This window comes from Juglans regia, chromosome 6 (assembly GCF_001411555.2).
Source record: "Juglans regia cultivar Chandler chromosome 6, Walnut 2.0, whole genome shotgun sequence".
Taxonomy (NCBI): domain Eukaryota; kingdom Viridiplantae; phylum Streptophyta; class Magnoliopsida; order Fagales; family Juglandaceae; genus Juglans; species Juglans regia.
In genome coordinates, this window is record NC_049906.1 from 11,715,792 (window position 1) to 11,787,880 (window position 72,089).

The following is a 72,089-nucleotide window of genomic DNA, read 5'->3' on the forward strand; positions in this document are numbered from 1 at the left end:
ATACTAAAACATAATATTTTAAACACTAAAACAAAACACAAAATTCTCATCTCACCCCCCCAAACCTGCCCTTAGAGATCTAAAGCAAGTGTTTCTTGTATATGCCTCGTGTTGAGAGCTCTTCCTCGAATATCAACACAGGGAGCCGTGAGGAGAGGACTTCATAGCTCAATCTACGGCGGTGTCACTGTGAGGCAACAAAGCAAATAAGCATAAAGATAGAAATGAGACACAAGGTTTTTTTTTCCAAATGGTAAGTTGAAGGGTTGTTAAAGAGTGGTCCAAAAAGTTATGACCATCTAAAGCTAAAGTGTCAAGTCCCAAAGGAAAGCTTGAGAACGATAGTAAATTAGTTATAGTATTAGTAGAGCTAACGACAGATTCTTTAGCACGAGTAGCAGCTTTAGTAGCTTATCCAGGGTATCGCTTCTCTTAAGTAAGTTCAAAGAATGGCTTGAGTGGACAAGATAGATTGAAAGCACAGTTTGAAACCCTGTCCTTCCTAACCTTCCTGCTTGCAGAAAGGGAAAGAGTTTGCTAAGAAAGAGGAGAGAGAGCGACTGAGGGGGAAAGTGTTATTTGGCATGTGCCTCTACCATAAGTTTATGAGACTACTGACGTGCCTCTTACTTAGTGGAGTGTGTAAATCCCAATTTTACACGACATCCGGTTTTAAGATTTTCTCTTCCACTGGGCCCAATTGCACTAGCAGAGCCAAAGTAAACAGATTGGTGTTATCATATCCAGATGAGCTCCAAGCTGTATATTTTGCTTCTCCAACATCTTACTGAGTTTCCCCCACATTTTTTTGCAAGAAGCCGCTCCACAACAGTAAAGTCTCATCGTGTGTTGGCCGAAGAGACAATAGTCACATTGAGCCCTCGAATACATTCAATAAGAGACCTGACATAAGGTCTCATAAGAACCTAGCAATAGAAAACAACTATAGATAGTATGAACTTAGTAGTAAATAACCCATAACCATAGTTAGAACTCACCTTGAACTAGCAGCATAGCAAGAGATTGCTACAAAGTTAACTACCAATATTCCAAAGCCCAATTCTAAAAGTAAATGGCTTAATGGATTGTGTTTTTAACCTTTTCCTTTAAATTCCAATCAACAAAAGCAACAAACTGAAAGCTATTTGCTTCACAAATTGATCAAAAAAGTGGAGGGTACCAACCGATCGCATGATGATGAATCACCCACAAACTTAAAAAAAAAAGCATTTCAATATGAGAGCAACTAAATCAAGCTCAATTACATCTCAGGACAACTATAAATTCAACTATTCACTTAGTTGCCAGGTACGAACACCCATGCCTATTCACTTAGTTGCTAGGTACGAACACCCATGAGATGAGAGCACCCTTTATAACTTTATATCCCTCGAAAATGTGTTGGTTTCTTAGAAATGCAGTCGTGCCCGTTATCCTTCCTCCGTTGAGACAGGAAGTTTTCTTCGCTATGTGAAATATGTCTCATGCGTTGCCTCTCTGAAACGAGACCTAACTCGAGAGCCGGATATGTCCCAATCTCATATTGGAATTGGCTAAATACAATGCCCTCACTCAAGTAGGGCCTATTAATTTAAATTCAATAGGAAATGTTCAAGATCACCATGATTGCAATACGTAAAGGAAATGATAGCAATACATATCTCTGTTCAAATAGAAACTAATTCCTTCTCGAAATGCTAACTTTGCTAGCACCCACCGTGGAAATGGCAGTACTCCACCAAAAATATCTATGACCTAAATCGAACACGCATCAAGTTTCAGAAGAACTTATATGTGCTTAAGGTCACTAAGCCATTTAAGCTAAAACAGTGTGTACATATTTGTACTCCTATATATGAAAACCAATAGATTTGCACAAGTGAACCCACCACTCAAAAATTCTGTGGCAATGCCAAAAAAATCTACGAAAAAAAATCACGTACAGAATAGAGGCCGTCCTGAGAGGAAAAGATCATGTTATACACGGTAACCTGCCAGCAACCAAACACAAGAAATTATAGTAATACATATATGTGTACCCATAGAAGAATACCAAATCCTTCTTGGACAACTTTTTTGCTGGAACCCAACGTGAAAACAAGCTAGACCACACCGCCAAAATCTATGAAATAAAACATAAGGTTGTGTTAGAGAGAAAATTATTTGTGCTCAACTAAGCCGGCCAACCATAAAAAAGGGTGTACATATTTGTACTCCTATAGAAGAACACCAAACAGATCTACACAAGCCAATGGAACATGCTAAAATGCTAACCCCTCCATCCGAGTGGGATTGCGTAGTCTTCCTGTACAACCCAACCATTGCAATTTTGTAAACATTTTAGCACCAAGTAAACAATTCTTCTATGGCCAGGAAGGAGGTAAGAAAATATTTGACACGCAGATTATTAAACAAATCCAGCAATACAAGTTATTGCAAGAAAGTCTTGGGAAAACATACACGTCTCAGCTACAGAAGCATTAATCAAAAACATGTTTTTTCTCTGCCCAAAGATGATTTTCCTTTGGTGACCATAATTAGGCCAGAAACTCTGATATATTAGTTACGAGGTCACCAACATGGAACGACCAAAGACCCCAAAAAAGACGGCTTAATTTATACTCAAGCCTAAAAAGGACCCTCTTAAGACCAATTGCACAAGAAGAAAAATAATTGTTCAACCAAGTAGAAAGACTTCCCAAAGAAAACAAGACCTAAAAAAAAAAAGCTTCCAACAAATTAATCACACTCCCACTGCTGTTAAACAAAAAGGCTTAATCAAAATTTTCAACTAGACATAAGAGATGTGGATTCTTCATTAACACAGGAACTTGGCTACAGCAAAGTCAAAACTCTTCAATATAAAATGGATGAGGAAAGAATCTCAAGCATATACTAACCTATCATTAAATGTGAAACAGCTACCGAAGCCTCCAACAATTGGACAATAACCAAACCAAAATATATCAAAATTTTGCATAAAGCTCCAACATGCATAAAAGATCAAAATACTGAATGGCAAAACCAATCATTTTAAGGCTTAACGAGTTGTGCACATGCAAGTAGATGCTAGTAGAAACCTGAGCCAGGACAAATGAGTTGATAAGCTTTGCAAAAAGTAGATCACACACAACCGCCAATTTTCGAATGCTTTTCCAAAGATTCATGCTTTCCATGCTATCCAACATTAAAAGAAAGGACGATGATAAAAATCAGTGCACCAATAAGAGAAAACCAAATTGGTCTAGAGAAGCTAACTTCGACGGAATCCACCATGATAAAGAACTACAAACATGAACCAGGACCAACACGCTGCGGCCACCCCTTTCAAATACTACTAACTAATTTATTTTAACAAGTATCTACAAATGTGTTGGCTCCATAGAAATGCAGCCGATCCAGTTATCCTTCCATCGTTGATACAGGAGGTTTTCTTTCCTCCGTGAAACCAGTCTCACGTGTTGACCGCCTCTCTAAAGCGAGACCCAACTCAAGAGTCGAATCTGATCCAGTCTCAGCTTGGAATTGGCGGGTCGGTAGAAGTATTTAGTGAACCCAAAACTCTATGCCTTCGCTCAAGTCGAACCAATAATTTAAATTCAATAAGCTATATTCAAGCTCACCATGATGGTAATACGTAAAGGAAATGAAAATAATACATATCTCTGTTAGGATAGAAAAAAAATCTTTCTCGAAATGCCAACTTCTCTAGAACCCACTGTGGAAAATGGCAGTACTCCACCAACAAAATCTACGACCAAAATCAAACATAGCATCGTGTTTCAAATAAACTTGTATGTACTTAAGGTCTCTAAGCCTTTTAACCTAAAACAAAGTGTAAGTATTTGTACTCCTATAGATGAAAACCAATAGATCCGCACAAGCGAACCCACCACGCTAAAATTCTATAGCAATGCGAGAAACATCTACGGAAAAAATCATATACGGAACAGAGGCTGTCCTGAGAGAAAAACATATATGTACCCATGGTCGCGAAGCCAACCTGGCATAGAGGAAAAGATCATGTTACATACTGGTAACCTGCCAGCCCATAAAGGAAATGATACTAATACATATCTGTACAAGAATACCAAATCCTTCTTGGACAGCCAACTTTGACGAAACCCAACGTGAAAACAAGTTGTACTAGACCGCCAAAATCTATCAAATAAATCATAGGATTGTGCCAGAGAGAGAAAATTATATGTGCTCAACTCAACGGGCCAAGAAAAAAAAAAGGCTGTACATATTTGTATTCCAATAGAAAAACACCAAATAGATCTACACAAGCCAACAGAACATGCTAAAATGTTGTAGACCCTCCCCCATAAAATGGAATTACGGTGCCTTCCTGTACAACCCTACCATTGCAATTTTGTAAAAATTTTAGCACATAGTAAACAATTATTCTATGGCCTAGAAGTTAAGTTAATACCTGACACACAAACTATGTTACAAATCCAGCAATACAAGTTATTAAATGAAAATATTGGGAAAACATACACGTCCCAGCTACAGAAGCATTAAAAAAAACATGCATTTTCCCTCATGCCCAAAGATGATTATCCTTTGGTGACCATACTTAGGCCAGAAACTCTGATAAATTAGCTGTCCAACAAGGTTACAACGCCACCAACACTGAACGACTGCAGTTAAACAAATTAATCAACCAAGTAGAAAGACTTCCCAAAAAAAATGAGAAAAAAAAAAAAAAAAAAAAAGCTTCCAACAAATTAATCACACTCCCACTGCAGTTAAACAAAAAGGCTTAATCAAAATTTTCAACTAGACGTGAGAGATGTGGATTCTTCCTAGATCATTAACACAGGAACTTGGCTACAGCAAAGTCAAAACTCTTCAATATAGAATGGGTGAGGAAAGAATCCCAAGCATATACTAACCTATCATTAAATGTGAAACCGATACCAAAGCCTCCAACACTTGGACAACAACCAAACCAAAATAAATCAAAAGTTTGCATAAAGCTCCAACCTGCATAAAAGATCAAAATACTAAATGGCAAAACCAATCATTTTAAGGCCTAACAAGTTGTGCACATGCAAGTAGATGCTGGTAGAAACCTTAGCCAGGACAAATTAGTTGATAAGCTTTGCAAAAAGTAGTCCGCACACAGCCGCCAATTTTTTAATGCGTTTCCAAAGATTCATGCTTTTCATGCTACACAAACATAAAAGAAGCGACAATGATAAAAATCTGTGCTCCTATAAAAGAAAACCTAATTGGTCTAGAGAAACAACTTTGCTAGAATCTACCGTGCCAAAAACCAAGAAACATGAACCAAGACGACCATGCTGATTGCTGCTACAAAAATACACCGCATTGATGCAGCCACTAGCTTTCAAAAACTATCAATTTAAATTTTTTTTCACAAGTATCAACAAAGTGTGTTGGGTTTTTAGAAATGTAGACATTTCTGTTATCCTTCCACCGTTGAGACAGGAGGTCTTCTTTGCTCCGTGAAACCCTTCTCAAGCATTGACCTCCACTCTGAAGCGAGACCAGACTCGAGGGCCAGATCTGACCCTGTCTCAGCTTGGAATTGGCGGGTCAGCAGAAGTATTTAGTGAACCCAACACACTCAATGCCCTTTCTCAAGTCGAGCCTATTAATTTAAATTCAATAGGCTATATTCAAGGTCACCAAGATTGCAATATGTAAAGAAAATGATAGAAATATATATCTCTGTTTAGATAGAAGAATTCCAAATCCTTCTCAAAATGCCAACTTCACTAGAACATAACATGGAAAATGGCAGTACTCCACCAACAAAATGTATGACCTAAATCAAACATAGCATCTTGTTTTAGATACACTTATATGTGCTTAAGGTCACTAACCCAATTAAGCTAAAACAGCGTGTAAGTATTTGTACTCCTATAGTTGAAAACCAACAGATCTGCACAAGCGAACCCACCAGCTAAAATTCTGTCGCAATACCAAAAAAATCTAAGTAAAAAAATCACATACGGAACACAGGCCTTCCCGAGAGAAAAACATATAAGCACCCATGCTCACGAAGCAAGCCTACCATACAGGAAAAGATCATGTTACACATTGGTAACCTGCCAGCAACCAACGACCAAGGAAATGATAGTAATACATATCTATGTTCCCATAGAAGAATACCAAATCCTTCTTGGACATCCAACTTAGCCAGAACCCAACGTGAAAACATGCAGTATCACACTGCCAAAATCTTCGAAATAAATCAAAGGCATGTGCTAGAGAGAAAAAACTATTTGGGCTCAACTAAGTCTCACAAAACAGCCACACAAGAAGGTTTCGAGGTCACAAACACAGAACGGCCAAAGACCTCAAAAAATCATGTCGTAGTTTATAATCTTCAAAAAATCATATGCCTAAAAATGACCCTTGAGACCAATTGCACAAGTAGAGAAATAATTGCTCAAAAAAGTAGAAAGACCCTTGGGAAATCGAGATAAAAATAACACTTCCAACAAATCACACTCTCTCGCTGCTGCAAAACTAAGGCTTAATCAAAATTTTCAACTAGACATGAGAGAAGTTCATTCTTCATAGATCATTAACACAGGAACTTAGCTATAGAAAAGTCCAAACTCTTCTATATAGAAGGTTACAAGGTCACCAACACAAAACAACCAAAGACCTCAAAAAATCATGTCGTGATGGCAGACTTTGCTCTACGAATTAATGTAAAACTTGCTACAACAATGGAGTCTCACCACGCCAAAACTCCCATCTCAAGATCAACAAATAATTTTTCGAATAAGCAAAAGTGTCCATTCCTTTACAACCCGATGCCTTAAATAAAATTGCTAACAAGTTGATCCTAGAATAATAAACGGAGTTGGAATAGAATTCCTTAACAAAATAAATTTCTAAATACTCAAATTAATGAATTAACATCCTTACTGATAATCACTAATGGATTAAAATCTTTATTTCCTTGTAGATAACTATGACTTACAGACTCCCTTTGATGATGGACTCCATCGCGTCGTAGTTTATAATCCTAAAAAAATCATATGCCTAAACATGACCCTCAAGATGAATTGCACAAGTAGAGAAATAATTGTTCAAACAAGTAGAAATACTTACTAAGGAAAACCAGACCAAGAAAAAAAAACTTCCAGCAAATCACAATCTCTCGCTGCAGTTAAACAAAGGCTTAATCAAAATTTTCTACTAGACATGAGAGAAGTTCATTCTTCATAAATCATTAACACGGGAACTTGGCTACAGCAAAGTCCAAACTCTTCCATATAGAATGCATGAAGAAAATATCTCAGGTATATACCAACCTATCATTCAATGTGAAACTGCATCCAAAGCCACCAACACTAGGACAGCAACCAAACCACAATAAATCAAAATCTTGCATAAACCTCCAACCTGCATAAAAGGTCAAAATACTAAATGGAAAAACCAATCATCTTAGGACCTACCGAGTTGTGCACGTGCAAGTAGATGCAGGTAGAAACATAAGCCAGGACAAATGAGATGATAAGCATTACAAAAACTAGTCCACACGCAACCACCAATTTTTGAATACTTTTCCAAAGATGCATGCTTTCCATGCTAGCCAAGCATAAAAAAAAGGACAGTGATAAAAATCCGTGCTCCATTAAGAGAAAACCATATTGGTCTGGAGCAGCCAACTTCGCTAGAATCCACCGTGATAGAAACCAAGAAATATGAACCAGAACTACCACGCTGATTGCCGCTGTAAAAATATATCGCGTTGATGTGACCACTCTTTTCAAATACAATTACTTTAGATTTTTTTTCATAAGTATCTACAAAATCTGTTGGGTTCTTAGAAATGCAGCCGTGCCTGTTATCTTTCCATTGTTGAGACAGGAGGTTTTCTTTGCTCCGTGAAAACTGTCTCACTTGTTGACCTACTCTCTAAAGCAAGACTTGACTCGAGGACTGGATGACTAGGGAGACACATCTGAACCAATCTCAACTTGGAATTGACAGGTCAGCATAAGTATTTAGTGAACCGAACACTTTATCCCTTCACTCAAGTCGGGTCTATTAATTTAAACTCAATAGGCAATATTCAAGGTCACCATGATTGCAATACGTAAAGGAAATGAAAGCAATACATATCTCTGTTCAGATAGAAGAATTCCAAACCTAAATCGAACACAGCATCGTGTTTCAGAAGAACTTATATGTGCTTAAGGTCACGAAGCCATTTAAGCTAAAATAGCGTGCACGTATTTGTACTCCTATAGATGAAAACCAAAAGATCTACACAAGCGTACCCACCATGCAAAGATTCTACGGCAATGCCAGAAAAATCTACTAAAAAAATCATGTACGGAACAGAGGCCATCCTAAGAGAAAACATATATGCACCCATAGTCACGAAGCAAACCTACCATACAGTAAAAGATCATGTTACACAAAGGTAACCTGCTAGCAACCAACACAAAAGAAATGATAATAATACATATATGTGTTCCCATAGAAGAATACCAAATCCTTCTTGCACATCCAACTTGGCTAGAACCAAACGTGAAAACATGTTGTTCCACACCGCCAAAATCTTTGAAATAAATCATAGGCTTGTGCTACAGAGAAATTTATTTGTGCTCAACTAAGCCGGCCAAGCATAAAAAAGGATCTACATATTTGTCCTCCAGCAGAAGTACACAAAACATATCTGCACAAACCAACCGCATATGCCCAAAGATGATTTTCCTTTGGTGACCATAATCTGATCAGAAACTCTGATAAATTAGTTGTCCAAGAAGGTCACGAGGTCAACAACACAGAACGACCAAAGACCTCAAAAAATCACGCCGTAGTTTATACTCTTCAAAAAATCATATGCCTAAAAATGACCCTCGAGACCAGTTGCCCAAGTAGAGAAATAATTGTTCAAAAAACTAAAAAGACATCCTTGGGAAAACAAGACAAAAAAAAAACACTTCAAGCAAATCACACTCTCACACTGCTGCTAAACTAAGGCTTAATCAAAATTTTCAACTAAGAAGAGAGAAGTTCATTCTTCATAGATCATTAACAAAGGAACTTAGCTACAGATTGATGCTAGTGAGTTGACTAGCAGGAATTTGCTAACTAGGTATTGATGTTGTTGTCGAGTCAAAGCTTTGGTGAAGATATCAGGTACTTGGTGTCCACTCATGAGGAAGAATTATAGCTTTAGACTCATAGGCATCTCGGATATAGTGACAATCAACCTCGATGTGCTTCGTACGTTCATGAAAAACTAGGTTGGCTACAATTTGAATGGCACTTGTATTATCACCATAAAGAGGCATGGGATGTGCCTGTGCAAAGCCGAGTTCTAAAACTTACGATATAGGAAATATCAGGGCCCGTGATGGTGAGATAAATCAAGCTGCCAACCAACTTACGGTATAAGGTAGGATCAGAGAGAAGTTCGCCTTCGTCTTTCCTATACTTAAAATTCACCTCCTGAGGAGCATCAACTGGAGTAGTATCTTCCAATCTCCCTAACTTAATTAGGTCTTGAATATACTTATGTTGATTGAGAAATAAACCATGTGGCTGAGACCTAACTTCCAACCCTAGAAAGTAGGTAAGATCCCCAAGATCCTTCATGTGAAACACATTATGAAGATGTTGCTAAAGTTTTTGAATCAAAAGTCCATCCAAACCAGAGATGATAATATCATCTACATATACCAATAAAAATACTACTCCAACATCGCCCTTGTGCAAAAATAAGGAAGCATCGTACTTACTTTGCTTAAAAGAAAACCATAGCAAAGTATCGCTAAATTTCTCAAACCAAGCTCAAGGAGCTTGTTTAAGACCATACAAGACCTCTTCAATTTACAAATAGCCATAGGGGAGGAAATAGGCATACCAAATGGAAGTTTCATGTAGATATCTTCCTTTAGATCGCAATGCAAGAAAGCATTATTGACATCCATCTTATGTAATTGCCAAAATTTAGAAGTAACAAGAGCAAGAAACAAGCAAACAATAGTCATCTTGGAAACCGGAGCAAAAGTCTCATCATAATCTATGACATACTCTTGGTGATTCCCCAAAGCAACCAATCTAGCTTTGTATCGTTCCTAAGAGCCATCATAATTAAGCTTTACAGAGTATACCCATTTACTACCAATTGGTTTGATAGGAGGACATTGTACCACATCCCAAGTCTGATTAGCCGTAAGTGCATCAAGTTTTGTCTGCATTGCTTGCTGCCAGCACTCATGTTCCATAGCCTATTTGTAACAAGAAGGGATAGCAATGGAAGATAATGTAGCAGTCATAGAAGTAGGGGAAGAAAAACCATACCGATATGGTGGGTGAGAGACACGGGTACATTTCTGAGGAACAGAAGCAGCAGGAACTATGGTGGATGTTGGATTAGATGTCAGAGTAGGAGAATCTTGAGAAGCCATAGGAGACTCGGCTAAAGGGGTGCTATGACGTCGAGTGTAGACAAGACCAGGTTTAAACCGAGCCACTGGAGCATAAGAGGTATCAAGAATGGGCATAGGGAAGGGCTCGGGCTCATCATGAAGAATTGAAAAACTAGGTGAGATAGGATCGACATGAGAGAAAAAATTGCTGATTTTCAAAAAATAAAACATTCCTAAAAATTCGAATTCTTCGTGCATTAGGATTATAACAAATAAATCCTTTTTTGAGTGGAACTATATCTAAGAAAAACACACTTAACAAATTGAGTAGTCAATTTATGTCTTTCATATGGTGGAAGATGAACGAAACACACAACCAAAGATATGCAAATCAAAATAATTAGAACTGTGACCAAACAGTATGGAATAGGGAGAAACATTATGTAAAACTGGTGTGGGCAATCTATTAATTAAATGGACAGCAGTAGCTAATACTTGAAACCAAAAACGAGATGGAATGGATGAGCCAATAAGAAGAGCCCGAACCATATCAAGTAGATGACGATTCTTACGCTCAGCTACCCCATTTTGTTGTAGTATAGATACGCAAGAACGTTGAGAAAGAATACCTTTTTCTTGAAGAAAATTCTCAAATTCATAAGACATATATTCACCCCCAGAATCAGATCGTAAGACCTTGATTGAGGAAGCAAATTATGTTTGAATAAGTGCAAGAAAGGCCTTGAAGGCATAAAATACTTCACTTTTAGTACGAAGAAAATAGATCCAAGTGAATCTACTGCAATCGTCAATAAAAGTAACAAAATACTTGTAGTGAGCATGTGATATAACAAGAGATATACCCCAAACATTGCTCTCAATTATATCAAACACCCGAGAAGCATGAGAACCAGATTGTGGGAATGGTAGCACTTTGCTTTTGGCAAGTTTGCAAGAGGTACAATCAAAAGAAATTGTTTCCATTGAAACAACATTTTTATTGTCAATAACACCAGATTTAAACAAAGTTTGAAGTATATTAGGATTGGGTTGTCCTAAACGTCGATTTCAATCCTTAATACTTATTTTGATAGTATTACAAAAAATAAAGGAACTAGACGCAATAGAAGCTGAACTAGGATTTATTGGAAATAGCCGACCCTCCTTAGGACCCCTCGCGATCATCCTCTGGGACACTCGATCCTGTACAACACAACCAAAAGATGAAAAAGAGATATTACAATTATTTTCAACAAACTGTCTAACAGAAAGTAAACTTGTGGAGAGTAGGAGAAACCAAAAGATTTCGAACGATAGGGGATATATCACCCATGGCAGAAATTGGTAGTGAACTACCATTTGCTGTGTGGATTTTGAGAGGACCATCATAGGACTGAAGATTGTGCAACAAGGTGAAATTATTAGTCATATGATTTGAGGCACTACAATCTATTAGTCAAGAATTAGGGGAGGACTTTGGTTTACCTGAGATGCCTAAAGCAGAAAAGACAGAAATTATCATTTGTTATACCATATCGGGAGTAAGAGTAGTATAACTAGAACCGAGAGGTGCTGAAGCATGAGTGGCAACAACAGGAGCTAAAGAAGATGCACCCAAGACTTCAACAGAGGTGGAATAGGCACTCTCTTGCTTTCGAGGAGGTCAGATTGGGCAGTCCTTAATAATATGTCTAGATTTTTTGCAATAGTTACAAAATTTATTTGGACAGTGAGTGGCAATGTGACCAAGTCCCTTGCAACTATAGCATTGTGTAGTGCTATAGTCTCGACCCTTGGATTTTCATTGTGCTATAAATGCCACTTGAGCAGGAGATGCCAGTTGTTGTTCCATTGTACTCCGAGTAAGTAACCTTTGCTCCTCTCGAAGCAAATCTCCCAAACAATCATCAAGAGAGGGAACTAGATCTCTATTCATTAACTAAGAATGAACATATTCAAAATTTGAACGTAGTTTTATAAGAAATCAATCCCTCCTAGTTTCATGCACACTTTGCACATGAGGGAGAACATCGGCAGGGATAGAAGAATACACAATGTCAGTGTATTCAGCGCACGGATTTGAAAAATCAAAATAGAAGTCCTCCACTGATAAGCCACCTTGAGAAAAATTAGTCATCTCAAATTCCAACTGAAATCTTTGAGTTAAATCATTTTGAGTGTAGATTCTCTTCAAATACTCCCACATAGCTTTGGAGGTTTTGTAGGGTCGTAGATTGAAGATGATGTGAGGCTCAATAGAACCTAGGATTCAAGACATGATCTTGACATCCTTCCTCTCCCATGTAGACAATTCCTTTGCACTATCAGGGGCTGGAATAGTCCCATCAACATGACCCTAGAGTTCTTTACCCTTGACAAGAAGCTGAAAGTGAAATACCCAAGCAAAATCATTTTTTCCATTAAACCAAATGCATAAGGAATCAGATTTTTCAGATGCCATGAAAACAGACCAAGAGCAAGAAAAGAAAGCTGATGCCGTGAAATAGACGATCCCAAGAAAATCAAGAAACTAGAAGCATATCAGATTTTGGTCGAATACCTCTTTGAGGTGCTTCCTTCTCATTATATAAAAAATAATTACAAAGATAAGATTGAGAATTCAATTTAAATCTCAACAAACTACATCTTTATCTTATATAAACTAACCTGACTTTATCCTATCTAATTATGTACAAGTTTAATTTAAATACAATATAAGATTAGTAAATAAATCCTAATCTATTTGAAATTTAGTTCTGTTGTATCCCAATAAAATAGGAGATTAGCTGCCTAGCTGTCATATCTTAAAGAAAACACTAGTTTTTCTTTGATATGCCTCACCCCAACATCCATTTTTAACAGCCTCGAAATAACCTAATGGAATGGGAATGGAAGATAAAGTAGCATGGAGAGAGGTATGCGAAAAACCATACCGATTAGGGGGACGAGATACTCTGGTTGAACGTCGAGCAACGGAGTGGGAGTCCGGATCACCTGTAGAAGATACAATCTAGCAGGTTCAGATGGCGGATTGGGCTTAGGAAGGGGCAAAGTTGGCTGTCATCTTTCATACACAAGTCCAGGTTGGAATCGATCAGGGAATGAGTCAAGTCATCAAAATGCGGCAAAACATGCACCTCAGGCAAAGACTCAACATGAGTAGAAAAGAACGACTGATTTTCAAAGAAAACAACATGACGGGAGATACGAAATCTATTCGAGCATGGATCATAGCAGACATAGCCTTTCTATGAAACACTATAACCCATAAAGGTGCACTGAACAGATTGAGCAGATAATTTTTGGCGTTCATGGGATGGCAAATGAACCAAACAAACAAAATCAAAAGTATGCATATCAAGATAACTAGAATGCTGATGATAAAGACGAAAGTAAGGAGTTTCAAAATGCAAGACACTAGAAAGCAATCTATTAATTAAATAAATTTTTGTAGACAAGGCCTCAACAAAGAATTTAGGCAGAACAAAAGATTGAAGCAACAATGTACAAACAACATCTAACAAATGTTTATTCTTACGTTCAGCAACACCATTTTACTTAAGTGTATAAGGACAAGAACGTTGAAAAACAATGTCTTTTTGTTGGAGAAAATCATGAAACTCACGTGACATATATTCGCCGCCTGAGTCATTGACTCTCAACATAGGCGATGAATTGTTGAAAGACAAAGAAAACCTCAAATTTTAGAACGAAGAAAATAAATCCAGGTATACTTGGTATAATCATCAATGAAAGTGACAAAGTATTTATAATTCGTATGTGAAATAATAGGAGAAATTCTCCGCACGTCACTAAGAATCAAATCAAAACAACGTTCAACATGACTACCATGAGAGGGAAATGAAAAAGACTTACTTTTACCTAATTTGCATGTGGAGCAATCAAAAGAAAGATGAGATGAAAATTGATCTTTATTGCCCAAGCGTTGGTGCCATACTTCACCCTTATTGTTTACAATTAGACAAGCAAAAGAAATAGCTGGAATAGAGAAATGCAGAGGAAACAATCATCAAACTTTAGGCCTCTTCACAAGTATCTTCCTCGACACCTGATCCTGCACAAGACAACCATCACGAGAAAAAGAAACACCACAGTTGTTATCAACCAAATGTCCTATTGATATGAGACTAGTAGGAAGCTCAGGAGATACAAAATATCTCTAACTGTGGAATTAATATCACCAACAACATGAATAGATAATTGACCAACATTAGCAATCTGAGTTAGCGACGATCTATAAGCCCAAACTTCCTTCCACCTTGGAGTCCTAAAGCGGAAAAGGCTAAAATAATCATCTGCTAGACCATCTCAGAAGTAAGAGAGATGCATCACCAGAAATAGCAGAGTTAGCGGAAGGACCTTCAGTAGCCTGATAAGCATTAGCCTGACGATTTTGAGGACGAATAGGACGTTCTTTGATAATATGCCCTGGCTTCTTACAGTAGCTGCAAGATTTCCACGCACATTGAGCAGCAATATGGTTGTATTTCTTGTAGCTGAAACATTGAATTTTTCACGTCTCATCCGCCTTTCTCGTGAGCAGCATAAGCCACTACATTTGGTATCATTTTGTCTTACTGGCAAGTGGCCTGTGTGGCAAGACGCTGTTCCTCACGAAGTAACTCCCCAAAACAAACATCCAAAGAAGGTAATGGATCATGATTCATCAAATTGGAGTGAGTGGCCTCAAATTCAGATCGTAACTTCATTAAGAACTGAGTTGCTTGCTTTGTTCATGAACTTCCTGCACAATAGAGAGATTTTTTTGGTACCTTGGCATAAATCATGTCAGTAAATTCTCCCCAAAGATTATAAAACCCAGAAAAATAATCTTGAATGGAGAGATCGCCCTAAGTGTAACTGATGATCTCGTACTCCAATTGAAAATGCCAAGTAGAATTGTCCTGATTATACTCTTTTCTTAAGTACTCCCACATAGATTTAGCAGTCTTTTATGGCCACAGATTAAGAACAATAAGAGGATCAACAGATCCTAAAATCCATGTCATCACCCAAGCATCTTTGATCTTCCACTAAGCCAACCTAGGAAGCTCAGTAGGAGCAGGATCACTACCATCTATATGACCCCATAACTCTTTCCCCATAACAAATAAGCGAAATTGAAATTCTGAGACAGAATTTTCTTACCCATGAATTTCACAGCAAAGAAGTCTGAAGACATGATGCTCATAACAGAAAAAAAACACAAGTCCAACCAAGAAGAATACCTGCCCAATCACCACAAAATGTGCCGACTAAAGCCTAGCACCTACAAACCGAGCCACCAAATGTGTGCCAGCCACCATAAAGCCAAACAGAGGATGCCGACAGAACCACAACCAACCAAAAGAAGGATGCCAACAACCAAATCTTCACAGAAAATGCAGACAATCAAAAAAAAGAGATCACTGAGATCCCAGCCCAGTGACAACCACAAACCTCATAGAAAGTACCAACAGTGTCAAAACAGTCACCCACCAATGAAAAAATATGTCATAGCCCAACCACAACCAAAAAAATCACAAAAAGTGCCAACAGTCTCAAAATTGTCACCCACCAATGAAAAACAAATCTCACGGGAAAGAACAAGTTTCTAAGTAATGGCTCTGATTACCTCATTTGTGAGGATTTCTTTTCATTATAAAGGCACTGTCGTGCACATTACAAGGCTAGAATCAAGCCATTTGCAGCAATAGAATCTGTCTAAATAAGGATACTATGACTACTTACAAGATCTATACAACTATAAATACATGTCATATATGTTCACCTAAAGAAGGGAAGTCTTATGATGTGTGGCCAGCACATATCCCGCTAACAATACATATCTTTGTTCAAATAGAAAAGTTCCAAATCCTTCTCGAAATACCAACTACGCTAGAACCCACTATCAAAATGGCAATACTCCACCAAACGGATCTATGACCTAAATCGAACACAGGCCACAACATCGTGTTTCAGAGAACTTATATGTGCTTAAGGTGGCTAAGCCATTTAAGCTAAAACAACGTGTACATATTTGTACTCCTTTAGATGAAAAGCAAAAGATATATATGCACAAGCGAACCCACCACACAAAAATTATGTGGCAATGGCAAAAAAACCTACGGAAAAAATCACATACAGAACAGAGGCTTTCCTAACAGAAAAACGAATCTGCACCCATCGTCACAAAGCAAACCTACCATACAGGAAAAGATCGTTTTACACACTGGTAACCTACCACCAACCAATGACAAAGGAAATGATAGTAATATATGTGTTCCCATAGAAGAATACCAAATCCTTCTTGGACATCCAATTAGGCCAGAACCCAACGTGAAAACATGTCATACCACACCGCCAAAATCTTTGAAATAAATCATAGGCTTGTGCTAGAGAGAAAAAATTATTTGTGCTCAACTCAGTCGGCCAAGCATAAAAAAGGATCTACAAAAAATAGATCTACACAGACCAGCCACAAATGCCCAAAGATGATTTTCCTTTGGCAACCATAATCTGATCACAAACTCTGAAAAATTACTTGTCCAAGAAGGTTACAAGGTCTCCAACACAAAAACCCCAAAGACCTCAAAAAGTCACGTCATAGTTTATAATCTTCAAAAAATCATATGCCTAAAAACGACTCTCGAGACCAATTGCACAAGTAGAGAAATAATTGTTCAACAAAGTATAAAGACTCCAATGGGTAAACAAGACAAAAATAACACTTCAAGCAAGTCACACTCTTGCTGCTGCTAAACTAAGGCTTAATCAAAATTTTTAGCAAGACATGAGAGAAGTTTATTCTTCATAGATCATTAACACAAGAACTTAGGTACAAAAAAGTCCAAACTCTTCTATATAGAAGGTTCTATATAGAAGGTTATGAGGTCACCAACACAAAACGACCAACGACGTCAAAAAATCACCTCATAGTTTATAATCCTCAAAACATCATATGCACATGACCCTCAAGACCAATTGCGCAAGTAGAGAAATAATTGTTCAAACAACTAGAAAGCCTTCCTAAGGAAAATGAGACAAAAAAAAAACTTCCAGCAAATCACACTCTCGCTGCAGTTAAACAAAGGCTTAATCAAAATTTTCTACTAGACATGAGAGAAGTTCATTCTTCATAAATCATTAACATGGGAACATGGCTACGGCAAAGTCCAAACACTTCCATATAGAATGCACAACGAAAATATCCCAGGCATATACCAACCTATCATTCAATGTGAAACCGCTTCCAAAGCCACCAACACAAGGACAACAACCAAACCACAATAAATCAAAATCTTGCATAAACCTCTAACCTGCAAAAAAAGATCAAAATATTGAATGGAAAAACCAATCATCTTAGGGCCTACCGAGTTGTGCACATGCAAGTAGATATTGCTAGAAACATGAGCCAAGACAAATGAGCTTATAAGCATTGAGGGGGAAAAATATGACTAGACTTATAGGCGAAAAGTGAAAGAGCAGAAAAAATAACCGGTGCCTTGCTTCTATGGGATCGTGCAATCCAGACGATAAACAAGGCCCTCTTAGTCAAACATTTAATGCCCAAGCAAATGTGATATGCAGATAGGAACAAATAAATGTTCCCCTTGCTTCTGCGGCTCCTCAAATTACAAGAATAAACTCTGTTGCTCAAATCACAAGAATAACCATGACGAATTCAACAGTCTCATGACCTATCAGGAACATAGTTTCAAACACCTTCCTCATCAGGTTCCTTAGTATTTTGAGCGCACTTGATCGAGCCTTCCATATCAGAAAAACACAAGCAATAATCAGAAGAATATATATATACCCATAGGTTACTTGGTGCTGAAATGTGTCCAGTACTGTGAAAGCTTTGGACCGGTACCAAACTTGATTCGACACATAAGAAGTCAGAACTCATTGACTTCCCTAACCAAGATAAAGATGAATAAACCAACAACCTGGTTTCTGAATGCCATAAGACGATTTTCCCACCAATTTCACTAACCAAGACTGATGTAAGCAAATATTTGAGGTTATACAAATCTTAATAAGCCTAACTCATCAATCGAAGACGAATAAACCACAAACCTGGTTTCTGGTTTTCCCTCTATATAAACAAAGATGAATGCCATAAGAATATTTTTCCCTCAGCAGCTATAACCAAGTCACAAACTCTGAAATTACCGAACAAAAAGGGTACTAACTTACAAACAAAATCATGCAATAAATTAAATTTTATATTCCTCTTATAATTGGATGTCTTGGGGAATGTTTGGGGAATCAGATGAGATGAAAATTCTATGAATAGTAATGAAATAGTTTGAATTAAAATGTTTTATTGGATCTTGGAAAAGGAGAGAAAAAATTTAATAAAAATATATTATAAAGTTAAAATATTGTTAGAATATAATTTTTTAATATTTGAAATTTGCAAAAGTTAGGAAAAGTTGTAATAATTAAATAATGATTAGATGAAAAAGTTAAAAATTTGAAATTGAAAAGTGTTTTTGTTTGGGTGATGTTTGTGAAGAAAATTGCGAAAAATTATCAAATGAGATGAGATGGTTTGTGTTCCCAAATAACAAGCCCTATGGAACTACCAATGAGATGGTTTCAAACATTATCCCCCCCAGGTATCCATAAGGATTTCATAAATTATCTGTAAAACCACAAATGCTAGGATATGGAAGAGAAGAACATGGAAATACAACAATACACTACAACATAGAAATGAGCATCACATGAAAGTGGAAATCCAATTGTTGCTCGCATTGAATTCCTTGCAAAATTTCACTGAAAGACAAAATCCAAGCTCTATTTCATGGTAGTTGTGAAGTAAAAGAATGTAATTGTAAAAGAAACAGGTGAAAAGAAAAGCAAGAGTATTCAAAAGCACGTAAAGATTAAGAAGCAGAACAGAACATAAAACATAAAATGACATAGCCTTTGGTCCAAAACCCAGATCGTGGCCCATGGAACAACAGTGTAGATAAACAAATGAAAAGCAAGACTACTCAAAAACATTTAGGAAATTGAGAAGCAGAAGAGAACATAAAAGATAAAATCATGTAGCCTTAGTTCTAACCCATTGCATGACCCCTTGTTAAGCCCTAGACCAAAAAACCTCTTAAAACCGGTATCAAATTATAAGGCAAACCAGCAAGTAATGCATGTACACAAGCAGAAAATTTCTCCTTTTTTTAATTCAATTTTCTTTAAAGTTTTAAGAGCTCAAATCAGGAGATATGAAGAGCTTATCATCACACGTACCAGTTAAACATTATCACCCAAGATCAAGAATGGGGGACTCCATGAAAGATGCAACTTCGAAAGGAAATCCAAACCTACACTTCAATGGAATTTTGACAGAAAACATGTTAAAGCATCCAACTTTAACTGGTTCACAACAGAAACGCCACTTTTTTTAAATACCAAGGGACTTTAAATTAATTCAAGGGTAATCATGCAGCCACGGAGAAAGTAATGGATAGATTTATTGTACCCCAGTAGGAGAAAACCCATATCGAGGATTATCATGCAGCCACCGAGAAAGTAATTTAGCGTTTCACATGAAATCACGTCAGTTTGTAGATTTACTTTTATATAATTCATGTCTAAAATACTTTATTTTTATTAATATATTAAAGAGTTAATGATTTAGAACAGCAAAAGAATGAAGATATGGAACCATCAAAGAGTTATTCTTGATCTGAAGTGTTGCATGCATAATCTGTCCGCATGTTGCAAGTATAATTCTTGAAACACGGGGAATTTGTAGAAAACAAAAGTTCCTATGATCTGTCCACACGTTCGCATATTTTTACAATGATTTCTGTAAGTTTAATTGAAGTACAAACAAGCATTTTGAAAGGTTCAAAATGAGGAAAAAGACCTGCCGTTAGTGCTGGTAGTTGTTTGCAAATATAAACTGTGTCCTTTTCTTCCCTTCTAAGCATTTAGTGTAATATTAGTTATGAAAGAAGGATAATGAAGTGTTCCGAGAAGGTTCTGAGAATATTCATATTATGGAAGGTAAGAACAAAATGGTAATGGTTTCATGGTGTGCGATGGACCAGACCAAAAACCCGAAGGCAACCATTAACGTAGGGCTCATGTAGGTTGACCCACTAGACTAGTGCGTCGAGTACTGCCACTATCCAATTGAGACCACCAAGCTGCATGAGCTTATGCACGTTTGAGACCCACATGAACGAAAAAAAAACAACGTTTCAAGCACTATATCTACCATTACTTTTATATTTATAGAACTCTTGTTCATCTTTCACAGGATCCCTGAGAAAAACTCGGACAAGGGACCCACAACGGTGCTTGTATATTTCCTCGCAAAAGTTCATAAACTTGCAAGACTCGAACCGATGTATTTGTAGTTAAACGAACTTCAAACAATAAAAATAAGAATCCAGCCTGGGTAAAAATAAGAACCAGAAAACTCCAAAATAAATAAGCCTCTCGTAACAAGCCGAACCATTAAAAAAGAAAAGAAAAGGAAAGAAATTATACAAGTAAAAAGATGATCCTTGAGATATGTCCCCATGCAATCCAACAATACAACTCCATACACAGAATACTTCCCCAACAATCGAGAGAGAGCAGCCTCTAAAGTACTGCAACTCTATCTTAACAGTCAACTGCCAAAAAACAACAAATCACAATGTTGAATAACCTGCTAAAAGGTCGAAATGTAGATTGCGGCAACTAATCATGTTAAAAAGGTCTAATGAGCTGCGAACATGCATGAACAGCTCTACAAACACAATGAATTTTGAATTTCCAAGCCATGCAATAAATCACAACGATAATAAGCTCTTCCCATAGTCATCTCAGCATTCAGTTCATAGAGCCATACAACCAAAAAGGAAGACAGTGGTAAATGCAGACTCTAAACCTGAAGTGCAACCATAAAGTAAAAGATAACCAAATTGATCTCGACAATAAATGCCTAATAAGAGTTCAATATATTCTTCCCTTACAATAAATCTTCATAGCTTCATCTTTCTTTTTTTTTCCCTAACAAATAGTAATACTCAGGAGCCAAAATCACAAGTAAAAACAATAAACCCTCGCAATCACTTTCTAATATAGGGCATTCCAAGGTTATCTAATCGAATTATCCTTGAATGCGCCCTTGAATGGAAGACGCATCACAAAAATCTGACATCAAACCTTGAGCTCTCTGCTTAGCCAAAAAATATGCCACCATATTAGCTTCTCTATATATATGACGTCACTTCCTCCCAAAAATCCCAAAGGAACCAATAAATCTTCATAGCACCATCTACACCATCATAAATTCATAACACCAACCATAAAGTAAAAGACTCTGAAACACAGTAAACTGTCGACCGTAAAATAAAGGAAAAATAAGGGCAGTGCTCCATATTTGCAACCCAGTATAAGAGCATTAACTATCCTCAATAAGTTTTTCTGTAGTCTAATGAGAGCATTAACTATCATAGCCACCAAATCATCAAACCATTATATCCCCCAACAATTCAAATCCATTCTGACTTCAAAATCCAAACTCCTATACAGAATGCATGAAGGAAACTATACTTTCCTCCCATTCAGAGCACAATCACACTTAAGCATATCCAAATCTCTTAGATAACTACCAAACACCGAAAAATCCCATCGTCCAATGAGGCTGTAATGCAGAATGATACAACTTATCATCTTAAGGTCTAACGAGTAACAAGTATGGAAAATGTGCAAGTGGATTCTGGTAAAAACATGAAGTGCAACCAGACTTAAAAGCATGCAAATGTATTAGATAACAGCCAAACAAAAATAAACCAAAACTTAATTAAAGATCCAACATACAATGAGGTTGTAATGCGGAATGACACAACTTATCATGAACAACCGTTTATTGGAGGAGACAGCAAGTGGGTGGTGTAGTCAAGAGTTGCTGGAAAGGCAACAATAGATGAGATGGGCCATGACAGCAAGATTAGATAGGGACACTGGAGTAGAAGAGAGAATTAGTTTTGTATGGCAGACATTGCTGAGACCATTAACATATCCCATATGGATTGCCACATTGTGTGAGGGGATGTAGTAAAATTGATGGCAAACCCTTAAATATTAACATAATAAAACCACTCAAAACGAAAAAAGAGTGTTAAATATTAGAACTATAAAAAATATTTGATTCAGATATCCAAAATAATTTAGCTCGAGTGCTAATTATATATAAATGGATAAAATAAATATAAGGTATTTTTTATAATAATAAGACAAGTGGAATCCAATCACGATGAAATAAAAGGAGACAACGGGTTTGACATGAAGTTGGGACGGTGCGAGTTATAATGAACATAGGTTGGAGCGGGGGAAGTTTCAAACAGGACAAATTGTGAAACATTGTTAAAGATTAAGAATAGATGGGTTTGTTCTTGCAATATGATGCTAAGAGTAATGAATGTGCAAGTGGATTCCGGTAGAAACATGAAACAGGATAAATGTTCTTCTTAGTGAATGTGCTTCTGGAATCACATACTAAATAATTGAATTTAAATTTTTAAAGTAGCCGTTACCATGCTAGCCAACCTAAAAGTAAAGGATGGTTAAACTCATTGTTACCATGCTAGCCAACTTAAAAGGGAAGGGCTGTGATTCATCTTTGTGCTCCAGTGGAATAAAGCCAAATCAATCTGGAAAAGACGAGTAAAATGCTGTAAGAAAAATCATAACGATCAGATTCTGAAATAAGAGGAACTACTTGTGCTGATGGTTACAAGTTGGAAACCAGCTAACCGTAGAGTATAATCTCGCAGACGACACCATATTCATCAGGACGATAAAACTTTGCTGGAACCAACGGCAGTACAAACTTGTAGAACAACTCCAAACTCCATTAGATAGATTGTATACTAAACAGGGCTTGCGTTTGAGGGGAAAATATGACAAGACTCGTGTGCGAAAATATGATAATTAAAGCAAACCCCTCTTACTCAAACATTAAAAAGCCCAAGCAAATCTCAATATGGAGAGAGAATAAATAAGAGTTCACTTGCTTCAGCAAATGAAACATAGAAATAAACTCTGTTGCTCAAATCACATGGAAACACGACGAATTCAACCATCTTGTAGACCTATAGGAACATAGTTTCAAACACCTTGCTCGCCATATACCTCTAGTATTTCATGAACTTGATAGAGAATTCCATATCAGAAAACCACAGGAGATAATCATATGGATATATAGAAGCATAGGTTACTTCATGCTGAAATGTGTCCAGAATTGTGAAAGCTTAAGACCGGTAGCAACCTTGATTGGACACGTACAAGATCAGAACGCAACGATGTAAGCAAATACCTGAGGTTATGATTTGCACGCACAATCTTAGAAAGCCTAACTCTTGTCAATCCAAGATGAATAAACCAAAACATAATTTTTCAATGCCATAAGACGACTTTCCCTCAGCAGCTATAACCAAGTCACAAACTCTGACAAATTACCATCCAAAAAGGGTATTAGGATACAAACAAAAAAGACCAAAACCCTCAGCAAATCATGCAATAAGTTATCAATTTATATAACTCTTAAAAACAGATGCCTAAGAAAAGAAAATGGAAACACAATGCCACAAAATGAAAAACCAAATATCAAAACAAGCCCTTCTACAGACAAGATGATTTCAAACATTATCCATAAGGATTTCATAATTAACTGTAAAACCACAAATATTAGGATAATGAAGTGGGTGGCTGGGCTGGGCAGTCAAGTTTTGCAGGAAATTGTAGCGAAGGCAAAGCTACTGAAATGCAGCCTGACCCATTTCATGGCATTGCCAGACCCCTTTGAATTATTTATTCAAACCACGCAAAATGCAGCCTGGCAATACACACAAAGTAGATAGGCAAATGAAAACCATGTGGGAAATTGAGAAGCAGAAGAGAACATAAGATCGCCTTAGCTCAAACCCATTTCATGGCATTGATCCCTTGAAATTATTCATTTAGGCCAGCCCAGATGCAGCCTGATAATACACACAACATAGATAAACACATGAAAAGCGTGTGGAAAATTGAGAAGCAGAGGAGAAAAAAAAAAAACAAAATCAAGTAATCTTAGCTCAAACCCATTTCATGGCATTGCCTGACCCCCCAGAATTATTTATTTAATCTACGCAAATGCAGCCTGGAAATACACAGTACACACAACATAGATAAGCAAATGAGAAGAGGAGGAGAACATAAAGAACAAAATCACGTAGCCTTAGCTCAAACCCATTTCATGGCATTGCAGGACCCCCCGGAATTATTTATTCAGGCCACGCAGATGCAGCCTATACACACAATGTAGATAAATAAATGAAAAGCAAGGGGGAAATTGAGAAGCAGAAGAGAACATAAACAAAATCACAAAGCCTCTTAGCTCAAACCCATTTCATGGCATTGCCTGACCCCTTTGAATAATTTATTCAAACCACGCAAAATGCAGCCTGGCAATACACACAAAGTAGATAGGCAAATGAAAACCATGTGGGAAATTGAGAAGCAGAAGAGAATATAAAGAACGCCTTAGCTCAAACCCATTTCATGGCATTGCATGATCCCTTGAAATTATTCATTTAGGCCAACCCAGATGCAGCCTGACAATACACACAATGTAGATAAACACATGAAAAGCATGTGGAAAATTGAAAAGCAGAAGAGAACAAAAAATAAAAAATAAACAAAATCAAGTAGTCTTAGCTCAAACCCATTTTATGGCATTGCCTGAACCCCCAGAAGTGTTTATTTAATCTACGCAAATGCAGCCAGGCAATACACAGTACACAACATAGATAAGCAAATGAAAAGCATGTGGAAAATTGAGAAGCAGAAGAGAACATAAAGAACAAAATCACGTAGCCTTAGCTCAAACCCATTTCATGGCATTGCATGACTTGGAATGATTTATTCAGGCCACGCAGATGCAGCCTGACAATACACACAATGTAGATAAACAAATGAAAAGAAAGCGGAAAAATTGGGAAGCAGAAGAGAACATAAACAAAATCACAAAGCCTTAGCTCAAACCCATTTCATGGCATTGCCTGAATTATTTATTCAAACCACCCAAAATGCAGCCTGGCAATACACACACAGTAGATAGGCAAATGAAAACCATGTGGGAAATTGAGAAGCAGAAGAGAATATAAAGAACGCCTTAGCTCAAACCCATTTCATGGCATTGCATGATCCCTTGAAATTATTCATTTAGGCCAACCCAGATGCAGCCTGACAATACACATAACGTAGATAAACACAAGAAAAAAGTGTGAAAAATTGAGAAGCAGAGGAGAAAACAAAAAAACAAAATCAAGTAGTCTTAGCTCAAGCCCATTTCATGGCACTGCCTGACCCCCCAGAATTATTTATTTAATCTACGCAAATGCAGCCTGGCAATACACACAACATCGATAAGCAAATGACAAGCATGTGGGAAATTGAGAAGCAGAAGAGAACATAAAGAACAAAATCACGAAGCCTTAGCTCAAACCCATTTCCTGGCATTTCCTGACCCCCTGGAATTATTTATTTAGGCCACGCAGATGCAGCCTGACAATATACAATGTAGATAAACAAATGAAAAGCATGTGGGAAATTGAGAAGCAGAAGAGAACATAAAGAACAAAATCTTAGCTCAAACCCATTTCATGGCATTGCCTGATCCCTTGGAATTATTTATTTAAACCACACAAATGCAGCCTGACAATAGACACAATGTAGATAAGCAAATGAAAAGCATGTGGGAAATTGGGAAGCAGAAGAGAACATAATGAACAAAATACGTAGGCTTAGTTCCTGACCCCCTTGGAATTATTTATTTAAACCACGCAAATGCAACCTGACAATACACACTGTAGATAGACACATGAAAAGCAAAACTAATCGATAGACTGTAGGAAATTGAGTAGCAGAAGAGAACAAAAAAGATAAATCACAAAGCCTTAGTTCAAACCCATTTCATGGCATTGCATGACCCCTTGGAGTTATTTATTCAGGCCCCGCAGATGCAGCCTGACAATACACACAATGTAGATAAACAAATGAAAAGCAAGGGGGAAATCGAGAAGCAGAAGAGAACATAAACAAAATCACATAGCCTTAACCCCAACCCAGTTCATGGCATTGCCTTTGAATTATTTATTCAAACCACGCAAAATGCAGCCTGGCAATACACACAAAGTAGATAGGCAAATGAAAACCATGTGGGAAATTGAGAAGCAGAAGAGAACATAAAGAACGCCTTAGCTCAAACCCATTTCATGGCATTGCATGATCCCTTGAAATTATTCATTTAGGCCACCCAGATGCAGCCTGACAATACACACAATGTAGATAAACACATGAAAAGCGTGTGGAAAATTGAGAATCGGAAGAGTACAAAAAAAAAACAACATCAAGTAGTCTTAGCTCAAACCCATTTCATTGCATTGCCTGGCCCCTTGGAATTATTTATTTAAACCAAGAAAATGCAGCCTGACAATATACGATAACCAAATGAAAAGCATGTGGGAAATTGAGAAGCAGAAGAGAAGACAAAATAAAATCACGTAGTCTCAGCACAAACCCATTTCATGGCATTGCATGACCACTTGGAAATATTTATTTATGCCATGCAGATGCAGCCTGACAATACACACAAAGTAGATAGGCAAATGAAAACCATGTGGGAAATTGAGAAGCAGAAGAGAACATAAAGAACAAAATCATGTAGCCTTAGCTCAAACCCATTTCATGGCATTGCCTGACCCCTTGGAATTATTTATTTAGGCCACGCAGATGCAGCCTGACAAATACACACAATGTAGATAAACAAATGAAAATAATGTGGGAAATTAAGCAGAAGAGCAAATAAAGAACAAAATCACGTAGCCTTAGGCTCAAACCCATTTCATGGAATTGCCTGACCCCTTGGAATTATTTATCTAGGCAATGCAGATGCAGCCTGACACTACACAATGTACATAAAATGAAAAGCATGTGGGAAATTTGAGAATAATAAGAGAACATAAAAAACAAATAGCGTAGCCCAAGCTCAAACCCATTTCATGTCATTGCATGACCCCTTGAAATTATTTATTAGGCCATGCAGATGTAACCTGACAATAAACGTATATAAGCCAATGAACTGCATGTGGAAAATTGTAAAGCATTTGTAAAGCATGTGGAAAATTGAGAAGCAGAAGCGAACACGTAAAGAACAAAATCACATAGTCCTAGCTCAAACAGCTCAAACCCATTTCATTTCATTGCATTGGATGACCCCTTCAAATTCTTATTTAGGCCGTGCAGATGCGCCTGACAATACACACAATGTAGATAAGCAAATGAAAAGCATGTGGGAAATTGAGAAGCAGAAGAGAACATAAAGAACAAAATCATGTAGCCTTAGCTCAAACCCATTTCATTGCATTGCCTGACCCCTTGGAATTATTTATTTAAACCACGAAAATGCAGCCTGACAATAGATAAAGAACGCCTTAGCTCAAGCCCATTTCATGGCATTGCATGACCCCTTGAAATTATTTATTTAGGCCACACAGATGATTATTTATTTAGGCCACACAGATGCAACCTGACAATACACACAATGTAGATAAACAAATGAAAAGCTTGAGGGAAATTGAGAAGCAGGAAGAGAACATAAAGAACACCTTAGCTAAAACCCATTCCTTGGCATTTCCTGACCCCCTGGAATTATTTATTTAGGCCACGCAGATGCAGCCTGACAATATATAATGTAGATAAACAAATGACAAGCTTGAGGGAAATTGAGAAGCAGGAAGAGAACATAAAGAACACCTTAGCTAAAACCCATTTCCTGGCATTTCCTGACCCCCTGGAATTATTTATTTAGGCCACGCAGATGCAGCCTGACAATATACAATGTAGATAAACAAATGAAAAGCATGTGGGAAATTGAGAAGCAGAAGAGAACATAAAGAACAAAATCTTAGCTCAAACCCATTTCATGGCATTGCCTGATCCCTTGGAATTATTTATTTAAACCACACAAATGCAGCCTGACAATAGACACAATGTAGAAAAGCAAATGAAAAGCATGTGGGAAATTGGGAAGCAGAAGAGAACATAATGAACAAAATACGTAGGCTTAGTTCCTGACCCCCTTGGAATTATTTATTTAAACCACGCAAATGCAACCTGACAATACACACTGTAGATAGACACATGAAAAGCAAAACTAATCGATAGACTGTAGGAAATTGAGTAGCAGAAGAGAACAAAAAAGATAAATCACAAAGCCTTAGTTCAAACCCATTTCATGGAATTGCATGACCCCTTGTTAAGCCCTTAACATATAAACCTCTTAAAACCGAAGGTGTTAAATTACGAGTCAAACCATCAAGACCGGCAAATATACAAGTACAAAGTTGCTCCTTTATTTATTTAGGATCTCTTTAAAATATTAGGATTTCAAAACACGAGATACAGTGAGCTTATAATCACACGTAACAGTCAAACATTATTACCCAAGATCAAGCATGCGGGGCTTCCATGAAAGATTTAACTTTGAAAACTTAACTCTTACTGGAAAATGCGGAAGAGTAAATCCAAACATACACTTTCACTGCATTTAGAGAGAACCCGTTAACGCATCCAACTCTAACTAGTTCGGAAATTGATTAAAAATGCACAACATCAATATGCGACTTTTCAAATAAATACACCGTGACTTATAAGTAAACTGAGGATTAACATGCCAGCCGTGGAGAACGTAATGGATAGATGATATCTTAATACCCCTGTAGAAGAAAAAGCCGTGGACAAAGTAGAAGACAGATATATATATTTGTATTCCTGTACAAGAAAACCAAATTGATCTACCCAAACAAACATTGCTCGAAGGGAAAAAGTTGTGAAGCAGCACCAACTGTAAATAAATCAAATAAGGAACATCATTGTGACATCTCAGCAAAAGTGAAATAAAGAGAAGGAAAAATAACAGTATTCTTGTTTCTGCAGGGACTTAAGAGGAACTTATTTGCGCTTATGGTTTCCAAGCGAGTCGAACCTAAATTCCATGAGATAGATCATTACAAGTTGGAAGCCAGCCAACCAAACAGAGTAGTTTTAATCCTGTAGAAGGCACCATATTGATCAGGACAAGAAATCATAGCTGGAACCAACTGCAGTAGAGGTTGTAGCACAACTCCAAATTCCCTGAGATAGATCATATACTAAACAGGTTTGTGGTTGAGGGGGAAAATATGAGTAGACTTATATGCGAAAAGTGAGAGCAGAAAAAATAACCGGTGCCTTGCTTCTATGGGATCGTGCAATCCAGACCATAAACAAGGCCCTCTGATCTCAAATGTTAAAATGCCCAAGCAAATGTGATATGAAGATAGGAACAAATAAGAGTTCCCCATGCTTCTGCAGCTCCTACACATTTTGAAGGAAAAAGAAACATAAGACTAAACTCTGTTGCTCAAACCATGACGAATTCATCTCATGGACCTATCAGGAACATAGTTTCAAACACCTTGCTCATCAGATTCCTTGGTATTTCGAGTGCACTTGATCGAGACTTCCATATCAGAAGAACACAAGCGATAATCAGAAGGATATATATATATATATATACCCATAGGTTACGTGGTGCTGAAATGTGTCCGAACTGTGAAAGCTTCGGACCAGTACCAAACTTGATTGGACACGAAAGAAATCAGAACTCATTGACTTCCCTAACCAAGATAAAGATGAATAAACCAAAAACCTGGTTTCTGAATGCCATAAGACGATTTTCCCTTCAATTTCACTAACCAAGACTGATTTAAGCAAATATTTGAGGTTATGATTTGCAGGCACAAATCTTACTAAGCCTAACTCATCAATCGAAGACAAATAAACCAAAAACCTGGTTTCTGGTTTTCCCTCTATATAAACCAAGGATGAATGCCATAAGACGATTTTCCCTCAGCAGCTATAACCAAGTCACAAAACTCTGAAATTACCTACCAAAAAGAGTATTAGATTACAAACAAAATCACGCAATAAATTAAAATTTTATATTCCCCTTATAATTGGGATGTCTAGGGGAATATATGGAGAATGAGATGAGATGAAAATTCTGTGAACAATAATGAAATAGTTTAAATGAAGATGTTTTATTGGGATCTTGGGAAAGGAGAGAAAAAATTTAATAAAAATATATATATATTTTTTTTATAAGTCAAAAAAATTTAATAAAAATATATTATAAAGTAAAATATTGTTAGAATATAATTTTTGTTTTGAAATATGAAAAAGTTAGAAAAAGTTGTAATAATTAGGATTAGATGAAAATTTTGAAAATTAGAAATTGAAAAGTGTTTTTGTTTGAGTGATGTTTGGGAAGAAAATTGGGAGAAATTTTGAGATGAGATGGCTTGTGTTCCCAAATAACACCTAAGACAAGAAAATGCAAACCCAACGCCACAAAATGATAAAGAAATACCATCAAAACAAGCCCTAAGGAACTACCAATGAGATAGTTTCAAACATTATCCCCACTGGGTATCCATAAGGATTTCATAAATTATCTGTAAAACCACAAATACTAGGATATGGAAGAGAATAACATGGCAATACAACAAGACACTACAACATAGAAACGAGCATCACATGAAAGTGGAAATCCGATTGTTGCTCGCATTGAATTCCTTGCAAAATTTCACTGAAAGAGACAAAATCCAAGCTCTATTTCATGGTAATTGTGAAGTAAAAGAATGTAATTGTAAAAGAAACAGATGAAAAGAAAAGCAAGATTATTCAAAAGCATGCAAGGATTAAGAAGCAGAACAGAACATAAACAGTGTAGATAAACAAAATGAAAAGCAAGACTACTCAAAAACATGTAGGAAATTGAAAAGCAGAAGAGAACATAAAAGATAAAATCATTGCATGACCCCTTGTTTTAATACCGGCATCAAATTATAAGGCAAACCAACAAGAAATGCATGTACACAAGCAGAAAGTTTCTCCTTTTTTTAATTCAATTTTCTTTAAAGTTTTTTATGAAGAACTTATCATCACACGTACCAGTTAAACATTATCACCCAAGATCAAGAATGGGGACTCCATGAAAGATGTAACTTCGAAAGGAAATCCAAACCTACACTTCAATGGAATTTAGACAGAAAACATGTTAAAGCATCCGACTTTAACTGGTTCTGGAATTGATTAATAATTCACAACAGAATCGCCACTTTTTTTAAATACCAAGAGACTTTAAATTAATTCAAGGATTATCATGCAGCCACGAAGAAAGTAATGGATAGATTTATTTGTACCCCAGTAGAAGCAACCCGCAGCGGAGAAAGTAAAAAACTTTCTAGACGAAGAAACAGAATTGAAAAAACTTTCTAGATGAAGAAACAGAATTGATCTAGACGAACAAACTTTGCTCGAACCCAACACAGTAAAAAGTTGTAAAGCACCAACCCTAAACAAATCAAATAAGGAAAAGGATCCGGTTAAAGAAAACTATATATGAACAGACTTCTCGGCAAAAGTGGAATGAAGAGAAGGGAAAATAACAGTTTTCTGGTTTCTGCAGGCACTGGGAGGAATTTATTTGGCCTCATGGTTTCCAAGCCAGTCAACTATAAAGCAAAAGTCAGTGTTACAAATTGCAAGCCAGCCAACCGTAGTTTGAATCATAGTTTCAATCCTGTGGTTTCCAAGGCAGTCAACCAACTGTAGTGTTTCATAGTTTTCATCCTGTAGAAGGGGCACCATATTGATCAGGACCAAAAAACTTTGGTGGAACCAACTGCAGTAAGGAGTTGTAGCACAACTCCAAACTCCATGGGATAGATCGTATACTAAACAGATTTACTGTTGAAGTGTGAATATGAATAGACCGAAATGTGAAATAGAGTAGATAAAGCAAGGCAGTCAACCATAAAGCAAAATTCAGTGTTGCAGATTTGCAGGCCAGCCAACTGTAGTGTGTTTCATAGTTTTAATCCTGTAGAAGGGGCACCATATTGATCAGGACCAAAAAAACTTTGCTGGAACCAACTGCAGTAAGGAGTTGTAGCAGAACTCCAAACTCCATGAGATAGATCGTATACTAAACAGATTTACTGTTGAAGCATGAATATGAATAGACCAAAATGTGAAATAGTAGATAAATAACCCTCGCCTTGCTTTTCTGCGATCGTGCAATCCAGGTGATTAAAGCAACCGCTCTTAAACGTTAAAAAGCCCAAGCAAATGTGACATGATGATAAGAAAAACTAGAGTTCCCTTGCTTCTGCAGCTCCTACGCAGTGGATTTTGAAGGAAAAAATAAACATAAGAATAGGGCTCTGTTGCTCAAATCACAAGAAAAACCATGACGAATTCAACAGTCTTGTGGACCTATCAGGAACATAGTATTTCATGCACTCTATCGAGAATTCCATATTAGAAAACCACAAGCGATATTCACAAGAATATATTGAAGCATAGATTACTTGGTGCTGAAATTCATCGAGAATTGTGGAAGCTTTGGACCAGTTCCAAACCTGGTTGGACCAGTACCAAGAATGTGATTTGCAGACACAAACCATAAAAAGCCTAACTCATGTCAAATAAAGATGATAAACCAAAAACCTGTTTTTCAATGCCATAAGATGATGTGCCCCCGGCAGCCATAACCATATCACAAACTCTGACAAATTATCATCAAAAAAGGAAATTATGTTACAAACAAAAATGAACAAAGCCGGCAGCAAATCATGCAATAAGTTATAAATATATATTCTTCTTAAAATCGGAGGCCTAAGAGAAGAAAATGCAAATCCAATACCACAAAATGAACAAGATAATTTCAATGCCACAAAATGAACAAGATAATTTCTCAAAACATGCAGAACGACTTCCTCGTGTCTTGAAAATGAGGGGAAGAAAACTTGTCCCAAATGCCAGAGTCATGAAATATAAATCAATGAGGTAAATACTCATTGCTGACATTAGCACGACCTAGTATAAATGTCATCATATTGTTTAAACATATGAGGAAAAATTGGCGGTATTGAATGAGGTATATATACTCATATTGGATTTCCTTTCTTCTGCATTCTCCACGAGGTAAATATTCTTATTGCTGAAATTAACACTTGAAAGAATAAGAAACCACATCCAATAAAAAATACAAGAATTTCAAAATCAATCATCAACAAACACAATCCAAAAGTATTATATGAATCTGTCAGTCTCTCTCCAAAGCATCAAGTCGGATATGCAAGAAGCATAACTGCAAAAAACAAAAAGGGAAAAACTTATCCGTTACCATCAGGAATCGATTTTTTTTCATCGACAACATCATCATAAGATCAAAATTGAATAAAATCTTGTTAAAATATTATATTTTAATATTATTATTGTTTTGAGATTTGAAAAAGCTGACTTATTTATTATATTTGCGTAGAAATTTAAAAAAGTTATAATAATTAGATTAGATGAGTTAAGATCAACTTTGAATCCAAACGAGACCTTAATGAAAAAGAAAATTCCATTTCAACCAACGGACAATGTAATTTGGAGACAAATCCAGATTTGACAACTATGAAACCGTCACTTTCTCCATGATGGACATCCTTTCAAAAATGCACGATTCTGAAACGAACCATCAAAAGACGCAATCCAACAGCATAATATAAATCCGAACAACTATGAAACCGTCGCTTTCTCCATAGCATTAGGACGGATAAGCAAGAAGCAAAAAAGAATTACCGATCCCTTCTGAAATCGCTTTTCTTCATCGACAAACCATATCATAAGAATACCATCATCCACGGTAACTATTGAAGGAAAACAAGAAACACAGAAACCTTTATCGTTACCATCTGAAATCAATTTTCTCTATCGATAAACGATATCATAAGAAAACCATCAACAATGGTAAGTGTTGAAGGAAAATCCGAATCTTTAACGGTAAAGAAAACTCTTCCCTTTAAGCCAACGGCCAACGCAATTAGAAGAGAAAACCCAGATTTCGCAGCGGAGATGATCGGCGATGCATCAAAAAACCTAACACGAAGAAGCTCACATCCTTTCAAGAATTCAAGAATTTCGAAACCAATCGTCAATAAAAACACAACCCAACAGAACGACTATGAAACCGTCGCTCTTCTCCATAGCATTAGGACGGATAAGCAAGAAGCAAAAAATAATACCGATACCATCGACAAACGATAAGTATTGAAGGAAAATCCGAACCTTTAACGGGAAAGAAAATTCTTCCCTTCCAGCCAAAGGACAACGCAATCAGAAGAAAAAGCCCGGATTTCACAGCAAAGTTGATCGGCGATGCAACAAAAAAACTAACGCAAAGAAGACCACATCCTTTCAAAAATTCAAGAATCTCGAAATCAATCCTCAATAAAAGCACAATCCAAAAGCATAATATAAATCCGAACGACTATGAAACCGTCGCTCTTCTCCGTAGGATTGGAACGGATGCGCAAGAAACATAAAACCATCACCGACGGTTAAGTATTGAAACAAATCTATAACGAAAAAAAAACCTTCCCTTTCAGCTAACGGACAAAATAATTAGGAGAAAAGAACCCGGATTTCACAAGGAAGATGATCGGCACCAAAAAGCCCAGCACGGAGAACTTCCCCAAGACCGATCTTATACCTAAAAACCTAAAACGGAAGAAACCATAAGGTTAGAACCATGAGGATCTGATTGGGGAAGAGGTGGGTATTTATACACAATGGGGGGAGTTGGTCAGGAAAGGCGGTGGAAACACGTAATCGTATTCCAAGCCGGTTAATACTACTTTATAATTTGTGTTGTTCGGATTCATCGACTTAAATTGAGATAGATTTTAAATACAAATTAGACAGATTGTACCGTTCTTTTTGTAACTTCCACGCAACGTTTAAAATAAATAAATAAATAAATTTAATAGATTTCTGTCATCAAAAAATATATTTATAATAGTAAATTATATAATCATAGCATAATTATTTAAAAAAATAAATAAAATATAAAATTTACCTAAAAAATTTAATATTTTAATAATAAATTTTATTATTTTTTAAAATAATTACATAATATTTACATACTTTATAATTATATATAATTACTGATCGATAATATATAATTACTCATCGATAATTGCCCTTCTAATTCCACGTTTCTACTGTTTCTTTAACAAGTAGAGTAGATAAATATTGACTTAAATTATATATATAATAAACATTATATTAAATTAAAGATCGTGTTTGCGAAAAATATTACGGTTTTGGGGAGGTTGCAGAAATTAAAATATGAGAATACAACAAATTAGAATGAGACTTCCATGATATGAGAATTTTATAAATAGTAATAAAGTAATTTATAAATAGTAGTGAGATAGTAAGATGAGATGAAATAGTTTAGATGAGTTAAATAAAATATTATTATAATATTATTTTTTAATATTATTATTATTTTGTAATTTGTAAAAATTGAATTATTTATTATATTTTGTATGAAAATTTGATAAGTTATAATGATGAGATGAGATGAAGTGAGATAGGCTGATAATGTTTCTGTGATCTGAGTTGAGTATTTTTTTTTATTTTGAGAAATGAGAAAAAAAATTAAGTAAAACATATTATAATATTAAAATATTATTAGAATATAGTGTTATAATATTATTTTGTTTGAAAATTTGAAAAAATTAAATTGTTTTTATTTTTTATTTAAAAATTTGAAAAAATTATAATGATGAGTTTGAAAAAATTATAATAATTAGTATAAAAATTTTGTATTTAAATTATATTTTAAAAAAATAAAATAAAATAAGATAAAAATTTTAGAATGAGATATATTTTTAAATTTGCCGGAGAGACTCTTGGCGAAGGAAAGAAATGTCGGGGTGATGGGAAACTTCCAGGAGGTGGTTTTGAAACGATGACTTGCCTAGACGGCAACGTGAAAAACAACTTTGCAGCAGTCAACTTGGGGGCTTCTAGAGAGAGGAGAAGATGGGAGGGGACCCCTCCTGGTCAAGATTTTGAGAGTTTAGAAAACGAGTGGGAACCGGACTCTGGCAGGTCCCCCCGCCCTATGAACAGAGGAGTTGTTTGCTCGACTCGTATTACCAAGGAAATAGGATAGCATCTTAGTCGGAGAGAGTACAAGTATTCAACTAACTAACAAATGTGTTCGAACTTTGAGTTCATGTGAATTAAGTTGAGTTGGTATTATTAAAATATTATTTTTTATTATTATTATTTTAAAATTTGTAAAAGTTAAATTTTTTCTTATATTTTGTATTGAAATTTGAAAAAATTGAATTATTTATTATATTTTATATTAAAATTTGAAAAAATTATAATGATGAGTTAAGATGAGTTTAATTTCCAAACGGCTGCAAAATACTTGAGAAGTGTTGAGAATGTTTGTGAATAATTATGAGCAGAGATTAAAGTGGATTTGTGAGTACCATTGAGAGTATTTTGAGTTGTTTGGATGTATGAAGTATTTTGAGTTGTTGACTTTTTGATAAATAATTGAAAAAAATGTAGATCTCATCAATGATTGATTTTTTTTAATGATGATTTTATTTATATATTATAGTAATTTTATTTTTTATTTATATATAATAGTGATAAATATTATAGTAATTTTATTTTTTATTTATATTTAATAGTGATAAATATTATAGTAATTTTTGGAGAGACTTTAGTACGAAGATGATTCATTGTGTTTGGCATGTGGAGTATTTTCATCCGTACGAGAATACTTGAAAAGTGTTGCGATATCTTCGCTACCCATGTTTGATATTACGGTGGATAATATAGTTGAGTTCTTCTACAGTCACCGAAGATTGGTTCCAACTAACGTGGCATGTGCCACGTAATTTATTTAAAAAAAGAAAAATCGAAAATTGATTTGAAATCAAATGAACCTAAAACCCATATTGCAGATGATCCTCGAAACCCATACGGACTAATCCCTCTCCCTCTCCCTCCTTTCAGCACTAGCCTCCACTCCGCGCGGTAGTAGCCCTCAATTTCTAGCGTCATCTTGTAGCTCCCCTCCATCCGGCCTTGCTTCCCCAAGAATCCGAACAATAAATAACATTTCTTCCCTCTTGTAGTCGTTCTAAAAAGTTATTACCAAATATATTGGGTAGAATATTAAGGATAATGATTTACAGAACCCAGACCATGGCGTGGGGCTAAAGGCTTTTCTTTTCAAATGAACTTTTGAAAATGTTGCTTTTTCCATCTGAACTAGCTCTTTTAGTAATATTATTCTAGGTTCCATCGCTAGAGGGGGATCCCCCATTATGTTTTTTTTTTTTTTTCTAATTGCCTCAATATGTATTAACTACATAAAAAAATATGGATTTCTTTCTTTGGAAATTGTTGTTAGAAGTACTCTTTGATAAATATATTTATTTGATATCTCTCAGGTAACATGGTATAAAGGTAACTCCAGGAGAGATTTGAGCTCTTCTTGGTTCAACTCATGTGGTGTAATATAATCATTTGGTGGAACTCAAAAGTAAACTAGGGAAACGGTGCATTTCATTGGATGAAAGAATCATGACGAATTACATCTAAATTTCTTGCAAAAAGGGAAAAAAATCTATTTACATATTTGGAAGTCAATGGCATTTTTTCCATACAAACTGCGTCTACTAAGAATTATAAGGAGAGTGAGATGGATCAACATGCAGTTTCCTTCAGCTATTGCATTCATATTTTCCAAGCCACGGCTGTTCTCTCAACATGCTTCAAGAGGACCATATATGTTTTCATCTCAATTGCCAATCCAACCTGGATTTCACCACTATTAAAATGTTTTCTCACCATACACGTGCCCTTTGTTTTACTGCCATAAGTTATGCTTGTATTTTTCCCCAAGTTGGTAGTCCTCTTGGGGATGCCACTGGCAGAAAATAGTGTGAGGTTGGATACCAAAGCAGCTCTAATCCAAGTAGTTGCATTTTTCTTTCTGTCCAAAGCAAGTTTTAGACGTTCTCTGATGGAACCAAGGCCCTTGGGATTACTGTCATTTACTCTCGGTAGATTATTGAGAGTTTGGTGGGCTGATGACAATACACTCATCCTAAAAGCACTTACGAAGTGATCCATATTGCTTGGTCACTTCATTAAGGTGCTGCCTTTGGCTTCGATGGCATTGAATCCATTGTTGCAAACTGGCTGACTTTGTATAGATTGAAATCGAGTTAGCCCCAAACCAAATTCCAGAGACCAAAAGCTAGCCCAAGTTGGCCCCAAATTCGCACTATAAAAAATTAAAAAGTCTATACACTTGCTTCTTTCTTAGTAAAAATACACTTGTTTTGCTTCTTCTAATGTAAAGTGAATGCACAGTAATATAATATACATATTCTATGATTCATGCTTTCCTAAATTAAACTTTTTTCTCCACTTGAAATACATCCTAAAACTTCCTAAATGCCAAATTGCCGATGTATTTCAAGTTAAATATTTTCCTAAATTTTAATCCAATTTTATAAAACTAAATTGTTTTTCTCTACTTCAAACACACTCTATAATTTCCTAAATGCCAAATTGCCAATGGCACAAGTTGAATACTTTCCTTAATTTTAATCCAATTTTAGAAGACTAAAGTGTTTCTTTCTCTTTATATACATTCTATAATTTTAGAGGTCTTAGGGTTTCAGGCTTTGGGATGGAGCGACAGTGGCTCAATGGTGAGGTTACGATCACGAATTCGAGGGATGGAGGTGACGGTGGGAACGGTTCAACTCAATGGTGACGCTCAGGCCTTGGGGAGTCAAGCCGTTTCTGATTTGGGAGGGAATGTGGAGTCGTGGCCTTCAGTGAGGGAGGGACGGATGGAACGGGATATACAGAGGAAATATGAGAGGATTCCATTTCATTGAATGAGCAGATGAGATCTACAGATGATGACATTTCTGGGAGGAGATATGAACAGGAAGATATTTCATTCTACAGAGGAGATTTGATTTGGGAGAGACGGGAGGGAGGGAGAAAAACGAAAAAGGACGTTTTTTGTTTTTAAATTCAAATTGGTTTTTTCGTAATTAAAGGAGTCATGTGGGTCACTCCACGTCATTCGGGATGCGAAGTTTGGAACATTTCTTCGGGGCTCTAGCATTTTTTAATATTGTTTTCAACTTTATGATTTATAATTTATAATTTAAATAATAAAATTTATTATTAAAAAGTTATTTACTATTTCATAACTAATTTTTTTAAAAAATAGTTTAAAATATTTTACATTTTTTATAAACAAATTAAAAAATTATTTTTTGAATTATAAATGACATAAAAGATTATTTTATTTTTCAAAAATTATGACATTATCCTAGATAGTTTGAAAGTTGTAATGATCTTAAAGTTATATGGATATTTTTGCTAATTGATAGACTTTTTAAAATTATAACTACGTTCTAGATTATCTGAAAAAACACGTTTGAGAAAAAAGCATTAAAATGATATTTTTACAAACATATTTTTTAATTTATTTGAGATTAAAAAGTATTTTAATATGAAACACTCAAAAAATCTAATTTTATCATTAAATAACTTTTAAGGTTATTTAAACCTTTTTTAAGACTTCAATCACAACCCAAACATTATCTAACATGGGCCACACGCATTTACAACTCGTTTATTTTCGTAAATAAAATGAGATGAGTTGAGATTAAAGTTAAAAGTTGAATAAAATATTGTTAGAATATATTTTTTTAATATTACTTTTATTTTGAGGTTTGAAAATGTTGAATTGTTTATTTTATTTTGTATTAAAATTTAGAAAAGTCATAATAATTAGATGAGATGAGATGAGATGAGTTGAGAGGAATTATGAAAACAAACGAGCGTACTTAACTGTATGCATTACTTTTATTCATTTCTTTCTTGTTGGGTGCTTATTACTTATTAGTTATGTTTAAGTAATCTTTGATCCCTCTAGTTCAACCATAACCCCGTTTTATTTGAGGAGAGCTACGGACGGGACCGTGGATAAGGGGCTTTTACACCCTTTAATAGAATTTCGACAAGTATACATTCTAAAAAAAGAATAATCGTTTGTTTTTATAACTATTCTCAACTTATCACATCTTATTTAATCATTACAATTTTTTTAAATTCTCACATAAAATAAAATAAACAATTCAATTTTTTCAAATTCTAAAATAAAATAATATTAAAAATATATATTATAACAATATTTTATTCAATTTTTAACTTTAATCTCAATTCATCTTATCTCATTTGCGAAGCATTGTGTCCTTCCATCAAAATCGGAAACCAAAACCAATTCTTCTGTGGTTCAAAAGTCTTTTTGCTCTTGTGAGAAAGTTTTCATCACATTATAAGCAACATTCTCTAATTATTTAAATGAAAAAAAAAATAGATTTCACATTTAGGTTGTGTTTGGTTGTTGAACCAAACTCAACTCATCTCAAACTAATCATTGATGGGACCTATTAATTTTTCGATTTTTCATAAAAATGTTAAATTCATCTCAACCTACGTCATACATTTTAACCTAAAAAATTAAACTCATCTCAACATAAAAAAGTTAAACTCATCTCAATAGAACTCACAAAATATTACTAAATATTACTATTCACAACTTAACTCATCTCAACATCCAAACATATCATTAGTTTTGTAGCATCAACTGGCAATGGAGAAAGACGGGTTTTGAATACGATAGGCCAAAATCAAACATGTAGGAAAGAAAATGAGTGTGAAGAGACAAAATACCATAGCGTATAGTTGGGCCTAGGCCACCATTAGGGACAAAAAAATAAACAAGAAAGAGACAATGAGGGACATGAGAGCATGCAAGTGTAAAATGGATCAAAGGAAAAGAAGGGAAGTTGACACACACAAAGGGTGTGCCGGGTATGACTATTTTTCTCATTTTGACCTGTTGTGTGATTTTTACAACATCAATAGTGAGAGTTTTCAGTTTTGGGGGCTACGATGGCTTGTTGGGAGAGAGATAAAACACGATCAAGCAAAGAGAGAAGGGGGAAACAAAGAGGCGAGAAAGAGAAAGTAAGATTTTTTTGCTTGGTGTGCGGTTCCATGATATCCTTCTTAGAATGCATACGTGTCAAAATTTCATTGGAGGATATAAAAGCCTCATATTCACCGCATCTAGTTTGAAGTTATCGCTTTTAGTTGATTGATTTTAATGTTGGTCTTTATAAAAGGGATTTTTTTTTTTTTTACAAGAGATTTTGGATGTTTGGAAAGAAATAAGGCCAAAAAGAAAAAATAAATAAATAACTCCTAAATTTTATTTAGCTATCCAAACTTACATAAAAAAGGTGTTTCATATCTAAAACTTTAATTCCCTTATCAAAATAATAAAAAATAAAAAAAATCTGGAAAATGCACACTGAGCATAATTTTTTATTGTTCATGGGACTCAAGATGCATCCGAATCCAGATTCGGCTTTTTAAAACCGGGTGGATATCCGCCTGGATAAATCCGGGCAAAACATGGGCGCTTATCGGATTTGGGCCTGGATATCCGGTTTAGTACTTTTTTTTTTGCTTTTTTGTTTTCTAAATTATTTTTTTAACACTTTGTAAAAGGTTTTTTTATCACTTTCTAAAAAAAAAAAAATTATTTTAGCACTTTTCGAAAGGCTTTTTTTAAAAAAAAAAAAAAATCTTTTAAACACTTTAAAAAGCCTTTTTTTAAAAAAAAAATTTACATTTTAACACTTTTTAAAGGGCTTTTTTTAATAAGCCATTATGTTTATTATTTTTTATAGGCATTTTTTATATAATGAATATCTTTATAGTCATTTTAAAATTTTAATTGACCATTCAAATTTTTATAAAACAAACTAAATAATAATAAACATCAACACACACAATACATTGCATATTACGTTGTTGTTTACATCACAATGTAAAACATCAATTTACAAACAAAATAAATAATAATACATCACAACAATATCAAGATATAACACTCAATGCTATAACTATCTGTCTCCAATATAAACAAAGATAGAAATATTTGTATCTGTTAATATTTCCAAAGAGACATATTGTTGTTGCTCATCTTCTTCATTGTCTCCATCCAAATTGGTCAATGGTACCAAAACTATTGTGAAAATAGAGTTAGTAAATGATAAAGTACTAAAAATCGATAAAGATAAAGTACTAAAAACACATTTAGAAACAAATGCTTGACCCAGTTGTGGAGATGGAGAACTGGGGAAACAAAGGCAGCACAATAAACTTGGCTATTTTGTCCTTTTTAATCTACCAAAGATAAAGTACTTCACCACATATTCAAACATATTGGTTGATGGGAAAAAAATATACTGATGCTTAATTTAGTAAAGCAAGGTCAAAATTGTTAGAAAATTATATATATATAAATATATATATATATATATATATATATTTATACAAATTTAGTAATTGTAAAGGATGAAAAAGTTCTTAAATAGCCTAAAAGCTGTTTAACTTGTTTGGTTCTCATATATTGAAGTAGGATCAAGCCTCAAAATAGATTAAGGTTGTGTTTGGGTACTATTTAATATTTTATCATTACTTTTCACCTGCTTTTTCTTACTATTCAATATTATTTTATTATTTTTTTTACTACTGTTCATAAATCATCTTAGATCAGCTCACTATCCAAATATAGCCTTAAAAAACATACGCTTTCAAAAAATCCATCATTAGATGTTTTTTCCAAACTGGAGAGTGTCGAACTTAATTTCAATTTTAGAAAAGATTGTAATGGGTGAAAATACCATCCATAACAATCTCAAATAGTTACATACATTTTGCTTTCATCTTTTCCCCAACTCTATTGAAATTAACAAGCACACCTCCTCTAAAATAAAGTAATTTTATTCACGTCTAGTTCTTGTAAGGAATAAATATTATTCAAGGCCTTTTCAGAACAAAAAGGATCAAAAGAACATTATTTTAGAGAAAGTTATTCTTTGAGCCTTCTAACTATCGTCTATTCCAGTGGCTTTTCTTTAGCCATTAATAAACAAATCTAGAGATGAGTTTGTTTGCATCTGAAAAAAAAAAAAAAAAAAAAAAAGTGGGTCAAAAAAGGGGTGTGGGAATAAAAAACGTAGGTCAAGACACTACACCACCTTAGTGCTGGTCGCACCACCATGGAGACCATAGTAAGCCTTGGATGTACGTTATAGCAAGTTGAGTTACACCACACCAAAATCAAACCAAGCCCGTCATGTATGGATGACCCAGTTGAGTTCCTCATGAGGCAACCCACCGGATGCCGCCATCCAACCACCATGGAAGCCCTAGTTCCTCCATGCACCAACCTCGCAAGCCCCTGTTTCACCACCCTCTATGGACCAAATTGAGGTTATGTTTTAATACACAAAACAGAGCAACAAGAATGGACCATGTGATACTCCATTCGACCACCATGAAGCCAACCTCCTCCTTTCGACCACCACCCTGAACAACCATGCCCAATCTTGTGCCGCCATGAGCCACCATCACATGATATCTCCACCCCTCTCGGTAAGCCGATCGTAACTCTCTCTATTTCTACATGACACTCTCTCTCCCTCTTTCATCAGAGTTTCTCCACCACGCACGTGGGGAGAGGAGTACGCCACCGTGATTTTTTGTTCAAGTCACTGTCCCCACGCACGGCGTCGTTCCTCTCTTGGTAACCTCTGTTGCCAAACTTTTTATTTTGTTTTCTCTCTTGCCAGTGTTGCTCTCAAATAAAAAGGGGCTTATAAAACTTATGTTTTACAAAGGGTAAGCTTTGAAGTTTGAATTATCTTGCTCCTCTTAGCCATTTTATTTTACTAGGTTGTTCACATAGGCTTTTGGTGTTAGGCTAGATGTAATATTGAACTTGTGTTTGGGTTGGGTTTTATGGTAAGAGATTATTAAGTTGGGCATATATTTTAAGTTGGGCTTGGATTTATATTATTTATAAATATATATATATATATTTATATATATCTTAAGTGGGCCAATTTTTTGATGGGTTAGATTTTTAAGTTGTATTGATTTTAATTATGGCAGAACACCATTATAATAGTTTTGTAGTAGGCTAGGCTCAAAAGAGAATTTAAATGTGAATGCCTTAAATAGGTGATGCTCGGAAAGTCACTTTATGGTTTAGTAGTAATTGGGTTAGAAGAATTAGAACTATGGAAATTAGTTTCGTGGAGACGTTTAATTGTTTCGTTTATTGTATAGGTGTCAGCTTATTCGTGTTAATAGTTTGTATTAATTATGTTTAGGTGACGTTCAATTTTGCTTGACACTATTATGAAGATTTTCAAAAAAATTGAAGAGTCATGTAAGCAGAGTTCTTATGCTAGATTTGCATAAAAAAAGAAAAGTGAAATGAGGTGGGTTTGTAAAATGTGCATGTTATGTTTTTAAAAGAAAATGTGAAAACAACTTTAGTTATATGTTCTGCATTCACTCATGAAATCTGTATGAAAGAGGAAAATGCTTTTTGACTTGAATAATATAGACATGAGTAATATTTGACATGTTTTTTAAATAAGCAAAAGTGCAAATTTGACATCTGAGATTTTTGTACATGTTATACGAAAATGTTTTAGATATATTTTTGTTCATATAAAAATGATATGAATATGTTCAGCACTTGGTATGATATGATATGCATCTGAAAAACATTTGGCATGACTTTCTGTTTCTATTCTGATTTTGATTTTGATTCTGGTTTTGATATGATACTTCTGATTATGTTAAATGGTTGGTACCAACACTTCTGATATGATATGAGTGCACCCACTTTGGAAACAAAGTGATTTTTCTGGTATTCTTTCCTGTGTGCACACTCGGGACTCTAAAAATAAATAAGAGAAAGTTTCACAATATGATGATGTCTGGTTTAGCCACTGGGAATAGCACTACCCTACCACGATGGTTAAATATGGTATACGATACGATATGATATGAAATGATATGATAATATGAAGATGTTCAGTCATGTTATGCCAAAGGGTCTTTGAATATGAACACTTTGAAATGTTGCTCTAATGTTTTGATAACATATTTTTGGGATATGCATTATGAAAATGAAATGTCTTGTTTCCACTTACTGAACTCTCTGAAAAGACTCATGTTTACATACTAGCATATGTTCTTTGCTTACTGAGTTGTTGATAACTCACCTCTTATCTCCACAATATTTTCAGACGTTTTGGATGTTTCAGCTTAGGATCAAGAATAGAAAGTATGTGTAAGACTGTGAGTATAGTAGATTAAGTACAAAGAGGTATTTTGATTATTGGAGAGTTTTATTTTGCTCTGTCAATTTGAAATTCTAAAAAAATGATGTTTATTTTGAGGCTTGGTGGTGTCTTACTTTAATTATATTGAGGTAGTCGGTTTAAAACAATGAGATATATGTGTAATTGAGAAATTGGAGTTTACATCTGTATTGTGAGATATGATTTTAAGTGAAAGGTAGTAACTCTCCAACCCATTCGGGACATAGGTGTTACAAGAAGTAATTTTATAATTTAACATACCACATAAAGTTACGTCAGTTTGTGGTTTTACTTTTATAAAATATTTTTATAATTATAGCATTTAAATATAACTTACGTATTTATGAGTATATAATGTCATACGTCATCTCTCTCTCCATCGCACACTTGTCTATCCAATATGTTGCTCAAGACACTTGGTCTGCTCCTCATGGGATTTGGTGAGGTTCTCCCTAAAGAGAGAGTTTTCTTCTTTTTGTTACAATTGTCTTAAATTAATAGGAGTTATGAAATGAGTATTGTGCCTCCCTTAAGACACCATAGTGGGAGAATGCTCTTCCCACTTGAGCACGACCAAAATTTGAAAATGTGTTGAAAAGCGTCGGTGATATTAAATTCTTAGTAGCTCAGATAGCTTAAAATGAAGAGTTACGATAGAGGTAAGAGATCTTTCCCTAGAAGGAAAGAGAGTCCACGTGAATGGTGGATGCTCTGCCACTCCAAATTTGTCGAGACAAGTCCATTTTAATTGCTTTAAGATGCATCATATGAGCAACTTAGGCATGCTCAAACTGTTGATGACATGATGGTTTGATGGTGTTACACTAAGTACCTTATTAAACAACATATACTTTGTAATTCTACTTTGATAGAAAAAAAAAAAAAAAATCCCCAAAAGAGTCTTTTTGAAACAAAGATAAAAAAGTCAATGGTAATTAAGTGAAAATTGTTGCTATTGGCGCCATTGAGGAGGGTTAAAGCAACCAGTGCAAACAAGGTGAAAAGAATAGAAAAAGTCTTTTCATGCATGATTGATTTGCCATGCCAATGATTTAGCTTTCAGTTTACATTTCTTTCTAATTACTTTATTTCTTGGTCTCTAGAAGTTTGTGCTCGTCACTTAATTTTAAGGGCTTTCTTTCCTTCCCCAACATTTATGAAATGAGCTATTGTGGAACAATGTTTTAGGATGGATAATAAGAGCATCTTCATTGACTTGGCCAAAGTTGAATGATAGCTAGACTTTAGCCAATATAAAAAAACACCACATTGGATTAGGCATTGCTATAAAATTTTAGACTTCAACTACAGTGATTTTTCAAATTTGTAGGTGAACAGTAGGTTAGCTAAACATTAAAATATTCAATTCTCACTCCTCTCACAAAATATTTAGGTATTTTTTGTAATTAAGAAATTTGGTTTAATTTATTATTATTAAATATAAAATGTGATAAAAATAAATTAATTAGTTAATATTAATTAGAATATTATTTATTAAGTTAATTATAATGATAAGTTAATTATAATATAATAATTACTAATATGAATATTTAATATTTAATAAATGTGATAAATATTAATATTAATTTAATTAGAATATAATTATTATTATTTAATATTAATTTAATATTTAATAAATGTGATAATATTAAATTAATCTAATTAGAATATAATTATTATTAACATTTAATTGGTAGAACTACAAAATATGATAAAAATAAATTAAATAAAAAAATTATTAAATTAATAATATTTTATTATTATATAGAGAGTAAATGGATAATCAAATGTGATGATTAAATTTAAATGAAATAGACAAATGTAAATTCATGTGATATTAGCTAAATTTTGAAGATGCATTTGGTCGAGTCAATGATGATGCTCTTATAATAGAGACGGGAATGAGAACAATGCTTATATTGGTTCCTCCACATTTATTGTTCACCGTTGATGTGCATTGCTGGTTACTCTACCATATAAACTGAGAAATATTGGTTGTTTGGATGAAAAGAAACAATTGAAATGGTAAATGCAGTTTTTCATGTTAGATTTTATCATATTTAAGTGTTTTTTAATTTAAATGGTTGACTTATGAAACTTCTTTTAACGTGTCCTATCAATATAAGAACTGTAAGGAGATTTTTTCCCACTAAGCCTGAGAAGCCTGTGGATAGACAGAAGAAAGGCCGAAAGCCCAACCCAGGGCAAACAATTCCTAATTCGGCCCATGGGAAAAGTCCTCTGGACACAATCTGCAGGAGGGATGGTATTATAGGGGATGAGACTCGTCGATTTGAGGACCCCTCAAGTAGTGTCAAGCCCTCAAGTGTCTGCCCACATAGCATGTGTAATATACGGGGGGAGGCTTTGATCTACTGATAGAAAAAGGTATCACTGGACCAAGAAGAAGATAGCCTGAGAGAAGGAGGTCGGAGAATCACGCCGCATTTATGGTTTCACTACCTGGGCAACATGCCACACGAATGACTCCATCGCAAAGCCACACTGCATTTAAAGATTCTGACACAAGGAACAGTACATAGGATGCAGACTTTATGGGAGCAGGCATGATCTGTTCCCCCAGACTTATAGTATAAATAGTAGATCCCAAGTATGAGAATATCTCTCTGATCCCTAGACTTCTTTACTTATTTACAAACTTCCAAAAATATTTACTAACTTTGGCATCAGAGGTTACCCGGCCCCTAGGCCGCTCTCTCTAAGTTGCACTTTTCTCCATTTTTTGTAGGCCTATTATCGAAAGCCTGAGTTATCGGAGCTTGACCCAAAGGTGTGCGAAACATGACGTTAACAAGAACTATTGTTTTTCATTTTAAATTTTATCATTTTCAAATATATGCATGGCTCTGCAGTGACAAGCTCTATAGGTGCATTATAAAGCCATCATAGTAGCTCTCTTTTAATTAAAGGGGCAAATGAAAGCAAATAACATCAAACTTTGACCAACTATTAGTATCAGTTCGTCTAGGTATAGACGAGTTGGTGGACGAATTGGCGAACGAAGCTAATGTGGACTACAGCTGATAGAGCTATTTTTATATAATAATAAATAAATAAAATAAAAAAAAAAACATGAAGAGAAGTGAAGAGAAAGAGCATGCATCTCCTATAAGTGACTTCAACTTCTTAAGTGACTTCAACTTCTCTAGATGATTTTTATTGTTATAAAATATTGGTAAATATTCTCTAGATGGGGAAAGGGAAAGAGCATGCATCTCCTATAACACCTCCTACCACAGATCCATCAATAAATCCATCAACTCAGATATTCAGAATGTTATTTAAAATTCAATTTTTTGCTCATTATCATGACATGGTTGACATCTTAGGTGATACCACGACCATTTTATACGTATTTGTCAACACCTCCTAACACAAATACATCAATCAATCCAGCAATCTAGGTATTTTGAATATTAATTTGACACCATAGTTATATTAATGTCTATATTTATTACTACATCTTTGTTTAATTGTCATTATTGATCTATATGTTAGGTGATACCGATGTCCTTTTATCCGGATTTCACAAGCTATATGCATGAGGGCCATGCACCAATACTACATGCTTGGTTACCACCTTTCTTACCTCGTCCCGATGCCAACCCATCTCCATGGACTTGCCGGGTGATGCCAGGTGATGAGTTCATTCTTTAAGTAGGGTGTATATTTTTCAAAATGCTTCTATTGATTTAAATATGGGTTTTTATTGTTGTAAACTGTAGAGAAATCTTATTAATGCTAGGACAAATGATATGATTCTAACTTTTAGCTCTACGGGTTGAAATTGATCTATTTTCTTTTATCTATTGTTAGACGTCCCAAAACACTACTGAAGTGTTGGACTTTAGTAGAACCCAATTTGGCTTTGCAGTAATTGAGACTCAAGAAATTGTAACTGATCTTGTTTAATTACTTTATGCACAAGTATGGAGTTATAGTTTTAACTGTTAGATTATGTTCACATATGCAACTTGGGGATGGGACACAACCATAGTCTTATGGAGCTGTAGATGGGGAATTTGGTTTTCAATCCCAAGGATAATGTCCATATAGTTGTTCTTTGGACTATAGGTATTGTTAGGACATGTTTTTTTTTTCCTTAGTGTAACTTTAATGGAAAATTATTTCAGTTCCTCATATATGTTTCTTTGTTCTTCTGGCAGAAAATGGGATTGGACGGTACTGTGGACATGTGTAGGACTGAAGATTTGTGGAAATACTTTCATTTGATGGTTTTGTCTTTTGTATGTGTATTTGTTTACACTTAAGTTAGAAAAATACAATACATTATTTATGTTTTAGTTTGGAAACTGAACTGGTGTATTTCATTCCATGGTTGTATGTTGAGTTGTAAGTGTTAATTAATACTTGTGAAGTAGGGAATATGTTATTTATATGCAATGGAATGAGATGCTACTTGGGCAGCGCAAACTATATTTTGTTAAAGTTAAATTAGGGACTTGAATAAGGTTCTGATTATATGAAATGAGTGCAGGTCTCTTTTTGTCATGCAATTTTCCATGATCAGTCTATTTTTGTAGTTGAATCTTCCATTTATAAATACGAAGAGTATTGATGCGCATGTATCTTTTCAAAATAATCGATCCATGACACCCATGACCAAGGTAAAAATATTAATTTTCTCACAAAGATCACACTTCCCAGCTTGATACAAAGCTTAGCAAACCTGAACATCAAGGCATTTGCACACCACAAGACAAGACGCCCATCATGATGAAAAGCCTCGAGCCAAAAAAAAAAACAAAGGGTTAAAAATCAGAACTAATTTCATAGAATCCCAAAAAAGCTGCCTTAATCCAAGACTTTCTACTTAATAGATCTTACCCCTTTCACAAACATTATACACAGAACTTCAAAAAATTCTTCTTGAGATTTTTATCATGCGTAAGCATGTCATGTGCCTAATCTCTCTTTTATTTGAAGCCTTTAAATTCGTATAAGACTTTAAAAGAGACTCTTTCCAACTACGTATATATAGTTAGAAGGCTTCCATACCGGCATTTTACCAATCATGGATGACCAAGGATAAATTTTAGACTTGTAAATTTTAGATGTGTTGCATCTATTTATGGTCCATTAAATTTACAAACTCAGGTGTGTTATATAATAATAATAATAATAAAAAAGCCTTAAAAGCTTCGAACAAAGCAAACAACTAATACTTCCAACTTCAAAGAAAGGTGAAACGTATTACATATTATACTAAAAAACATCCGAGGTTTTTGAAGTCTGAGCTCTGTTAGCATGTGCGCAGTGCAATGGATGGGAACATCAAGCAGCTGAAATGATAACATTCCAATAAATACATGCGTGCATGTGTGGAGGCATGCTCGACTATAAGCTGCATAATTATGGATTATGGAACTTCATGGACCTAGAATATACTTCTGGAATACAATTTTGAAAGCATTTAATCAAAACATCAAACATATTTTCATAATGGATATATAGAAATAAAAAAACCCTAATTTTCATGAACAGACATGAATTTAAGCTCTCAGCATGAAATTTATATGAAAAATCATATATTTCCTACGTTTACGTTGTGATGGATCTCTTGTTAAGTCTTCGACTCATTTTAGTTTATTTTATGTTTTTAACCACTTAGGTGAGGATGATAAATACGAGTAGACAGGTCAGGATTAGAAGTAGCAGTTGATTTAATTTGCTTTTATGATCCAATTTTATTTAGTTTATTCATTTAATATTTTTGGAAGATATTTTATTAGACAAATCTTTTTATGAAATAAATTTTAATTTCATGTTATTAAATATGAGATCTCTTACTGGGTTATATTTTATGAAAATTATTTGACACTCCTAGCCTACAGGAAGGGAGTGTTACAGAATCACAACTATTTTTAATTACAGATATGCCAAGCCACCCGCAAATCTCCAACCTAACCAGTAGGCCATGCTTGTGACCATCTCTTCCTTTTTCTTTGTTTGTTTATTAATGATAAGCGAATGAGGAAAAAACAATAGTTCATGAGATCAGTTGATGATGACCATAGTTGGGTAGTCTCATTATCAAATTACAACTTTCTCAAATTTTCATGTAAAATAAAATAAAAAATTTAACTTTTTCAAATTTCAAAAAAAAAAAAATATTAAAAAAATATATTCTAACAATATTCTAATAGTTGATGAGATGAGTTGAGATGGGTTGTGAAAACAAACGAGGCTGACCATAAATACAAAATGAGAGCTCTTTCTTTTTTCCCACAAGTTGCTAGTGATATATTAAACATAAATAATGCAATACATAGATGGAGATCCAGACAATTACAAAGATAAATGTGGGTCCTTTCCATTATGAAATTGCAATAAGGATGCTGAAATTTGGATAAGAGGGATATTGCCGAAAGCTTGCGTTACCGCTGTCTATTCTTTAAATAAATTTAAATGGTATCTGATGTCATTTATGATGGGGCTCAAAATCTATTTTTAGACATAGAGGAATTTGAGATTGCTTGGATGGTCACATTTGAATCTCCTTCCAAAACTATTTTCTCCAGCTTTTTTAGTCTTTCGGCTTCTCTGATGGTCATAAGTGCTGCACTTGCTTCTCCTTGGTTTGGGTTGACATTATTAATCAAATCTGTTTTGGCAAATAATACTTCACCATTATCTTTCCAGCAGATGGATACTAGTATGGATTCTTCGTTGCAAATGGCCACATCAAAAGTAATAAGATGATGAAAAGTTTGAGCTAGACTAGTGTTCGAATAAAAATTAAACGAAATGGGGTTTGACCACTCAATACTTGCTTGAACTTGGCACGTTTATACCCCTAACTGCAAGACTTGAGAGTCACTTCCTATATCTTTGATAGTAGAGGTTGAGAGCCAATATTTGGATTAGCCTATGCCAAGGAGATTGTTAAGAACATGTTTCACACCACCAACTGCACGGACAACTTGAAACAAATAAGATGGCGGCACTGGGTGCTTGGGAGTACTCCAATGCCTAAGTTAGAGAAATGTTCTCAGTACGTATATGTATATAAATAATACGTTCAAGTATTATTTATAGTAGTATGTGATTGTTTCTAATTTGGTTGTAACAAATGAAATTTCTATAGTGGATTTTAGGTGGTGACTTACACCCGGAGTGGTTTTAGATTTTAAAGATGTTCTTCAAATGAGTTTCCACTTCGTAACCAAATTTCTGTGTTAATTATTTTTCTGTGAATGTTCATTGATGGACTGTTTGTTTGGCAATAATTTTAAATAGTCCATTAAAATTGAAAAACGTTTATTCACCCCCCCAGGTGTTATGCTAGGTTATAACCACTGCTTTTTCACCACTAAATATGGAACATCATTTATGTGGTCATCCCAAAACTATATGAATATGTTACAGGGAGTCAATTAACAAGATACATACGTCTTTAGATAGAGATGGATATTTAATTTTTTGATATTCCAAGTAAATGATGTTCCAAACATTTTTTGATAAGTAAAAGATCTTATTTGAAGAATAGGTATAGTCTAAGTACACATAAAATATGCGAAAGGAAGACAACTTAAATTCCAAAGACGTGCAATGGGCAGTATTAGCTAAGTTTTTACCATATTTGATAATCAGGGCCAACAAATCAAATGTCAGTTAGACAACATCCCTTATAAGCCGGGATAAGGAACATGTCCTAAGTTCTGATGGGGTATTAGTGAGAGTATTCATCAGTCTAGTCACTGTATCTTCTCCAAGATATGACAGTGACCCTCTTTTCGCATAGTTAGGATCAAAATTTGGGGCTTCAAGGCCACGCAAAGCACCAGTTAGCCACACACTGCAATCAAGGAGATTTCATTTGAGAGCAAAAAAGGCCGAAAGAGTTTAGCAAAACAGCAGTCGTCTTCTACTTTGCGATGCTCCCGATCACAATTTCAGGCGGTAACAACGGCGGCAATCACCACAGAAATCACATGAGGCCATAAAACATCACAAACACCAATTATCATAAAAAAGATCCGTTCTTTTTCATTAAACTGGCAGAAACACCATCAACATCAAGAATGAGAAAAATAGGTTGCAAAATTGCAGAAGCTTTTCTCACGAAAGCGCTGATACCATGTCAACCCACAAAAAAATAAAAAATGCATTGGGTTCTTAGACGTGCAGCTGTGCCCGTTATCCTTCTTCCACTGTCGAGAACGGAAAGTTTTCTTTGTTCCGTGAGAAGCTCGACGTTCTGCCTGAAGCGAGACTTGACTTGAGAGCCAGGTCTGACCCAGTCTCTGCTTGCAATATTGGCGGGTCAGCATGGTAAGCTGTTATCAACGCCTCTGTGCCCTCAGTCTAGTAATTTGATTTTTACAATGAAATGATAGAGAAATACCTCGGAAAGGACATGCAACTGCTCAAGAAGCTTATAAAGTTCCGCAAATGGGCCAGAATATGTTTAACTAGTCTTGGATTAGAGCAGGGATAGCCTCTTACGGATATTCGGCAAACAGCAGTCGTCTTCTACCTTGCGATGATCACAATTTCCGGCGCTAACAACGGCGGGAGTCACCACAGAGATCACATGAGGCCATAAAACATCACAAACACCAAATATCATAAAAAAGATCCGTTCACCATGTCAACCCACAAAAAAATAAAAAATGTGTTGGGTTCTTAGACGTGCAGCTGTGCCCGTTATCCTTCTTCCACCGTCGAGAACGGAAAGTTTTCTTTGTTCCGTGAGACGCTAGTTGACGTTCTCTCTGAAGCGAGACTTGACTCGAGAGCCAGGTCTGACCCAGTCTCGGCTTGGAATATTGGCGGGTCAGCATGGTAAGTATGTTTAACTAGTCTTGGATTAGAGCAGGGACAGCCTCTTACGGATATTCAGCAAACAGCAGTCGTCTTCTACCTTGCGATGCTCCCGATCACAATTTCTGGCGCAGACAACGGCGGCAATCACCACAGAAATCGCAAGAGGCCATAAAACATCACAAACACCAAATATCATAAAAAAAGATCCGTTCACCATGTCAACCCACAAAAAAATAAAAAATGCATTGGGTTCTTAGATGTGCAGCTGTGCCCGTTATCCTTCTTCCACCGTCGAGAACGGAAAGTTTTCTTTGTTCCGTGAGACGCTAGTTGACGTTCTCTCTGAAGCGAGACTTGACTCGAGAGCCAGGTCTGACCCAGTCTCGGCTTGGAATATTGGCGGGTCAGCATGGTAAGTATGTTTAACTAGTCTTGGATTAGAGCAGGGACAGCCTCTTACGGATATTCGGCAAACAGCAGTCGTCTTCTACCTTGCGATGCTCCCGATCACAATTTCTGGCGCAGACAACGGCGGCAATCACCACAGAAATCACAAGAGGCCATAAAACATCACAAACACCAAATATCATAAAAAAAGATCCGTTCACCATGTCAACCCACAAAAAAATAAAAAATGCATTGGGTTCTTATATGTGCAGCTGTGCCCGTTATCCTTCTTCCACCGTCGAGAACGGAAAGTTTTCTTTGTTCCGTGAGACGCTCGTTGACGTTCTCTCTGAAGCGAGACCTGACTCGTGAGCCAGGTCTGACCCAGTCTCGGCTTGGAATATTGGCGGGTCAGCATGGTAAGTATGTTTAACTAGTCTTGGATTAGAGCAGGGACAGCCTCTTACGGATATTCGGCAAACAGCAGTCGTCTTCTACCTTGCGATGCTCCCGATCACAATTTCTGGCGCAGACAACGGCGGCAATCACCACAGAAATCACAAGAGGCCATAAAACATCACAAACACCAAATATCATAAAAAAAGATCCGTTCACCATGTCAACCCACAAAAAAATAAAAAATGCATTGGGTTCTTATATGTGCAGCTGTGCCCGTTATCCTTCTTCCACCGTCGAGAACGGAAAGTTTTCTTTGTTCCGTGAGACGCTCGTTGACGTTCTCTCTGAAGCGAGACCTGACTCGTGAGCCAGGTCTGACCCAGTCTCGGCTTGGAATATTGGCGGGTCAGCATGGTAAGTATGTTTAACTAGTCTTGGATTAGAGCAGGGACAGCCTCTTACGGATATTCGGCAAACAGCAGTCGTCTTCTACCTTGCGATGCTCCTGATCACAATTTCTGGCGCTAACAACGGCGGCAATCACCACAGAAATCACATGAGGCCATAAAACATCACAAACACCAAATATCATAAAAAAAGATCCGTTCTTTTTCATTAAACTTGCAGAAACACCATCAACATCAAGAATGAGAAAAATACGTTGCAAAATTGCGGAAGCTTTTCTTAGAAAAGCGCTGATACCATGTCAACCCACAAAAAAATAAAAAATGTGTTGGGTTCTTAGACGTGCAGCTGTGCCCGTTATCCTTCTTCCACCGTCGAGAACGGAAATTCCGTGAGACGCTCGTTGACGTTCTCTCTGAAGCGAGACCTGACTGTAGAGCCAGATCTGACTCAGTCTCGGCTTGGAATATTGGCGGGTCAGCTGTTAATGTTATCCCAACGCCTCTGTGCACACGCTCTAATCGGGAAAGTCCCATGGCGGCTGAAACCATATATAAAAGTTTAAAACCGTTTCCTATCTTTTGTTTAGGCGGTGTGGGACAAAGTCATGGCCGGCTCAAGGGGTTGGCAACAAAACTTTGAGTAGGCCCACGGCGAAAAAAATTATAGAAAAAAAATAGGTTAGTATAAAATATGAAAAAAAGACTTGCTCTAAAATTAATAAAATCAACCTTAAATAATAAAATTTGGTAAAAACAAGAAGGAAACTATCAGATAGCTTTTTTGGATCAGAATGTACTTACCAGAGGCAACAACACCCCTTCGCAATGGAGACTCCAGAGCTTCTTCAATTCTTCCCACCCTCGTTGACTAACCAGCAACACGAAGCAAGCACCACTCAAACGGCGCCTTCCAGCTCTTCACCAGTGTTCAGCTACATTGAATCGAGTGCATTCAATTCCCTACCAACAAAAATCAATATCTTCAATGTGGAACCAACTACTACCTCAAATCAAATAAATCCAATCCGCAGCTAGTTTTCCTTCTTATCAGCTGGACCAGGAATCAAGACAGCAGAAAGAATGGCAGCAAAGCTACATAACTTCTTAGACGTCCCACCACCAATTGCATCTCTATTGGCTAGGACACATACACCTTGGAAGGCACAATGGAGGCAAATATACTCGGCGATGCAGAGTTACGAAACACAGCTAATCAAGCATGGGGGCCACGATTTCCTCAGCCCATCTAGGTGAGCCCAAGTCTCAACCCTCCAATTCAATTACAAAAAAGCCCATTTTTATTGATCAGTAAGAGAAAAATATTTTCTCTACCAGGCCCATAACCCTCTGCCCACTAGGCCCACTCACACCATTCCCTAAAAGCCAGATTGACAACTTTCCCAAGCCCAACCAATCTTCTAAAAAACCCACCCAATTCAATCATTTGCTTGAGGCCAGTGGAACATCCCAAAATCCAAGCACTCAAATGCATCAACCTTCCTTAGCCCAAGAGCTCAACCTACCCCAGACCCAAGCCCTATACACCACCACCCAATCAAACTGCCCCATGAAATAAACAAGGCCCTAGCAAGCCCACCACCTTATTTCACTCCAAACCCCTATCAAACCTCACCACAAACCTCGACTTCAACCTCCATGACTACACAACCCGCAACCAATCCCACGAACCAAGCATACATCCCCACAACGCAAGCAACTTAACAAATAAAATCACCACCACCTGCTTTCATGTCAAACACCCCATCCCCAATAGCCATTTCGCCTTCTCAAACCAAGAAACCTCACCCAACCATCCTCCCATCCAAGCGACAAATGAGTGTAGACTCCCCACAATCCTTAAAGAGAAAATCCCAACGCCTAGTGAATATAGAAAAGCAAACAACTGATGAGCCCACAGCCAATGCATCACAAACGGAAGAGTCAGTTTTGGCTCTCACTCTATTGGAAATGCAGTCAGGCTTCACAGGAAAAGAGAAAAAATCCAAAGGGAAAACTTGCATGTCTCCTTACAGTAGACCATCACCACCTTCTCCAAGAAAGTCCAAACAAGCTAGCGAGGCAAGTTTCAAAATGCCTCCCCCCGCTGAATGAAGACACTGGCTTGGAATTGCAAGGGCCTAGCACGACCCAAGGAAATTAGACACTTAAGGGTTAATATTAGGACTTATAACCCAGACGTAATCTTTTTGTTGGAAACCTTGGTGTCGAATGAGCGCACCATATCTATAGTAAATAGCATAGGTTTCCACTATTTTGTTCACTTTCTAGCTGCTTGTAAAAATTGGGGCCTTTTACTTTTGTGGTGTCCGAGTGTAGAATTAGAACCTATCCATATTAATATGAATGTTATTTCTGTTTTAATTTACTTAGATCCCCCTCATCATCCATGGTTAATTACCTATGTATATGCACCAGCCCAATGGAATTATAAAGCTTAGTTTTGGAATCACATGGACTCAATACACCAAGCTTTTCCTTGCCTTTCAATATGTATGGGCGACTTTAATGATCTCATTGATCAGTTTGAGAAGCACGGTGGGCACCCAATCATCTTTAACCCAAACAAAGGCCTCAAGGCCCTTATGGATAGAAACGATCTCATTGACATTGGTTTCACGGGTCCGAAATTCAAATGACCAAATAACATATATGAGAAAACACTTATATGGGAACGACTAGATTGAGTAATAGCAAATCAGGAATGGAGACTATTATTCTTTGATACATTGTTGCAACATTTAGCCTCATCAGCATTAGACCACCTCCCACTCTTGCTGCATACCATGACAAAACATTGTCAAGCCTCATCTTTTAAATTTGAAGAATTATGGATTTACGAGCCACTTAGCCATCAAATAATAAAAGAAGCATTGAGTAAAAGCTATCATGGCAATCTGGCCTACATACTCTACAAGAAAATCAAATCAACCAAAGATGCACTCAAACTATGGAACAAAAATCACTTTGGGCGAATTCAGAATAATATCCAAGATCTAGGAAGAGAGTTACTTGAAGTTCAAAACTGCCAAATGACATCTCACAATCAAGAAAAATAAAGGTTCCTGCAACATAGACTCCAAAAACAAAGAGAAAATAAAGAAACATTATGGTGTCAAAAATCACGGATCACCTCGCTCACCTCCATGGATCTCAATACAAAATTCTATCATCTTACAACAACAATCCGAAGGAGAAGAAACGTCATAGACTCCATCAAATTAGGACCAGGTAACTGGTCAATGGACCCTCTCGTTGTTGAATCTTCATTCATAAATCATTTCAGATCAATATACTTTTCATCCAATCTGCAAATCCCGGAGCAACTCGAAAATCTTTTCGACAAGCAAATCTCGGATCATGATAATGAATCGCTCAATGTGATTTCAAATGAAGAGGAAATAATAGGAGCCCTAAAACAAATCCCAAGCCACAAAGCACCAGGTCTAGAAGGCATGATGGCTCTCTTTTATAAATATTATTGGAACATCATAAAAAAAGAGGCCATCCAACCAATGAAGAATTTCTTCAGAAGTGGAAAACTCTTGAAGTAGATGAATCATACCAACATAACTCTCATTCCAAAAACCCTAAGCCCAAATTCCGCAGGCCAATACCGCCCAATCAGTCTCACAAATGTCAGCTACAAAACAATAACAAAGATACTGGCAAACCACTTTAAAGCCATGCTAACTAATGTTATCTCCCCCTTCAGATAGTTTTTGTCTCAAGTCGTAACATAAAAGAAAATACTATAATCTCACATGAGCTATTCCACCATCTCAAAAGAAAAACCATGAAAAAGGGGTTAATGACCATAAAGCTTGACATGAAAAAGGCATTTGATCTGGTTGAATGAGATTTTCTTTTCATGGTAATGAAAGCATTGGGATTGAATCAAGGATGGATAAATCGTAACAACAACAATATTCTCCATCATCATCAACGACTCACCACAAGGCTTCTTCAAAATACAAAGAGGACTCAGACAATGAGACCTGCTCTCGCCTTTCCTCTTCATACTAGTCACAGAGGCACTATCAAGAGTTCTGTTAAAAGTTGAAGAGGAAAGTACACTTGAAGGGGTAAAACTCAGTAGGAATAGTCTGCCCATCTCACACCTACTCTTCGTGGATGACACAATTATCTTTGCATAAACTATAGAAAGAAATGCTCAAGTTATCTTAGAAAGCTTAGCAAAATATCAACAATGGATGGGACAAAAAGTTAATCTGAGAAAATCCTACATCTTCATCACAAGGAACACAAGTCCAACAACCAAATCATCTATATCTGAGTGGCTTCCTTACCACGCATCTTCCACAAGAATGAAATATTTGGGCATACCAACTTCCTTTAACAAAAATAAAAGAGAGACCTATAAAGAAATATTGAACAAAGTGGGGAGAAAACTAGAAGGTTGGAAATCAAAACTATTATCACATGCAGGAAGAACAATGTTGATCAGATCAATAGCAAGCACCATCCCATCCTACCACATGAGCTCCTTTCAACTCCCAAAATATGTATGCATGGCACTCGACACAAGCTTCAAAAAAATTTGGTGGGGATTCCTAAAGGACAAAGCTCATAACATGACATTAAAATCATGGAAATCCATATGCCAACCAAAAAACTTAGGAGGACTCAGACTCAGATTGATGGGAAGAATGAATCAAGCGTTACTAGCAAAAACTGGATGAGAATTAAGTGAAAGACATAATGGCCTGTGGCATTCAATTCTCTCAGCAAAATAGCTCCAAAACACAAATTTTTGGAACGCAGCACCAAAACCGACAAACTCATGTTTGTGGAAAGATATTCTCCAAACATAAGACATACTAAAAAATGGAAGATGTTACCAAATTCTTAATGCTCTTTCAGTCAACATCTGGTAAGAACCGTGGATTCCTTCTATGGAAAATTCCAAACCAAAGTCGATCCAAGGTATGGACCTAATCCACCCTTCCCTCAATGTTTCGGATATAATTATGAACAATCCACAATCGTGGGACACACAAAAAAGGCCAAACCTTTTTTACTAGGAAAGCATTACATTTATCAAAAAAATTTCGCTGCCAACAATCTTACAGGGGCAAGACAAGATCATTTGGACATTGAACCATAGTGGGAAATTTTCGGTTAAAACAGCTTACCATGTAACAATTAACAGCCAAGATTCAACGCAACAATATCTCATGATGGCGCTCTTCTAGCCTCTATGAAGTCTAAGAATCCATGACCGTCACAAGCTGCTACTCTGGAAGCTACTCTGGAACATCCTCCCCAACAAGTCAAGGCTAAGTGAAATCGTTCCTCAACTTGAATCTAAAAAATTCCCGCTGTGCAATCAAGCGGAAGAAACCTTGCTACATCTTTTCATAGAGTGTCCAATAAACAGGATACTATGGTAACAAAGCCACTGGCCATTAAATTTAGCAAACTTGCCCATCAGCTCCCCATCAACTCCATTTCAAATTGGATAAGGTTGATCATATACCTTGAACAAGAATTGGGATTCCAGCTATTCGTAGTAATTATCATAGATTTTATCTGGGGAAACAAAATGATATTTTTCATAATCACACTACCCTATCCTTGAAAAAGGAAAATAGTCATCTGAGTCAATTTATGAGGAATACAAAAAAGCATGGGAAGAAAAACAAAAAAGGCAAGAAGAAACTTGGAAGCCTCCACTTCCTATTTTTCAAAGTTTCTCTTTCGACACCGTAGTTAGAAATAATTTCTCAGTAGCATCAGCGATTCATAGGAACCACGGTGCGGATATCCCGAAAATCAGAACTGAAAAGATTTAAACTTCAAACCCTCAGATAGCTAAAGCCCAGCAGTGCTACTAGTTTCCAAAATGGCAACTCAACAAAATCTAGCAATAATGGACGTCGATGCCCAGCCATTGAAAGCTCAGACGCATCCGTCTTTTGGCAAATCTCTCCCACGTTGCAGATATTCAACAAATCTTCCGCCATCACCAAAGATGGAAACTAGTCAAAATTCATTGATCTCAAAATTGATATGTGCACTCAGTGGCGCAATAGGTAGCAACCAATCATATTTTTGGATGCTTTCCTCTAGATAATCTCCTTAGATGCTTTTTGTTTATTGATAGTGGAAAAGATCCACATTAAACTTTTTGTAATTCCACCTTTTTATTCTATAATATGCTTGACTAGAAAAAAAAATGTCATTTTGTCTACGGTTTCAGCAACAGTAATACATATATATAAATATATATATATATATATGCAAGCTTGGGTATATAAACTCACATGCAACAATGTAACACACCATAAAGGGTGGAAAGAACAATTTCACTTTGAGGGTGAGAACCGCCAAGAAAAACATAGAGATAAAGAAGAAGAAGATAAAAAAAACTTCTATTAGTTTCTAGTTATCATTCTGCAGACCACTAAGGCTCATACATATAGCTGGTGGAGAGTAACTATTATCCCTAAATTGGGCTTGGCCCGACTACTAAGCAAAAACTAAACAACCTAATTGTAAACAACAAAATAGAACAAAGGGAAGTAAACCTATTCTACGGGCTCCAGCCTGTTAATTACATTCAAGTCCAACAAGTTGCAAGCAGGCTAAAAAATTAACATAGCAAAATGACATAAGAAGGCCATGTGAACTATTACAGATCCTTTCCCATCAAAGCATCTTGCCCACAAGGTGCGAGTAAGTTTCCTTGATTTGATCACAAGGTTCCCACTGCAGGCATGTATCATAATCAAGGAGGAAAATGACCAATTGTTAGGCTTGCAAGTCCTTGAATTCTTCATATCTTCAAAAATCTTGACAGCTTCGTCAACATAGCCAACATTAGCACATAGTGCTATAAGTGAATTGTTGAGAACTACATTCAACTCCATTCTAATGTAGCCACCTTCAATAACAACCAATTTTCCACCGGGACAAGATAACATCACATCAACAAGTAATTTGCTTCGGTCAAATCTCGCAAATAGCACACATTTCTAGCACCGGATCCAAGTTTCAAGACAAAATTCTCAAGAAGACCCAATTTAGCACTCTTCAACATCTCATTATAGAAAGCAAACAAAACATAGTAGATTGAGTTCTTTAAAATATCAGCAATGGCATATGTTTTCAAATATTGAGGCCCACCTCTGCTTTTAGCTACTGCAACTTCTACTATTCCAGTGCTTAACGTTGCCCATTATATCGCAGCTGGCCCCATCAATTGAGGGACGCTTTGAATGTTGGTCTTCTTCCCCATAAGTGCCTCAACAGCAAAAAGACAAGATAACAAAGTTGAGATGACAACAACATTACTGCCAGCGAGCTCAACAACCCTAAACTTATCCACCTCGTGCGAGCATGAAGCTAGCGAGCCAACCATCTTGGCACACCATGCATATAGTTGGAGGTTGTTCAGTGGTTCACTGTACTTGCATTCTAGACATGAAGCACTTAGTGAGAGTAACTAATTGAATAGTTGGGAGGTTTTGTCAACATTACTCTTCAAACCTTCAACCAACTTTGATGCAAGTTCTTCCAGTGGCCGCAAGCATACAATTGGGACTCTTTTGTAAGTCTCGCTAGTTTCTTAAAAAATGACAGCTTGCCTCCATGTATCAACATTTTTCTCACAAAGCATGCAGAGATTTAGATAGGAAAGATACCGAAAAAGAGAACTTGGGTTGCAAATCATGAACCTCTTGGTATGTAGCACCCGATGTAAATGGTGACTTAATTCCCAAGAGAGGATCAATGCAAAACTTCTAATAAAAAAGATGATTTGCTCAACAATGAACTTTCTTACTGTGGCTTGGCTCATAAACTGCTAAGGAAGAATTGCTCCGAAAACAGCTGAAAATAGATAAGCCGCACCAAAAAGCTTCAGAGCACTTATGGTAGCTAAAAGGAGCCCCATCTTGAAGCAAAATAAAACCAAAACCATCAGTGCATTCTTGTAAAAATTGTATAATATCGCGTAGGCCATCCGTTGGTAATTCCAATGCCCAATGACCCATATGAGGGAAAGAATATAGACTGTCCCATTGCAAAATCTGATGCCATTACTGTTTGTCGACCCTCTTGGCCACTAATTCCAACTCCAACATCAGCCATTTGGATTATTGAAGCATCATGGGCACCAACCCCCTTGGTAAGTGTCATGTTAGAGGTCTTGTTCTATACAATGCCAACAATTCCAACTTTGTGAAATGGAGCCACTCAACAATAACTTATAGGTTCATAAATTAGGGTAAACACCAACACTCTTCATGCTAGCAACAAGATCCAAAATCTTATTCCAAGGCATACCCATTTTCCCATACACATTCAGAAATACATTATAGATTATCAAAGTAGGTTTACATCCCTCTTCTTCCAACTTCATAAAAAACCTTACGGCCTTATTTAGCTAAGAACACATCCTAGCACGGGTAATTAGAGCCGAGAATGTGACCTTATCATATTTTAACCCTCTCTCAAGCATTTCTTCAAACAACTTATCTACTCTAACCAACTTATCTACTCTAACCAAATCCCTGCACCTTCTAAGCTTTTCATCAAGAATCATTTCCCTATTTTTTTTTCCAATCAAAGCAACATCTTCCTTATTTAGATTACAAGAATTTAAAGACTCAACCACCTTCACAAGAGAACCATACCTTGCATTAAGAGGGGTTGCGAACCCAAATGACCTTGGCTGGGTGCCAAGCATTTTTCTTGTCACTCCTAAGGCTTCCTATGTCTCTTTGTAAAGATGCATTTTAGAGCCTCAACTATTAAAGGGACTATTACAAATTTTTAAAGCAAGGAGAATGAGAAGAAATAGCAAAGTCATCAAAGGGAGATTCCTTTCCTCATTGATCAGGAGGATCTGTCCGTTCTTGACCTCTAGGCAGACCACGATTCCAACCCTCTCTACCTTGGTGAGAGCAGCTATTGGCTTAACCTCGTGAAAACCATGGCATTGGTGACAATGCCTTTAGCAGCTCTCCTATTATAGCCCTCCTATTGCACCATTGAATCTCTGAAGTACAAAAAATTAAAACGAAGCTCTAGTGAGAACGAGTCAAAGATATTGGATCAGAGTCCGAAGATGGGTGGAATCATTGATATGCTTGCTTGATTTCAATTTGAGTAATTGGACATGGAGATTTGTAAACAAAGGATTATGGGGTCAGCTGGGGGTTTAGGAGGGTGGTGTCAGTTTTGGTGTGGGGTTTTGCTAAATGTGGGGAAATAAGGGTGTTAAATGTGGGGGATTTGGGAGTACAAGTGGTAGATGCACATTGAAGAGTGGAACAACTAATTTGTCTGCCATGAGAGAGAGAGGGGGAGAGAGGTTTTACTTGATGACAGCCGAAGGATGCACGCTGGAATCAAACTCTTGACCCCTATTGCTGGTATTAGAGTCTCACCCTGGCCAAATTGATCCAATATTCCTCAATCAAATAATGAAACAAAGAATGAGTGACACTTTCTGGCCATGGAGGATGCCATACGCAACGTGGCCATTTGCTTTTGATTATTCCCATTGTAACTGATGTAGATAAATTCCTTTGAGTTGATTTTGAAGCATAGACCACTTCAGGACTTTTGATGGTTAGATCGGTATCATTTGAGATCTTTGGTTGAATGAATGAACCAACGACCTGATTATTTTGAGCTCTTTCTTTATGGCAATAATTTGAATCCTCTGGACCTTTATCTTTTTCTTCAACCGTAACTACATGTTCTTCTTCTTGTACTACATAGATTTGGCACTCCAGATAGTTCAAGTTTTCATTCAAGTTGCACCTAAAATCTTTTAATTTTTGCAGGATAACTTGGCATCTTTCCTGTGTTTGTTCTACTTGCTCCTTGATTTTGAATAGAGATGCAATAATTTCTTCCGTGGGTTGATAAAACAAAGATCGGTGTCTCCCTTGTACCAATTTGTAACACACCTTAGAAGGCTAAAAGAACAATCTCACTTCGAGGGTGAGAACCTCCAAAAAATACATAGACATAAAGAAGAAGATAAAAAAGTTTCTATTAGTTTCTGGTTATCCTTCTGCAGAACACTAAGGCTCGTACATATAGCTGGTGGAGAGTAATTGGTATCCCTAACTTGGGCTTGGCCCGACTACCAAGCAAAAACTAAACAATCTAATTGTAAACAACAAAATAGACCAAAAGAAGTAAATCTATTCTACGGGCTCCAGCCCGTTAACTACATCCAAGTCCAACAAGTTACAAGCAGGCTAAAGAAATTAATAATGCAAGATAATATAACAATGCCATCGAGCCAAGGCCATGTGAACTATTACAAACAGACCCATACACGCATGACCAACACCATCCCAGCGACTCCAGGTTCTCTCTAGCAAGCACGACAGCACCATTGCCGCTACTTCCCTTAGCCATGAAGCGACCTAAGGTCTCTTTTCATGCACTACCGAAACCAATGAAGACACCATGACGAGGTTGCACCACCTTACATATCGGATCCACCACCAAGCTATAAGCCTCAAGATGCCCTTGCGTTAGCAACCCAAGAATAGAGTACAACCGAACCTCCAAGCATGGCAAACTAGAAAACCACTGTTGAGGGATGCCTAAAATCACTGCAACTGCATGGAAGCAACCAACGCAAGAGACAGTAACCACTGTAGAACTTTTCTCCAACCTAGACAACCACCTCAGGAAGTCGAGACACCACTCAGCAGCCAAAGAAATTGTAGACCCAGCCACCAGAGTTCAAATGCACGATTATATCTCGGTTGCACCACACGAGCCAGCGACACCAAGCCACATAACTGACCCTTATACAGGCAAACTGAGAAGCCATCCCACCTGAAACCTCCACCGTAAGCCATCATAGAATATGCTAACAACCACAAAGACTACTGGATAGCCACTTTCTGTTAGACTCTCACCGTTCGATAAGCCTACACCGAAATCTCTCCCATCTCTCTCTTTTCCGTCGTGTTTCTCTAACTAGCAACACCATTGTTTCCTCCTCCACGACCATGCTAAGATTATTATAAATTAGGATTAACATATGTTGGTTAGTTTAGTTAGATTATTATTAAAGCCCATTCTTTGATAGCCAATTTTTATGTACCTCGCATGTCTTTATATATGCAAACATGTTATTCATCATAGTACATGATCATATTAATTTCACATCACATTTAATTTAGCATTTTATAATTATGTACGTATTATGTCATGCATCTCATGTTAGATAAGACACGTAAGTTTTCTTAATATCAAGTGTAAGACAAGATCATATCAGTTTAAATCAGATGGTCATTCAGATGCATGGTACCAAGGCAGATTCATGGGTGAATGTGCAAGCCATGAATTCAAGCATGGTCCACCATAGTATGCCAAAATACTACTCAACGATTCCCTTTGTGGCCACAATATGTGGGATCGGTACATAACCTTGCACACAGGTTTAAGTATGTTGACCAGTCAGATCAACCAGTTAATTTTAGATAAATCAAGACAAATCATGCATAGTGTAAGTATAAACAGTCATGATTTGTATTCTCTCACACATGGAAATGTTTTTACGAAAAGTCTTACGTTTATTATGTTTATGTTGCAATGAGTTTTTTACTGAGTTCTCAACTCATTTTAATTTTATTTCGTGTTTTTAACCACCCAGGTAAGGATGATAATGAGTACGAGAAGGTAGGTCGGCTTAGAAGAGTAGACCGATGGACTCTAGTGAATTTTATTTTAGATTGTCTTTTCCAATTTCATTGGATTGGGAAAACTATGATTATGTTTTAGACATGGTTTATTTTATTAACTCTTTTATGGGATAAGTATTTGTTTTTATTAATTACGAAAGTCTCTTGTCTGGCTATATTTATAAAAACACGTGACATTCATAACCTATAAGAAGGGGGTGTTATAATTATGGATAAGAGTACTCCATTTATTTACAGAAAAATTAGATTCTTTTTCAAATTGTTATATTGCTTATAGGTATTATTAAGCATAATTAAAGCCTCATTTTCTACATCTCAAAAGTTTTAAATTAAAGCCTCATGTACTTAATGGCTCACCTTAAGCCACAAAACATATTGAGCCGCTCTTGGACAATGTTCAAGCTGTGTATAAACCATTCAGACTGTTAGGTTTTACTTCAATTAATTCATTTTTGTCTGTTGGTACACATTGAAATTATAAACCATGTAACCCCGTGGTTTCTGATTGACACCAAGCCACCTAGCTTTGTTACAACTAGTAAGAAAATAAGACCAATTATCATTAAAACAATTAGGGATATGAACAATGAACATCATATATATAATATGATAAGTGCTATAGCTACAAATAAATTTCATAAAAGTAAATGTACAAACTAACATAACTTCATATGATATGTTAGATCTAGTTTACAATAAAAATAACTTTATAATCTAACATACCATATAAAGCTATTCAGTTTATGGTTTTACTTTTATAAGATCTTTTTATAATTAAAGCATTTCTCATATAACATACATATTTATGAGTATATAATGTCATATGTCATCTCTTTCTCTCTCTCTCTTCAGGCCTGTTTGGATATAGAGGTGAGATGGAACTCACCTCATATCATCTTATCTAATTTCAACTAATAATCTCACTATTATTTATAAATCATCTCAACTCATCTCATATCATCTCGCTATCCATGAAGCTCCCAGTCTCCGCTTGGGATTGGATGGTGACTGAAGCGTCAGGACATATAACTTAAAGCTATATACCCCTGGTACATGACTATAAATCTAGCTGTATGTAGTAATTCACAGCGAAAAAACTCTTTTAATTACATAGGACTTGTGGTAATGTAATAATCATGGTACCAAATTGTAAGCATCCGAAAATTTTGAATTTCATTAAAGTACTCCCAAAATAGATATTGTTTTCAAAAGTTTCCCAAATCATTAAACCATTTTAAAGAAATATATTTTAGCACAAAACATTTTTAGGTTCTCAATCTCCCCACTACCACAACTCCATCTTGAGTTAACCACAAAAATATTCCATGTGACTTCTGGGGCTCAGGTACCAGAAGTCCTAAGTCCCTTGCAATTTCCTTTGCCTCAACAGTGGTCTAACTAGCTCGCTTAAGGAAACTTGATACTTGGTCTATATTCCACCAAAATTTCGACTGCTTTACTAGGTCAGTAAGCATAGTATAGATCTCAGCCTCACTAAAACTAGCTAATATTTCCCAGAGAAGTGGGGCTGTGCACTTTAAAACGTCAACAGTATAGTCATGACGAGCCTTCACAATAAACTTGTCCTTTATCACTGTGTCCTCTAGGTTTATGGTTCTATAGTATCTGGGGTACCTGTAATAGCTTCTACCATTCCGAGTGGAGAATGGTAGTGGAAACTACTATAGTGAGATTTCGAGAAATCTCAGTAAGTAAACAAGCAACATACAACAGATATCACAAGCATATAAGAGCAAACCACAAATGAATGCATGGACATGTACTTTGACATAAAGCTTGACATATGCAACATAGACCTTAAAACATCTTTTCATCTTTTAATCTTCTTAACACATGTTCATATCATTTGAGCTCGGGTTCTTATTCTTGTCAAAACATATAATGTCATTTCTTATCATAACGTATCATGCCATATTATGATTGTATCATATCATTTCATGTCATTTCATATCATATCATATCATAACATATCATGGCATATCATAACATATCGTATCATATCATGTCATAGAACTCAAACGCCTTAATCATTTCTTATAACACATGGTTGGACACCTCATGGTTCCCCTAAGCACCATGTAATCCCTGCTAGTTATTACACCAAGATGGTTGGCTTGCATGTGGGGCGCGTAATCCTCATGGCCAAACCCTAGAAGTCCCTTAGAATTTGTGCCATCTGATTTGTAGTGCTCCTAGGTGTCTCTTTGTCTTCTCAAATCATTACAAACTTCTTGGAACTTGTCAAAATCCCATGGGTGGCGTGTAGGTCTCTTGGGTTCACCGAAACCCTAATCTTCTCTCACTCCCCTTGCCTTCTTTCACGTCCAGATTCAAAGTGACCTAGAAGTGAGTTGTGCATGTGAGACACGTGGCATATGGTTGGTGAGGGTTGGCGTGTGTAACGCCCCAATGGAAGGCCCAAACCACATGACCTATACTCTAAAAGGACTAGTCAATGATATAATTGGAGCCTCATTGGAACAAAGGTAGGTGGTGTATGAGATCCTACATTGCTTGGAAAGGAGAAGTTCTTGCTCTTTATAAGGTTCCAATGGAGCTTCAATTGCATCATTGACTAGTCCTTTTGAAGTATAGGCCATGTAGTTTGGGTCTTCTATTGAGGCGTTACAAATAGTATCAGAGACTATCCCAACCAGAAATGTGGGACTTGAGCTATGCCACCTACAATGGACAGGCCCGATGAGGACGTCGAGGATTTAAGGGGGATAGATTGTGATACCCCATATGATATGGACAAGGGTAGGTGGTGTATGAGATCCCACATTGCTTGGGAAGGAGAAGTTCTTTTTCTTTATAAGGTTCCAATGGGGCTTCAATTGTATCATTGAATAGTCCTTTTAGAGTATAGGCCATGTGGTTTAGGCCTTCCATTAGAGCGTTACAGCATGTTCCCTATGTGTGGCCGAATCCTCTCTCTTTGTCTCATCCACTCACTTCTTTCTAGAACCTCTTTGCATGTTGGACAAGTGTCACACTTTGCTACTTTCCTAGGTTTCAAATGATGAGCTTATAGAAAAATAAAAAATATCTTCTTATGCCATGTTGCGCCTCCTCTATCCTTAGTGATCACATTGGGCTTCCAAACCCTAATCCTAGCTTGGTTGGCCGAAATCCACACAGGCCTTTATTGGCTTTTTCCTCTTCATTGTCTTTTGGGCTCTTATGCTTAAGATTCCAAAGTCCGAATAAATAGAACATATCTCAAGGAATTCCTCTAACACCTAGCACGATCCAATAACTAAAATAATATCCAAATAAAAATATGTACGGGGACTTGGCAAAGTTCGAGATGTCACACTATCCAAATGGGCCCTTCATCTTTTTTTGTTTTGTTATAATAATTATAGGGGGAGGAGAAAGGAATAACTGCTACTTCATTTGTAAAGAAATGTGCACTGTAATCGATTGTTCTCGTACTTTGTTTGAAATTCTCCACTTCTACTATGGGAGCCAATAGTTGCTCACACACTTGTCTATCCAATATAGATCTTTTGAATCACTTTACTAGATTAAAGATGCATCATATGAGCAAGTTAGGCATGTTCAAACTGTTGATGACAAGATGGTTTGGTGGTCTTACACTCAGTACCTTATTAAACAACATATACTTTGTAATTCTACTTTGACAGAAAAAATCCCCAAAAGAGTCTTTTTCAAACAAAGATAAACGAGTCACTGGTGATTGAGTGAAAATTGTTGCTATTGGCGCCATGGAGGAGGGTTAAAGCAACCAGTGCAAATAGGGTGAAAGGAAAAGAAAAAGTCTTTTTATACGTGGTTGATTTGCCATAAAGGCTAAAAAGCCAATGCTTCAGCTTTCAGTTTACATTTCTTTCTAATTACTTTATTTCTTGGTTTGTAGAAGTTTGTGTTCATCACTTAATTTTAAGGGCTTTCTTTCCTTCCCCAACATTTATGAAAGGAGCTATTGTGGAGCAATGTTTTAGGATGGATAATAATGGAAACGAAAATGAGAACAATGCTTATGCTGGTTCTTCCTCCACATTTATTGTTCAACGTTGATGTGCATTGTTGGTTGTCCTACCATATAAACTGAGCAATGTTGGTTGTTTGGATGAAAAGAAACAATTGAAATGAAAAATGCAACTTTTCAACTTATATTTTATCAATTTTAAGTGTGTTTTAATTTAAATGGTTGACTTATGAAACTTCTTTAAACGTGTCCAATCAATATGAGAAATATTGTTTTTCATTTTAAATTTCATCATTTTCAAATATTTCCCTGGCTCGGCAGTGACAAGTAGGCCTGCAGCTCGACCAACCTGCACCTCTTTTTAACCCGACCCGATCCAACCCGGTTGCATGGTTGAACCAACCCGACCCTACCCAAACCATCCAATTTGGGTTAGGTCAAGTCATTTCCCATAACTCTTATTTGTAATTTTTTTTTTCTAATCCTCTTATTTCTAATTTACTCGTATTGGTGTTGCTAGAAAATCTGTAGTGTATTCAAACTTCGTGTCCTTTGATGAGTGCTCCACTACTGTGTTTGCACGCTTGCTAGAGGCTCCCATAATAAGCACATGCAGACAATAATCAAAAGATCAAAAAGCATACCAAGCATATATCTATGTAGCAGTCTATTTTCTCAATCTTAATAATGGGTATGTCAAAATCCAATATATCAAAGACCCAATAACATGGATATGCAAGGTG

The 72,089-nt window shown here is 36.2% G+C and overlaps 2 long non-coding RNA genes across 10 annotated transcripts; both read right to left on the minus strand.

Annotated features, from left to right (window-relative positions):
- Window positions 1-11,296: 11,296 nt before the first annotated feature.
- Window positions 11,297-19,717, minus strand: LOC108986856. 5 transcript variants are annotated; one of them, XR_004801704.1, is made up of 5 exons: window positions 19,644-19,717; window positions 17,608-18,149; window positions 14,256-15,144; window positions 13,313-13,373; window positions 11,297-11,582 (listed from the first exon to the last, which is right to left on the minus strand). It is a non-coding gene; the product is annotated as an uncharacterized LOC108986856 (long non-coding RNA). The 5 variants fall into 5 exon arrangements; XR_001995434.2 differs by lacking the exon at window positions 19,644-19,717 and having other exon boundaries at window positions 17,608-18,534; XR_001995437.2 differs by lacking the exons at window positions 17,608-18,149; window positions 19,644-19,717 and having other exon boundaries at window positions 14,262-17,601.
- A 554-nt stretch (window positions 19,718-20,271) lies between these two features.
- On the minus strand, window positions 20,272-33,735 carry LOC108979977. Of its 5 annotated transcripts, XR_004801702.1 has the most exons (4): window positions 31,434-33,732; window positions 23,151-30,367; window positions 22,977-23,047; window positions 20,272-21,022 (listed from the first exon to the last, which is right to left on the minus strand). It is a non-coding gene; the product is annotated as an uncharacterized LOC108979977 (long non-coding RNA). The 5 variants fall into 5 exon arrangements; XR_004801699.1 differs by having other exon boundaries at window positions 20,272-25,287; window positions 26,195-30,367; window positions 31,434-33,735; XR_004801698.1 differs by having other exon boundaries at window positions 20,272-23,047.
- Between the last annotated feature and the right edge of the window lie 38,354 nt (window positions 33,736-72,089).